General features: G+C 45.3%; 1 protein-coding gene and 1 long non-coding RNA gene across 3 annotated transcripts; both read right to left on the bottom strand.

The window, feature by feature from the left end:
- Positions 1 to 7,975: 7,975 nt before the first annotated feature.
- LOC112574504 lies at positions 7,976 to 11,293 on the bottom strand. Its single transcript, XR_003101445.1, has 3 exons — positions 10,212 to 11,293; positions 9,743 to 9,798; positions 7,976 to 9,247 (listed from the first exon to the last, which is right to left on the bottom strand). It is a non-coding gene; the product is annotated as an uncharacterized LOC112574504 (long non-coding RNA).
- Positions 11,294 to 28,359: 17,066 nt separating this feature from the next.
- LOC112573238 lies at positions 28,360 to 58,572 on the bottom strand. 2 transcript variants are annotated; one of them, XR_003101191.1, is made up of 4 exons: positions 35,013 to 35,200; positions 30,672 to 30,738; positions 29,981 to 30,011; positions 28,360 to 29,263 (listed from the first exon to the last, which is right to left on the bottom strand). XR_003101191.1 is itself a non-coding variant. In XM_025253428.1 (4 exons), exons 1-4 carry the CDS (start codon positions 58,372 to 58,374, stop codon positions 29,000 to 29,002), a joined length of 405 nt encoding a protein of 134 aa, XP_025109213.1. In that variant the 5' UTR covers positions 58,375 to 58,572; the 3' UTR covers positions 28,360 to 28,999. The 2 variants fall into 2 exon arrangements, 1 of the variants encoding a protein (XP_025109213.1); XM_025253428.1 differs by lacking the exon at positions 35,013 to 35,200 and adding an exon at positions 58,332 to 58,572.
- Positions 58,573 to 60,948: the final 2,376 nt, after the last annotated feature.

Below are 60,948 nucleotides of genomic sequence, written 5' to 3' on the forward strand. Positions count from 1 at the left end.
TACGGTTAATGGTTTACTGCTGCTAATTGGATTACAATGTGAACATTGCTGTTAACGTGTGTGGGTCTGCGCCTGTGCATACGTGTGCATCTCACGCGCGATCCGTTTATCAAATTTCCTCAGCAGTACACACTCGGTTCTACAGATCGGTGTGTCTGCTAGGTTCTGTTTGCAATCAGCCTTCAGACCGAAGCACACAAGGTTAGACTGAACTGTTCTGGCCTTTTTAGTCAGGTGTCAACAATCAGAGTCTCATGAGCAGGACGAGGACAATAACTCTAGCTGGCGACTCGCTTTGATGTCAGCTTCCAGATGCTTGCTTTGACGATTAGAGTTGTGTCTCTTAGTTTCTGCTGGGGAGACACTCCGGTGTTATTTCAAAATATTTCCACTACTGAGAGCATATTTTTCGTGTATAAACGCAGCTATCTGGCTGAGGAAAGCTTCTCTAAAGTTTCCCAACGTCAGGGAGGTCGGTCTGGTGGCGCGCCGGTTAGAGCATGTCAGCAATACAGCTGTCCTGGGTTCAAATCTCGTCTCGCGCACTCTGTTTTTTTCTTTTCTCTGCATGTGGAGTCTATTTATAGGGCTGGTTGCTGGTTAGGCGTAAAACACCCATTTACCTTCCACAACATCTGGAATCTGTGCAAAGAATTCCTGAAAAATTAAGCATAACCCGCCCTCTATTCCCTCATCTGTCACGTAACAAAATAAAATGCAGATAAGTAAGAAATTGTTCTACAGTAGTTTATTAACAAATAATCTAAGAAAAGAACTTTGAAAGTCTTGTAAATATTAGAGCATTTTTATAATATCCCTGACTGGTGAAAGCTACAGCTACAGCGAGGTCCTGGGTTCCAATCTGATCTCGGGACCCTCTCACACACACATATCTCTGTATGTGCCACCTGTATTCAAAGATATACTCCAGGGTACTCCACCTTCCTCTCATCCTTTTTCCTACTCCCAAAGCGAGACCCCCTGTATATGAAATTCCTTTTCTACCAACCAGCCACCCATCACCCGATGGGTGGAGTTAAGACAAGTCTTTACCTGCGACTCAGACGATGATGGTCGCTCGGTCCAGCAGCTGGTAACGCAGGCAACCCTCAGTAGAAAATAAAACTCGTTACAGGTCTGTCACTGCTGATGAGGACTGAGTCACTGCTGGTCCTGTCAGGCTGATGGGGAAACAAATCCCCGTAGTACCAGACAGGACACCCGACACCACACAGCGACAAGTGAAGCACATCGATCAGGCAGACGATTGTGTTTAACGGTTTCTGACCCCAAACACCCTTCCCTCTCCTTTCCTTCACACTGGTTTCTTCTCCACCCCTCCTCCCTGCGTTCTCTCGGTTCCCCCAACCCCCGCGTTTGCTCTCTTTGCCTGTTTCACCTCGTTAACCCTTCTTGACCTGAACCTTTGGGCACTCCGGCAACGGAGCAATCAAGGGGTGAGGGTTGTCACGAGAGTCTGTGTGCCCGTGGGTGGTGTGTGTGTGTTGGCATCTGTGTGAGCTTGTATTTCATTTGTTCTATTATTATTATCCCTGTCCTTATTTGAACTCTCAGTCCACAACAACATACTCTAAAATAATTTTAATAATTCAAACAACGAATCTTTGCTTTCTCCTCTCGAATCACCGCCCATCATCCGCAGTTTGTTTCTTCCACCTGCCGGCCTGTGTCTACCATTGTTCCCTGGGCCTGGAGCCTCGGCAACCTTACTCTAACTTCCTGCAAGTCGATTTTTTTAGAGAATTTATATCCTGGGTCGATTTCTCCAGCAACGACTGCGACAACCTGGTTTGTTGTTGCGCCACCCTGATGTCCATTCCACTTTGTGTTGTCGTCAATCGTCCGCCGCTGTCTCCCAGAGTGTCGATCATACATGGCGACTTGCTCCCCCGAGGTTGGCTCGAAACACGTGTTCATTCCACTTGGTGGAGGAACATTCATTACAAAATAAAGATGTCAGGATGAATGATAGTTCTCTACTGGCCCAGTCACCTCCCGCTCTAGAAGAAGGATGATAATGACGATGATGATGATGTGACCTTTGTCGATTGTAGAGCCTTTTAGTTTATTGATGAAGGAAGAGGAACAGTAATGATGATGAGAAGGAGGAGGAGAATGTGATTTTATAAATCAGTAAATAATGTGTATAAATATATTAGCAAACAAATGTGACCGCAGCTCATCATGTCCACCAAAGTCCCGACCACACACACACCGTTGGCTTCCTGTGACCCTCCCGCTCAGTTTTACCGAATTTGTTGGATTGTTCGACGAGGTTTGGCCGGCTAACGATTTCGTCTCTCATGCTGAATACGGCTCAGTGGGAGACGAGCCTCGTTTGTGAGTTATTGAGTGCCTGACCCTCCCTCCTACGATGGGAGCAAGTCTGACACGTCAAGACCGATCCCCACGCCCGCTGCAAAGGGACCGAGCGCCCTCTAAACGTGACCATTGTTAAAGCCCCGCTTTCAAGCTAATGAAATCAGCCCCGGCAGCCAGAAAGTTTTAGGTATTCCGAGTTTGCATTTGAATGCCAAAGCTACTACAGGGCGGGCAGGCAAGCGGCCGGTCAGCGTCATCAAGAGGACGAGAACGAGGCTGCGAGGACTCCAAGCCAGCGAATCGTCATCTCGAGGTTTACTAACGCAGCTCGCGCGAGACTACGAATCGAATGCTTTGACGATGTCGGGAGAGGAGTTGAGGGAGGGAGGAGGAGGGGTAGATGGGAATGGAGACAAGGGATGGTGGGGTGAGGGGTAAGAGGGAGCAGAAACCAGGTTGAAACATTGCGCTGTGCTAGCGCGCGGTGTAGAGATGCTGCACAAAATCGATGGCCATGTTGGCCGCCATAGCGTCGCTGCCTTGGTCACGTGATACGCTGCTCGGCTGCGTCCGAAGGCCCGAGGACCGCTCAATCACTGACCGCCAACAAGGCATTACCATACTCTTGTCGTTTTCGCTGGCAGCCCTTCACCTCGAGATAACCGGACCTTTTTTAAAACATTATTCTTCTCAATCTCTCAGTCCTGTAGTCTTCTCTCCATCTCCTAGCAGGCTGTCTATCGTCTTTCACTACAGGAGTTAACAAGGTCAGGTCTGATACGTACTAGCTTGCCTTTTATGTTTCATAATTATGGCTTTGACTTTGTATTCACTTGACATTTATGTATTTATTTTTTTAAACTATTAATCAATGACCTCTTCAAATTTAATTAAAATGAACAAAATGACCAGGAATGATTATTTTCTATTTCAGGCAGGTATACTTATTTTCGCTTCAGGACAGTTACGCTTATTTTCATAACAGGCAAGATGCTGAAGACCACGTGACTGCAAAGAAAAGCTCATTCTGGAAGGGAGACTACGCCAACATCTCAAGCAGTCCACCATGGCCATGGAGAATGGAGCCAAGGAATCGATGAAGGAAAATAAGGAGACTACGACGACGGAAGCTAAATGACTGTTAAAACAATGGGAAATAACCAACTGGACGCCAGGGGAAAATAATCCCGGCATAAACATTCTTTTCTGATCGAATCACATTCGTTAGAGTTAGACTGTTTCAGTTCTTTACGTTTGTTTATATATTTAGTGTGTGTTTGTGTGTGTGTGTGTGAGAGAGAGAGAGATCGGATAGTGAGAACATCTATGTTATTTATATTTGTCTTCACAATGTCTACAGTCGACCCACGTTTTCATTGTAATGTTGGTAGAATAGGAGGAAGGGTGGGAAGGACTTCAAGGAACGCAGGGATGAGAATGACACTTCAAGAAAATTAACAGACAGACAACAAAATAAAAATTCATTGTTACAGTCTTAAATTGTGCTGACAGAATATTTTGTTTCCAATTAAAGAAACGGTGTTAGAATATCATCATCATCAACAACAACAACAACAACAACAACAACAACAACAACAACAACAACAACAAAGTATATCACAATTCCTGACAATGCACTTGGAAACCACAAACACACCTGCAGCATGACATTCTCAACTTGCAGCAAACAACAGACAACAAGCCGCGAACTACAGACATACGAAAAATAATCTCGAAGATGTCTCGGTTTTTTCCAGCTCATTGTTGCAGTTCACAAATCCCCCATTTCCTCCTCCCCCATCTCTCAACCCTACCTAATCTTCACTTTTTTTTCTCTCTCTCTCTCTCCCTATTGCAGACAAAGACAATGATCACGCGAACATTTATAACAAAACAGGAGAAAAATGATTGGAAAGGCAATGCAGACATTAATGAAATATGGATCAATCTAATAGCACGTGCACGTGTGTGTGCGTGTGCATGTGTGTGTGTGTGTGTGTGCATATATGTGTGTGTGTGTGTACGTGTGTGTATGCGTGTATGAGCCTGTGCGTGTGTGGATGTGAGTGTGTGCGTGCTTCAAGCTTTGTGCCAGAGCCTATCAGACCCTGACCCCCAGTTCTTTCAGTAAACACACATGACTGCTATTTTCCCAGTTTTGTTGTCTCGTAAATATCTCGCCAGCAAACTATCACAACAGCCACCCTGTCTCTCCCGATAAGCTCTCCACCCCACCTCGGCCACCCCGAGTACCTTTCGATCGTCCTGCTTGCACAACGGATCATCCATCACGAACTAACGGAACGAACGAAGAACATTCTGGAACAGCCTCCAACACGAGAAGGCGGTCTCTTATTTCCAGTCTGTGTTTGATAGCACTTACATCTTTGTCCAACTTTTTTTCAGAAGGTTTAAGCGCTGATTAGATTGTATTGATTCGCTTCACGCTTTGAGCTTCTGGAAGTAAACTTCTTTTTTTCTATCCTGAATCTTCATTTTGTTTTACAACTGTGCACCCTTCAGAAACATGAAGTGGTGAGTCCTGCTTACCAGAAGAAACTTTGCTCGTCGGTAAGTCGTTTGTCTGAAAGAAAAACAATTTTTGTTTGTTGTTTATGTTTCATCCTGTTTATTCAGAATCACGTGGACATGGGTGACTACAAGATCAAGATCATATTTATATAGTTTTGGTCATCAAGTTGTCCAATCAACCCGTGATTAATCTCTGTTTTTGTCCTCATAAACAGATAAGTATGTATATTTTTCCAGCATGTTGTGGGCTCTGTGTGTAGAAGCAGAAGAGAGAGTTTCGACTTGAAGAATTCTGGGCAGACGGAAGTGGAAGAAACCATCGATGCATTAATAGCTTTTGGGTTGGTTGGACCTAAAAATCGAACCTTGCAGGAGAGGTTTGCGTGGTTCAGATCCATAGCCATTGATGTGAACAGAGCAATGAGATGTCACAGATACGGATGATCTCCGATAGACGAATTGATGCTGATGTAGCAAGTGCCTGGGATCGATGTCCATGAACTTCCTACGTCCTTGCCAGATCCTGAACCCACGTGATACGCGAAACGGTTTAACGATCGTCTGGGGGATAAATGTACTATAGCTTCCTTACACCTGCTGCAACAGTTACAGGTGAGTCGAATGACTTGGAAGTTGTTCATTGTATACTTCAAGTATACCAACCAGGACTCATCCCCATCGTACGACAGAATATACTCCAAGAAAGAACCACCATGGACAAAAATTGTTCCAAGTCCAATGACATCTTTAACCCTCCTCAGATATTTTTTTAAGTTTACATCTTTCTCAAAGAACAATAATAAGCATGTAGTGATGTTACTTTTTTACGATAGTAAGATGAGTAGACGATGAGTAAGTTTTTTTTTTTCATTTTTAAAGCAAACGGTTCAGATCATATGCTCACCCGGTTATCCTGTAGGACGAGGTAAAACGAAAGGCAGGAGAGGTGAAGAAAATCATCTAAAAAAAAAAGGAAAGAGAAAGGATGCGAAGGAAGAATTCCTTCAAGACAGAAGTGGATGACAAATAGCAGCAGGTTAGCTTTTGCCTTAATAACTTCATGGCAACACCAGCGGCGGGTCATTACCTTGTGGAGACGGTTCCAGTCCAGCCAAACTGTGACAGAAGACCTGAGAATACAATCTCAACCGTTTCCAGACGAGAGCGAGGCTGTGAGACTGATGAAGACAAACTGTGTGTGAGAATGAACATGTGTTTATCTTGGTCTTCTTATGCCGAACCTTCATTGACACCTGTCCTCTTCCACAACCTGCCTCATGCTTATCCCCGACCCCAGAGGATTCACCCTTGCAGAGACTACCCTCCCTCCATGGTTCGGCATCCTAGAAAAAGGGGGAGAGCACTTACCTTGTTGCACAGAAAACAAGAATTTAAAAAAAAACCAAAAACCTCCGTTCAGCCTCATTAGCATGCATCGGAGACATCTGCGTGCCGACACCCATCCACTTTGTGATATGTTTTATATTTTTCCCTCTGAAGCTAGACAGGTGACATGAACGGTTCTCTAAAATTAACTGACTTTGAAGAAATAGAAGTCATCCTTTCCCGGTTTGAAATTTGTTGTGTTATAACATCCCAGAGTGGCAGGATGTCGGCAGCAGGCTATTATTAATTTTTAAAAAGTTTTGTTGATGATCTGCGGCTACCACCCAAGCAGCGGTCTGAAGGAAGAGAATCTCCACCAAGATATCAACAACGAGAATAGAACAGTAAGAAATCCTGCTGTTCCGTAGCAACACTTCTATTTGCGGAATGTGCGAGGTCGGCAAATTCAAATAAAATAAAACTGTTGTTATGTTCACATTCTTGTAACCAAAAATAAATGTAAGCGAAGGTTACCTGGAGCTAAGCAAACATTACTGAGAGTTTAAGCAAAGACATCCAGGTTTCTTGAGGCTCAACCGAACTCTCGGAGGATGTTGTGAGGGGTGGGGATGGAGAGGGATAGAGAAGAGGGGTTGGTTGCTGTGGGGATTGGGGAAGCAATGTTCTCCAGTTTTCTACACACACGTGCTGCCTCGTTATCACAGCTCGAACGATCTGTCGTCGCCGAAATTATCAGCGTTTGCTTCTTGGTGAAGAGGCGGCGGGGCTCTGTCTTCCCCTTGCTGTCTCTCTCTCTCTCTGTTGTGGGGAAGATTCCCCCCGCTGGCTATATTTTGCCTCAGGTCACAGCTTTTTCGCCCCAGACAATGTATTTCTTCCTTTTATGTCAACAAATTGGTATCCGGTTTAATCTCAAGGGAAAACACTGGTTTCATTGCTAACTCATTATGTTTGAACATTACGCATTCATAAAGACAGAAACAAAAAGAAGTAAATGTCCGATATAAATATCTCATCTGACCTTTATAGTCACTCAGCATCCGTAGCAAAAATAAAAAAGGTTGTAAAAGATATCTTCTGTTGATCATTAAAATTTTAAGTTGCATTAAAAATAAAAGAACATAATAAGAAATTCAACAGGACAGGTGGAGTCCTGGACAGCTGTGTCTGTGGTCAACAGGATGCAATCAACAGAAGGGAGGGGTTGGGGAATATTTGTACCATTTGCTGCCTCATTAGTCAGCAGGACAAGCAGGGAGGGAGGAACTCAACAGACTGATGTATGGAGGATGGAGGGAGAGGTGTTTGGGCGGACAGGCTCGCTGGTGCATGGTTCACTGAGCAATGGCATCAGAGCATTCGAGAAGAACTGACTGGACATCCGATAGGAGCTGGTAAGGGGTGTGCAAGGCGGCGATCGGTTTTGTTTGTAAAAAATCTTTTCCGGACAGGAGATAAAACCCAGCGTACTTACAACTAACCTGATGAAGGAGGGGAGGAAAGAAGCCGATGGTAGTTAAGAGAGGTGTTACAGCTAGCCCTACAGACGGGAGGAAGGGTGTTACAGGACAGTTGCATCGGCTAAACAGATTTCTGTGCGGTCTGCAGCCATTCACCCGGCTAATGTCGCCCTACCCGTCCCTTCCCCTCCACCCTTTCCTACCGCCATTGCGACTTAAATCACACAATCCGTCTACAACCGCCGGGGTTCTTCTATCAAAGGGAGTCTACCCATCTTCGGGGTCTTTTTGTGAGTTTTTTAAGGGGGTGACAGATGTAGAGTTTATGTTACAGAAGTTACTTTCTAGCCGGGTAATATTTCTCCTGAAACGGTCAGAGCTGTTTGTATTTTTTTTTTAATCATTGGACATCATGGTTTCTTCAACAGGGCGGGTAATCAGCAAGTTCTTTGTTCTCTCTTTCGAGCTGTTTTTTTATCTATTTCTCGCCATCATTCTATTTTCTCCCCCACTTTCATTTTATTTATTTATTTTTGTTTTTTGTTTTTTTTGTTATCTTCTGTGTCTTTGAACATTTTATCGTTATGTCTTTTGTCTCAAATTATCTTTCATTTGTTCTTATCTTTTCCTCTCTCACATACACACGCACATTTTTTACAAATAAAGCTCATTAAATTCATGTAAGCATATTTTTTCCAGAACCCACTTGTAATCTAATTGTTGTTTACCCTTCCCCAGGACCTCTCTTCAAGAATAATGTTTTTAAAAAAAATCTCTTGTCAAGTGAAAAAAAAAACTTCGTAGAATAATAACTCTGCATTTTAAAATGAAGTCTCATCGACCAGGCAGCAAGACCTGAGGTCGGAGCCCCAGAACCCAACCGAGGGCAAAGCTGCCACGTCACACAAACACAGTCTTGGCTCTCGTCAAGGCTCTTAAAGACTTCAACTGTTTATACGGCGAGCAGGTCATTGGCACCGCCACCCTGTCTGATTTATTCCTCCGTTGCCAGGAAAACAGTCCGCTCCGTATGCAGGGAACAGAAATGTTCTACAAGCAACATCGGGGAGAAAGTCTACAAGTCGCTCTTGCATGCAAATGACACTTTTACACCTACCAGCGCCACTGCCAGACTAGTTCCAGTTCCAGGATGCAAAGGTTTCTGTCGGTTTGTTGAGAGGATGGTAAGAAAAATGTACTGACAAGGTCTTAGCGCTCTCCAACATGGCGGAAAAGAAAGTTTTAGTTAATCTGAGACCACTCTTACATTGTTTGTTTATTTTTTTTCCTCCTCACTGTCTTTTTAAGGACTTGTTTTCACTCTGTAAGTTCGATTTTTTCGCCATTTCCAGCCTGGCAGTCCCTCGCCAATTACTCTTTCCTCTACTGATGTCAAGAGAAATGCTTGCGGTGAGTGTGTGACTTCCTCCAAAAGTCTGGATACATGTCCAGGCAAGGTTTTATTGCTGTCTGAGATTGATGGCAGGAAAGCGGGCATCGAACACACTGTTCGTGACTTGGGCCAAACTACACAAACAACTGTCACCAGTCCAACTGCCTCCCGCCTACAGGAAAGAAAAAAACATTGGTTGAGGCAAATACACAAATATAAATCTTGCTAGAGCTCCAGCAGACCGGAGTGAAAGAACAACAAACAGCTCTCCACTCAAATAGATAAATAAATCTTCAGACACACAAACACTTTTTTAACATCAACAAAAATCAATATCATCATCATCATCGTTGTTGTCGTCGTCGTCGTCATTATCATCAACTACCTACCTATGTCCATGCACTCGCCCATTCACAATATACTGGAGTACAGAACTAAATCACTCTTCCTGCTATCACCTGTACACCCGACCGCCACCCGTATAATTCCCAGACTTTGAGACTTGTTACTCCCCGACTTGAATGCTTGAGTGGATTGATGAAGCAGACGGTTAGAGAGACGGAGTGAGTGAGACACAGCAACACTGACAGAATGAAACTGAACTAAATGCCAGCGCGCCACGCACCTGAAACTCGTCTACCAGGTAAGAAGTCTAAACATAGCTCACCTGTACACAGTCTCCAGCGATCGATCACCGTGAACGGAAGAGTGGTGTAGATGGCGCTGCAAGCAAACATCTCGTGGATAAAGATGAAAGAGACAAACGAGGTGAGGTTACATTACGAGGCAGGTGTCGCTAATAAAGGCTAATCTCACCTGACTTCATTGTATGAACGTCATGACCTCTTAACCCCAATGGGGTAGGAACTGGGGAGGAGGTCGAAGATTGGTAGCCAACCCCTCAAAAAAGATACTGATGAGGCAACAATGTGAACATCGTTCACTGTCAGAATGGAGTTCGCTCCCCCGTCCCCCTAAATCCGAGCATCTCCCTCCTCCACTGAACCCTGCACCCTGAAGTAAAAATACACACCCGGAATATTTCCGAACTGGGTGAGTCATACAGAAGCACAAAAGTAATTAAAAAGGCCAAGGAGAAAGTAGAAAGGAAAAGTCAATGAATAAGCCATACAGACCTCATTATGTCTTCATGATGCGCGGGTGTATTCAAGATGCAAATGTCTGCCGCAAGTAGGTCATGGGGTCAAGAAGGTAATTAACAGAGACGGGATCGAAAAGGAAACCATCAGCGACGAACATAATCGCCGACCATTGGTTGGACTAAAAGGGGGCACGTGCAACGTGATGAAGGGTACTGTTTGAGAGAAGACAGGGGGGAGATGGGGAAGGTGGGTGGATGTAGGGAGATGGGGGGTAGGTGGTGAGCCGCGGCTTCTGTTGCTGTGGTCAAGGGCGATCAGGCAGATACAACACGACCCTCTTCAGACTCTGGCCAATTATCCCAGCGGCTTAGACGTTTCCTGGTGCTGCTTCTGCTGCTGCTGTGGTGGTGGTGGTGGTGGTGGTGGTGGTAGTGTGGTGGTGGTAGTTTGGTGGTGGTAGTTGTGGTGGCTGAGGTGCTGCATGTGCAAATCAATGGGCGATGACGTACGTGGCTTGTGAAGGAAACAGATGGCGGAGTGCGACCTGACAGACAATGCCTGCAGTATTTTGCTGGAACCTTCTTGTTGAAGTCAGAGGCTGGTCTTAAAGATCGTTAAATACTTAAATACTGTGAAGGGAAAATTCCCAGTCAGTCAGCAGGCTATCAAACCATGCAACTACTTCGACAGGGAAGAAAATCACCTCCATAGACAGGTATACTTTACAAATTAATGGCCAACCCAATATAACTTTATTTTCAAATGAATGACAGGTTCATTTGCAGATACTCATACCTAAGATTCTGAGAAAAAGTCTGCTCTGTTCGGGAGGTACAAAAAAGACTTTGAGCATCTTTGGCCTTCAGGGAGGTAGCAGATCGCTACCCTGACTGAGTAACTATGGCGTCCTCTCGAGAAGTCGGCAGCTGAGTTTCAAGGAAATTGCTGGCCTGCTGTTTCTTTGTTATCTTGTTTCCAGATGAAAAAGAAAGAAAAAAAAAAAGCCACAAGAGAAAGAATCTGGATTGTGTAGACCCTCGTCTCTAACTCGATCAGTCTGCAATCTCTTGTGTCTCGGTTCTCTCAGTTTCACCTGCTTGGCGCTGACTGGACTTGTACATCGTCTAGTCAGTCCTTCAAGGCATACAAACTTTGCTACTCAACTCGAAATATCAGGAAAGAAGACAGTGTACTTCAATTATTTCTCTCTTTTTGTATCTTTCTTCTCTTTTATTATACTTTTGAAAGATCATCAACAGAATAAATTGATTATTCAAATTTTATCGAAGAGTTTTTTCCTCCTTTTATTTTTTTTACTGCAATCACATTTTAATTGTTATGCAATTAAAAACTGCCCTGCCTTACTTTTTGTATTTTCTATATAGTTCTGTGTAATTACAAGAATTCACTAATATACTATTTGTATCAGCACTTACCTTCACTCACTGGTCAACATTTAAAATAGTAATGTGTGCATGCATTGATTTTTTGATTGATATATATATATAAAACTAGAATCACAAAAGAATTAAAAGTACGTCAATTGGTTATTAAAAATTAACTGATTAAATTAGTTGCAATAAATGAATAAAATAAAATAAAATAAAATTTTAAATAGGATTTTTGGTCTCTTTTTGTCGGGAATGGCCGTACCGTGGACAGTTCGACTCCCTGATTGAATCCTGGACGAAGTAGCTTAGGTTATTTGAAGCCTGTTTTAAAATTTCATAATGTAAATAATATTTGCTGCGTTAGGCTCATCTTTGACTGCTGCAGCAGAGTACACGTTTATTGCCTTTTGTGAATGATGTAAGGATATACAGAAGATATAAAATGTCACCATGGCTGACAACAAAGATAGCCAAAGACCTCACGAGTCATTGAAAATCACCATCTGCTCAGAGATTTCCCTAGTGTAGTCCGATGTAGCTTATGCTGCTCTGTTACACTTACGGACCAAAATTAATAAGGTTTCTTCTTTCCATTTCACTTTTCATAGGCAGCACAGGTTGTATTGTCAACAGGACATGATGAGTTTGTAAGATGTACCTCTGTCTCCCATCACTACAGTTGTGCACTTTGCTGTTCACGAGACCCACACACGTCAGCTTGTAACATCAATTTTGTAAACATTCAACAGTTTAAAAATACAGGTGTAGACTCAGGTAGGCCACCTCATGTGAGCCGCATGTCTGAGTAAATCTGCGAGGTAAACAGCAGGCCAGGAGTTGATGTTCCTTAATTATCTCCCATCTTCATCACGGCAGGACGTCGTTTCGCAATCACATGCGCGTGCAAAAAAAGGGGAAATAACTTGCAATGATGAAGAGTGAAGCCCCTTTACTGCAGGAGCAAACCACCGGTCACCACCTCGTTCCTGGATCACGCGAGGCATACGAGAGCGACAACAGCAACAACACAGCCACCGACATCACCTTCAACCACAACGTTGCCTGTATAACTCTCCAGCACTCTGAATGCGAGTAGTAGCCTCCCTTGGCGGAAACCACCCGATCGAACTGTGTGACAGTAATGTTGGGAGGGGATGAGTGCTGGATCGAATTTCCCGCTCGGATTTTCTGGCTCACACACACACACAGAGCCTGGCTCCACACTGGTTGCGGGCAACATAAGTAATCATTAGAAATGCCCGTGAAGCGTGCTTTATGATGCTTGTACACGAAGATGGACTGAAAGACTGGCTGTGCCAGGAGTATTACATGGCCGTGGCATTACCTGTTGTCCAATGAAAGGTTTGCAAACTGCGGGGCTTGCGTGCTGAGGACGCAGCATCCGATGGAGTTTTGTGTTCACAACAATTATGTTGAGATGTATAATCAAAGTTATCGTTGAAAACATCGCATTGAAGCAACATTCTTTTTAATGGACCTCACCCTGGCACGCTTTGTTTTAAATGGAAATGACTGGTGGTCAGGTAGAGGATGATAGAACAAAGAGACACGACAAACAGGTATTTATAGAACTGTTAGTGCATAAGGGTAAAGTGAAGCTCATCAAGATTACAACGCGTTCCACGTGCACTTTATACCCACCCTCAGTGGAAAAACGTTTTAGATATTGCATCAACTGTCATCCATTTTGTTTTAGAAAGGTGTGTTTTGAACCAATTGTAAAATTCAGGCATCGCAAACATGCAGTTATATTTCTTACACCTGGATGTCAGCTATGTTGCCAATGACACTGTACTCTAGGGAGGAGGGAAAGAGAGGCTGGCATTGCTTGGTTGACAAGTGATCCCGGTGATAATATCAGAGCTACACAAAGTAACGTTAGCCCAGAACACGTCACGAGAGGTTACATAAAATACTTGTATTCACGGAGAGTCACGAACCTAAGTACTTTATGTGTGATATGAAAATACAAATATATTTTGATGTACTCAGGTTGACATTTGTTTCTTGTCAAATCATTGGTCTGCTCTGAAAGCTAATAGCGAATGAAGAGTTACTTTAATTTTGTGTAATACTGTAATGTACTGTAACCTGGTGCTGATGTCACCGACAGTCTGATGATTTTTCACAAGGAACGTCATTTTCCCAGCTAGTATTGCGTCATTTCTGTTTACAGCGTCACACGTGCGTCATTGCTGACGTCGTTCCCGGCGACGTCACACTTAGATCTGCCGTCCACCTGGCACACCTGCTAATGTCTAGTTTGCGCCATCATCTTTCATCCTGCATCCGTCGTCTGTCATCGTCGATCAGCCGCGCTGCCATTTTAAAGTCTTTGTTTTTTCATCTAAAGACAAACTTGATGGAGACGATGTCGCCTACACGAGAACTCTCCAAACACAGAAACACAAAGTACGATATGAAATGAGTTGAGATTTTCCAATAAACAGCAGATTTCTCAACAGCATGAAAATTAGTTTGTTTCAGAGCAGGCGCCATCCACGTCTGCGCCTCAGACTGGAGACAATAGCTCCGCCACTTCTTCAGCCAAGTCCAGCAACTTGATCGGTAGTGGCAGGGGAAATAACTTGGATTTTGGCCCATGTCCAACTGGTTTTGTCTGCATTGGAAGAGGAAGAGAAGCAGAAGGACGATGGTCACGAACGAGTAATGTCTGGCTCAAACATTTACCTCTATCCCACCACTATCACTTCCATTTAACTGTTGGATGAAGCTTGGCTGCTTGCTTTAAAGGGAACAGGCTTCTACCTCAAAAGGATTTCGCACTACGAGGGGAGAAGAAAAGGGGAAGAAACCGCTTCTCTGAAAATGGAGCCGGGGACTTGAAGGGTGACATCAGCTAACCTTTCTTCAACATCAATATGGGGGTGATCAGGTGATCAGTGATCATGCCACCTGACCATCTGCCGCTCGCGCCACACCTAAGGGAGGTAGCGGTCAAAAACGAACCGACAGAGGACGACACCTGTCGCGTCACATGGCACGCGACAACCTTGACCTCGCACGATGCTAAGCAACAGAAGGAGGCAGCCGAGCGACGGCTGTGTTGGAGGAGATTGGTGATGCGAGTACCTGAGGGCAGAAAATGTCGCCAGGCCTGCAGACTGGTGATGCTGGAAACGAGACCTGAACTGTCCGTGTCCACAATTGATCATCACAGAGACAAACGCCATGTTGTCGCCACCCCAGGCGCTGCACCAGCAACTAAACAGTGCTTAAACAGCCGTAATCACCCTCTGTGAGCTTTAATTTATTCAATCATGAAATAAAAAATAAGGTGAGCATCGTTCGTGTTCTTGGCTATTAATATACCGTTGCCTGGTAACGCAAGCGCTCGTCTGGCAAAGTCGCGAGAAGTTGGAAGAAGCAAGTGAAAGGTTGATGAAGTGAAAGAGAAACTTGATGACATTAAAATACAGTCTCATCTTACAGAATTATTAAAAATTACGTACATGAGATAATGACAGTTCAGGCTAATAATAACAGTAAGTAAAAGAAGGGGAGATAAAGCGAGAGAGTTGGAAAAGGGAGACAACCTTCAATCCAGTCAGTTTTTTCCAGTGTTTTAATGATCGAAGGCAAAATATTTGTGTTCTATTTTTTTAGGTGGCTTTTTAGTGTTTTCTTTCTTTCTCTCTTTTTTTTTTTTTTTTTGTTGTTGTTGAGAAAGGCAGATGTTGAAGTAGCTTAGCTATGTAACTTTAGTCTCTTACACAGGCAGAAGCCTTATTTACACGTCTGTCCTACTCAAAGAACATCAACTGGGGAGAAGAAAAAGGCAATAGAAGCTCTAGAAACGGAATTTTAAGCCAAGGCTTGAAGATTTTTTTTAAAACTTAGAGAGTCACAACGCGTGAAATCCTTACAAACAGACCCACGCGCCTGACGGGAAAAGAAAGGTAAATGAGGGAAAGGGGAGGACTGGGAATGGGGGGATAACGGTTTGTGACGAGCGCCTGTTGAACAAGACGTGAGGCTGAATGGCCGGCAGGTCGGGTAGTGGGAGGTGGAGGCGGGTGGAAGCAGACGAGAGCGTGGAAGCGGCCTTAACTTCAGCGATCTGTCAGCATTAGGGGGGATTATGACCGGCGCCACTACACAAAGGCACTCAGCGGCTCCCGGGGACAAAGAAATTATCACACCGTGGGTTAAGAGACCCTTTGAGCACCCCCAAGGTTAGCCCAGTACAAGGGTCAGGTATGTGTGTGTGTGTGCAGGAAGCACAGCTGACGCTGCATTGTCATTCATTCTCTCTCTCGCCCACAACTCCCATCTGTGATTTATTACAACTTTGGTGATTACAACATTTTAAAGGTCTAGTAAGATGTATTTTTTTTCCCAACAAATAAGTAAACTCGATGCAGATACTATTTACCAAAATCTGAGTAAGTATTCCAAATTTTTGGTCTTGAAGTACACGCCTACAGACAACATCCTCCTCCTCCTCCTCCTCCTCATCATCATCATCATCATCATCATCATCATGGATTCATTAGCGTAGTCAAGGCTTCAGTCACTGGGAGAGCTGTGAGACTGTGTTCATTGCCGTCAAGAGTTCGGACTTTTTCCACGCAGTCATTTGTGTAGTCGTTAATCTCCAAAAAAACAGAACTAGGGGAGGAGGTCTTTGATATTTATCCGGATTCTGGGACATGGTATCTGACACTATAAGTTACCCAGGCCTTAGCAAAATAATTTCGCCGCACTAGACCTTTAATTTTTACAAAGGTTTTAATGACAACACCGAACGTTAATAAACAGCACAATATGCAGCATGTGCTAGTCGAGGGTTAAAGCAAACTTTTTTTCTGTCACATCTCCCGGCTACACATGTAATGTGACGTCATTTCCTGGGTAATTTAAATGCAGTTTGAAATGCTGGGTTGAAAATCACACCCTGAGTCGGCTCCTCAACATGGACGGTCGCCATCACAATGAAGATCAGTGTTTTCGTCTCGCCGTTGTTTCTCTGCTTTAGTTCCTGCTCTGAACATTCCCGCCAAAAAAAAAAAAAAGTTTCTTTTCTACTTTTGTGGTGGACTGTCACTCGTGTTCCCACAGGTATCTTAATAACTTTGTCAATGCCACTGATTTGGTTGACAACGGCGACCACCAGTCATTTGCCAGAAGGTAGAGTTCCTCCCTCCCGTCATGCAAGTATGGAGGTCTTCATCTCTGTAAGGCCCTCCTTGAATTCTGGTTAGTTTGCCGTTAACTCGACAGGTGGCGCTCTGCGCCCGTCATCTGCAACAGGCCCCAGGTCTTGCATGGAGAGCTTATCAGCCGTCTGCGCTACCTGTTGGCAGGCAAAACAGAATGCCAAGCATTTGTCTGAATTTACGGGGACAGGCGGCCCCCGCCAGCAAATACTTGCCTGCAGAATGTAGTCCAACCTGATTTAACAATTTCTTTTTTTTCTTTTTTTTTTTGAGGTTCCCATAAACCGGGCAACCATCCTCTTCCCCCCCAACTCCAGCCTCTTCCTACTCGTCGGCGCTGGAAATCAAATGTTTGGAATCGATGTCCGGCTCGTCTGTCTTGACGATGGGCCTGCTTGATTGTCTTTCCCAGCCTGGCCTTACACACCATTACTGCAAATAAAAAATGCCGGCACGCCACGTGAATTAAATTATTTAGGGAGCGAGCTGGCGCTGAATGTTGACAGTGACCGCGCTCTCCTCACCGATGTCTCGTCGTGCATCTTCATAAACTTTGCTTGCCCTTGTCTTCTGGCAGTCACTCATGTCTGTCCAGCACGTGCGCTGTCTCCTCCCTCTTTGACCTTACTCCCCCATCCTTCAACATCCCCCTTCCTGGCCCCTAGCAGATCCACCCGAGCAATACCCAGGTTGTAATACCTATGATTGAGAACAGGGGCGGCCTGGGTAATGCCAGGGGGGCTCGTTCATCACCAGTTTGTGCAGAAGTTAATGATCTGTCCACTTTCTCTCTAGTCCGTGAATGGCATGATTTATCGGACCTGCACCGACGCTGGCCACGCTAGTCTTGTTTCTAAATTTATTTTATGTTCCTCCTTTTTCTGGCATTCCTTCTTTGAGGAAAAAAAAATTATCTTGTCAGAAACAATTACAAGATTATTCACTTAACTTTGTTTGCCGTCCCTACCGCTGAGACAATCGTAGGGTATGGTGTTGTGTTGATCTTACCCTGGAGTTAAATGTCTACATTTTTTAAAAAAATTGCTGTCAAAAAATAAATTTATTTCTTTAAATCTTGACCCAGTATTCCCGTCGCTCTGTTTGTAAGACAAGCGCTGCCAAGTATGATGTTGGACTACTTTTTTTTTTAAAGTAAAACATTATTGCCGCATTGTAGACTGACTAGAAGTTTCTGACGAGGGTTTAGGTTGCAAAACAATCAATGACTAGCTATTGCGTCTAAAACACAGTTTTTGGTCGGCACGTGGAAATGTTTTGTCGAGTGTTGTCCTCAAACTGGTCTGGTGCAGGTGTGCAGGTGTCTCATAAGTGGGGCCGTGAGACGGTTGATTTATGAGAAAAATGCCATTTAGAACCTGAGTACAAGTGAGAGATCAGCGAAATGGAGAAGACTGGCGTCTGAGTTGTTTTTCTTGCCAAATGTTGTCTCCAACGTCACTAGACTGAGATTGTATTCCTTCGCGAAAGAGTACAAAACATGGCGGTCGAGAATCCTCGGGTAGTTGTCTTTTAGAGGTGACTGTAAGTGACCGATTCGTCTAAGTCTGAAATTTTGAGCAGAAACGATATAGAACGTGAGTTTCTATCATTTATGTCTGCTATTCTCCTAACTCTAACCATTAAAGAGACAATCAGAAAGGTTTTGCTATGAGCAGTCATCAAGCAGTCACGGTTTTTTTATGAGAGACAGTGTGGACAGCCCCGAGGCAGTGTTTGACCACCAGTCACAGTCCGTCGGAAACAGGTTTCCAGCAGACAGACAGGACAGAAACACGAACCTCCATCGATTTGTCGAACTCTGGTCGACACACGTCGGCTGCACCGCCAGCAAAGCTTTGTCCTCAGCTGAACATTGGGCCTGACGATGCTCAGAATACAAAACGGGTTGCCAGGGGTAGTCTTTAAAATATAAAATAAACAAAGAAAGAAATAAAATCAGTCTTGTAACCTTCTGTCTTTGGGTAATATATTCATCTCGGCGTCAGCATTTTGTGAGGAAGGGACCCATCTCTCTATCGCTTTCTTTAAAAAAAAAACTGAAAGAAAAGTAAAAGGATGAAACAATTAATTCAAAGAAAAAACCCCATTAAAATAAATAAAACAAAAACAAAGAAAGAACAATGAACTAACAAAAACCAAACACTAAAAAAAGAAAGAAACAAATCAAACAAAGAATACACCCACAAAAAGAAGTTAACAACAACAGCAACAACAACAAACTAAAACAAACATGAAATGTCTAACATCATTTATGTTGTACACGTCCATCAGGCTCGCAGACCTGACGAGAAGACGACATGTGCTTAAAAAAAACCAACAAAAAAACAACAAGAACAACAACAAACAAACAAACAAAAAGAAAAAAAAAACCAACAAACTGATTCTCTTCTTGACACAAGAAACAGACCATGATGACGTGTACACACACCGCAAATGTATGACGTGTACACACACTCTCCACTCCCCACCCACGAGTCACACCCAGACCCTCTTACAGTGGTCAATGGCCATTGACGTCACGGGGTCCACGGGAGGGAGGGAGAAGGTCACGAAGCAAAACACGTGCATCAAACGCTTTATCGAAATCGATAGCCAAAGACCCCGCTTGATAATTCGCAAAGTAATTGCAGCTGCCAAGAAAATGCTTTCTGGCGGCAACAAAAGCCAGTGCACAACAGGTCAGAGGTGTTTCTCCAAAAGCTGCCAATAAAACAACGTCTCCATCCTAAAAAAAAACATTCCAGTTATCCTAGCCGTTACCCTCCATCCCCGCTTACCGTATAGACGTGCGCGCGCATGGCATGAAGTCCCTTCCCGACCATCCCAGCTTCCTTTCTGGCCCGGTTCAATCGTTCTTCCCTCTGAAGCATCCAAAATCAAAGACCCTCCTTGATTGGGTTTTCGATCGCCGCGTCGAAAAGGAGACATCAGTCAAGGGAGGGCAATTATCTCTCGTTTCCTCCTTTTTCCTCCCTCGGCCTCCTTTTGCCAGCACGCCATCTGTTAGTGGTACCTACAATCCAGGAAAGACAACTCCAGAAACAGGAACTGGAGCGAGCGTACGGCTGAAGAAACAAGTCCAGTCCCGTTTGTCTGCCGCATCCAGTCTGGCTCCCTAACGGTGCGAGCCACAGATAGAACCTTCTGTTACTGGTTCATCGTCCTGTGATAAGAACAGCTGTCAGTTTTTGATTAAATTCCCTCCTCCGACACCCCAACGACCTTCTCCTCCATCCCCTCATATGTCTGGCACAATGAGATATATTTCTTTGAACAGGACACACCAACAACTCCTCTCAGAAAATTTCAATTTGGCGAAGCCTTGCTTTGCTTCAACGTTGATTTCTGTGAGTGGCTGCCATCTTACAATATTGTAAAACAAGTAAACTAAGAATGAGATTTCTGATGATGTCAGGTTTGCTGTTGATAGACCTATGCTTACCTCTTTGTGTAAAGTCTTTGGGTCTTTGAGATCGGTGCAGAGAGAAGATGGTTGGGGTCGAACCACTCCCCGAGTGTCTGCTGATGACGTGGGCCACCTCAGCCTCTCGCCTGCTGCACCCGTCTGGGCAGTTGCTGACTTTGGGGTCAATAGGGCTTTATCTGCGTGATTTCTGCAGCTTGACGACCATATGCCAATGTTGGAAAGTCTGAAAAAGCGGTTATTAGACACATGCTAGCACGCGCACACACACCACCACCACCATCACCACCACTACCACACGAGAGAAAAAGAGAAAGACAGAACGAGATGAACTCGAAGTCCTTTATTAAGAAAGCCTGGGGTATATTTGAAAGAGAAAAATTTATTGTTAGTCCAACTATATAACCAACGACGACAACGATGACGATGATGATGATAAAAACAGATATATATAAGAAAAGTGTGAGGTAAATCACTAATTGTAGTCCACACAGCATTTATAAAGGTCGTGTGGTAACAATCCTTTATTTACACTCTCAACCTGTGAACTTGGAAAGAATCTGAAGAAGAAGACGAATAACGAGAAGAAGAAAAAAAAACAGAAGAAGAAAACTGAGCCAAGCTGACGATGATGAGGACCCTGACGACCCAGACGAGGAAGAAGCCAGCCCCGGTACTCTTCAGACCCCATAGTCACCGAAACCTTTAGTCTGTGCAAAGCTGTGGTGGCTGACCCACACTCTGTGCTGTTGCAAAATAAATGTCGCTCTTGACAAGGTCCCTACAGGCGGGTAGGAGTGGTCTGCCGATCCAGACATGGATAGGAGACAGAGGTCGATTTTCTACTTTCGCACTAAATCACGAAACGGCGGTCAAAGAAGAAAAAAAAAATGAGGAAGGAAGGACGGAGCGGGGTTGGCGGACGGGGAGAAGGGAATGAAAAATATAATGGTGTCTGGACCTAAAGATCATATGATCATAATAGAAGCTGATGGCCGGATCTGATACAGAACCAGGGGCAGACGAAATACAGAAAGCGATTTTTCTTCTTTTTTTTTTTTTTTTTTTTCGCTGATTTCTGTCGCGCATGCGCGTACTGTCTTTTCATTCTTTTATTGTGTCCAGTGAAAATGCAGTACTCTCGCAGAATTCCACTAATTTTTCAAACAAACAACTTCAATACTACAACATTGGTCAGGAAGTGTTACAAAACTTACATTAATGACACACCAGGTGGATTCCTTGTGAGTTTGGGGTTCTTAGCGAGATAGAGGCTAAGGAACTGTCTTCGGCACATAGTCTCGGACAATGTTTCTCAAGCCATCATCTGCTCCTGATACCAAAACAAACCGGAAAATCATTCAAACTTCACTCAAGCGTCTACAATGTTCCTTCACGAGATACGAACCAACCCGACAGAGGAAAACCTGAGAGTAGACGAGAGCCAACGACTACATCAAAGACTGCGGGGGACGGCAGCCGCTGTCGAGGTTTTGGTGTATGTCTATCTGTATTTTCTGAAAGACAATAGGCCTTCCACATCTGCGAGTTTATTTATCGGGGAACCAAAAACACCGAGTGGAATGACAGAAAGTAATAAATACTGTTCAGACAGAAAAATATGCGTAAACAACAACAGCTCGCACGGGAAGCCGCCCTGCGAAACTCTGATGGTGTTGTCTATCGATACCGGCACCATGGATGCAGCTATCGTTGCATCAACGTGTAAACATTTGCACATCGTCTCTCTATCTTCTCTTTGTAATAACCGCGGAGAACTATTATAGAGGTTCCTTAATCTTAAGTGCCCGGATCCATGTGTATCCGCTAAGCTCGATCGTACTGCACGTGGCCACACCGTCAAGTGGCGAGGGTTTATCGGCAAGCTGCAGGAGAGGTAGACATTAACTGGCTGAAGGGGAGGAGAGGTAACAATCATCTGTGTGTCCATGTTGATGTAAGCAGCCACGTGCAGCGACAACAACACCGAGATAACAGCCTGCGGGTGCGATGATGCTATTTGGCCCCCGTCGTGCATTTAACGCACCTGTCTAACCACCCGGCCTTAAAGTCCAACCACACACAACCACACACACACACACACAGATGCATCATCACACACACACACAGAGGTATCAAAACACACCCACACAGACATATATTTCTTTGAGGATATGTGCACTTGCTTCATAGTCTACTCCCTACTCTCTCCCTTCACCTGCAGCAGCTGTGGCACGCGTGTCACTTTTTATCACACACTAATATGTCAGGACTGGATATTTTGAAAATAAGGTCTGCAAAAATGTTTTCCAAGGACTGCCTCCGGCTGGGAGAAGGAGGGAAGCATGACACGTTTTAATTCAGCTGATACAGTCACACATAAACACTCCCCTCCCTCTCAAAAATAAACACTGAGAAAATTGATGAAGGTGAGCTACAGATGGCGGACAAAGACTCAGGAAAGCGACTAGACTGACAGAAAACCAACTCACACATCCAGCGGACGTGATTTCAAGTCCTTAAAAGCACATCGAACATCTGATATTATCAATCGCCGTTATTTTCTTCAGGCTCAGTGGGTTTCTTCAGACAAAACAGCTTTTTGGCGACAGGATGCCAGTGGTAAATAGACACTGATGACTGCTGGACACCGAGCTTAAGAACAAATATGCATTAGTTGAAGCTTTCAATAGCTTTTTAGCAGGAACAAAAGAGAATGCAGGGAATGAGTCTTTGCTGAAGGTAAGAGGTAGGTCATGTGACCGTAAGGAGCAGGTCAGCTAGTGCAGTACAGACGAGATGCCGGGTGTCTGTCAAGTCACAACCCTTGCCATCCACAAAGAAGAAGGGAATGGACGCCAGACAGGTCGCATCCATCATGAAAGAAGCTGGCTGCAATAACATTAAATATGGAAGGGATATGTCAACACGAGGATGATAATAGTTTTAGAGACCAGTACACAAAAGGTCCAATGTACTACTGGGCGCAAGAGAAACAAATGGATGGATGGATGGTGGGATGTACAAAGGCTTGCCATTACCTAAACAACAGCTACTTTGTTATCCAAGTATCCACAATAATCAAATCAGAAAGGAAATCTACTCAACCACGCATGCGCACCAGCATGCAGCGTCACTAACAGTGAACAGGGGGAACCTGGCCATTTTGGTTTTATTTTGCAACTATTTGGGAGGAAAACTCACCATTCAAACATTGACACAAAGGAACCCCCTCAGGCGCAGGTTTTGACCTAACGACAGAAAACCCATTTATCGCACGCGCGCACACACACCGGCATATTACAGCATCGATCCCACAAAATGTCCTTGTTTCTCTCCACTCGCCTCTGAAGCCAGGGCAAACATTTATTTCCACACTGCACCGAGTTGTGTATTAACATCAACGCATTTGATATTTGACTCACAAGGGCTCAATCCGATCCTGCCCCTGGCCTCCATTAGACAAACTGGTCGTGTTACCAAGAACAGACATCGCCACGTCTGAAATTTTCATTGTTTTATTTCCGGTGGAAAGAAAGAAAACGAATCGGGTGGTGATGCCCATGAAGCAGCAGCGGTGATGAAAGGTTTGTCCGATGTCAATATATCAATTACTCGTCCAAGTTTACTGCCCTATCCCTGACTTTAATTTGTTTTTTGTGACTCAGACTTTCTTTAAAGGGTTAGACCTTTGTAAGTATTGAGGATTGTGGAGGAAGTATTTTATAAAATTAGCATTTATTTATATTTATTAACCTGCACAATCGTTAGGCAAGAACAACAGCGACGATTTATTCAGCAATGAAGGTAGTAGGAAAAAGGAAGGAGTAGACATTAATGTCGAATTTGAAGCTTCAGCTGAAACTTTTTCAACTACTACTGCGCAACACATTTCAAAAAATGACAGTTATCTCGGTCACTTGTCCGTGTATGCCAAGATTCGAAGTTTAAACATAAATAATACAGTTGTTGGAAAAACATAAGCAGAGAAAATCAGTCTAATGCATACCAGTCTATACCGTGTCTATTTTTCAGCCTTTTGAGATTTATTTAATAAAGATATTTAAATAAAAATTTTTGAAAATGAGCTTAATCAATTGCTTCTCATATACATTTATAATTCATGCTAAAATTGATTAGCCAGAAAAAATATTTTTATCGTAGCATTATTCTCCCTAGGTTTGAGTTATTTTTCCAACAGTTTTGTTGTTGGATGTCTATCAATCTGAATGTCTGTCAATTTCGATGCTGTCTAGCTGCGTTTCTGATTGTTTTGTTCCAGTTACACACAAAAATCTCTCTGCAGAACCTAATAACAGCCTCCAGGCAGGCATTAAAAGTTTTACGAGCTATAGTTGTCATTTAAAGAACAGACAATGGAAAAAGGATTTGATTTAGCAAAGCAAATGTTTCATGTGTAAAATAGAACCTCGGAGGATGCGATCTTCCGCGAACCTCCGCAATGCCCTCAAGTCTCATGGTGTGGGAAATGTAGAGGAGACAATTCTTGACCAATGTCCCGAGTATTCGCCCCCTAACCACTGGCTTCTTGTTACCTCCACACACAACTTTGCCAAAGTTGCTCAATCGTTCGGCCGGTATCTGGTTAAGGACAAAGCTGGGCCACGACTTCCATCGACTGCCAGCCTCCTGTATCTCGCCATCACGGTTTCTTCTTGCAGTTCGCAGGTGAGAAGGTCACACAGCTGATGCAGTGGGCTTTATCCTCTCGGCTTGGGTGATTTGATTTCTGGACCAGAACTGTTTCCAGTTATATGTTGATTTCATTTTATCACAGATGACTTTGAAGATCCAAACTACGAGCTGTAACTCCTAAGCATCTTAACTGTGACTAGATGCTACACTGCTGCAGTTGACATGTTTGGCTATTGATATTGATAGTAAGTAATATTCTAGTATTTACTATTATTGAATTGATTTGGTGCTCTTGCATATATGCAGTAGACATCTATCTTTCTAATGTATAATTTTGTTGGTGTTGTCGTTGCTGAAGATTATCGCAGTGTTTCGACATGCCGCCTACCATCTCCCCTCCCCCCTCACACATCCCCACATACACGACACCCTCACACCCGACACCTACCTCCTAAAACAAAATCCAAACATATACAAGCCCCAAAAGCTTGTTCGTTCTTTACACGAACCCTGACACTCCTAACATCCATCATGCAGGAGGCCACTACATGGAGAGATGAGGGGGGTGGGGAGGTACCTCGGACATGTTGCGTCATTTACCGGCACGTGACCACTTCAGGACGAGGATCGATCCACGTGCTCCCTGCTCCCGCAGATCCCCCATCACCTCTCCCACCCTTTCTCTTCCCCCTCTCTCCTGACAATTGTAACAGTACCTCCTACCCCTCCCATCCAGCCACCATCCACTTGCCATACTGGAACATTCTGCCTGCCATGGCTCTTTTATTTTTTGCGGGCCCCGAAGACTGTTGCTATTGTATCGTATTGACCGCTAAGAAAGGCCGGAAAGGGACTGAAATGTCGATGCCCATGGCAATCTTTTAGCCTAAAAAAATTGGTATTTAAACCATTAAAGGCCACGTTTTTGGGCGGTCGTAGGAAGCTGAATGCGTGAACACAAGTGGGCGTGAGAAAGAAGAAAAAACCCTTAAAGGCTGCATGCACGTGCTGCGACCAAAAACCGGTGAGAAAAAACAGAAAAAGAGAATTTTTAATTTATACTTGTATAAGTTAATTACAAGGCGCACGCCAAATAGCTATCATCTAATAACTCTTGTAGCACTTGCCTTCTCCAGTAAGCGACATCACGCTCGCATTGAAAGCAGAACATTTGATTACAGACAGAAATACCTGTCCTTTCTCCTTACTCTATCGAAGAATCATCGAACCGCGAATTTCCTGCAACAGGGAAAGACAATTAGTACGGATCACATCGGTCGAGTTATCTCGACGTGTCCGGTCTCCAATTTCCTGTGGAAACGTTTGCAGTGGCCAAGCTTCCTCCTTCGCTCAGTGGAGCGGAACGGTGCTCAGCGAGGTTATTGCCGCAGAACAAAAAGACCCCGACACGGTGTGATGGTCGCCCGCCTTTTAGAGGTACGGGTGATTGGTTATCTCTCGGGCGTTGACAGAAGTAAACCGTGGGTAGAGTCATGCCAGGTGCGACGACCCTCCACCAGTCTCTCGCGAGCCTCGTTTTCACCGCTCGGTGATCCACGAGGTTTCGGTTTCCAGGATGCACAGCAGGGGTGTATTATCGTCTACAAACACACTCATTTTTAAAGGTTTTAATGAAATAAAATGAATGCATTTTGTTGGTTTCTGTTATTAAAAATACAGTCTGCACAAGGACAGTTGTAGAGTAGCAATGTGGCACTCACTCATAGTGTCACGGATCACATCCATGACTAGTGTACTCAAGTATGCTTGCCACGCTACCTTAAAGCCCCATCACATTCCTGTTAGAAAACTTTCTGCAGAATCTGATCCGTTTTCAAAGACATAAATTATGACCCGCACGTGTGTAAAATAATGAGAGAATCGTGATATATGTTTCTTCCCCTTGACCGATTTGCAAATTTTTTTTCCCCTTAGGATACGAGAATGAAAAGAGGCCGAAAAAACAGTCAGCCCATTTGTCAAAATAGTTTTGTCAGATGTCAGTTTTGTATAAACTCGCACGCTGCTTAGACAAGTCTTGTCAAATGCTGAGGCTATCTACCTGGCGCCAAATTTCTGGTGTTTTACCTGTGAGCAGGGTGTGCACACCATCAAAGTCTCGTGGACTTCCCACAACACCGCTCCATACCTGTCACTCCACGCTACATCAGCAGAACAACACATACACAGATGTGCACACACATACACACACGCACACACCAAGCCGAAGGTGCAAAGCCGTAAACCTGAGACATTTGCTACAGCAGTTCAGACTCCAGATGTGCAAAGGAACCAAACGTTTCTTACATAGAGGAATATGAAAGAGCGTTTGATGAAATCTTCGATGCGACGGACAATCGCTGTCGACATTTGTACTGCACTTCTTGTGTTTCTGGCGAGTCTGTCGACCCACAACCTTCTTTCCAACGTTGTTACACGAAGATGTCAGTCACAAGAAAGTACTTTTATTTATGAGTAATTTGATACTTTGTATTTTTATGATTAGTCGCTGTATTTCTTTCTTCTTTCGTTTGGTGGCATGGAACGGCTGCAAAGCCTTCAAGAGAAAAAAAAACAACAACAACAAAAAAAAAACCCCACACACACGAACCAAAAATCCTCAGCACGAAGCTTGTCGGGTAAAGGGAGACTATACATGTCAACAGTAAGTTTTACAAAACATGCTTAGCTCCCGTGCATGAAATTTCTTCGTGTTTACATTCCTAAAACTTGTATAATGTTTTGAAGAGATATATCTTTCTTATGCTTCCTAAATCCTCTTCATTTAATATACACTCCACATCAGTCTATCTTGCATATGTATTCTTTATTTTACATCTGGAAATGAACTAGCAGCAAACGGTAGACGATAGTACCCAAGAAATCTTAAAAATAAAATCATGGAGGAGAAAAAAAAAATCACTTGAATTACACAGACTTTCGGACACAAAGATTGAAATATTTAACGTTTACCTTTATAACATACGTCTTTCTTTCTCTGTCGTTTATTTTTTTTTTTTTTTAATTTCGAAACCACGTGATCAGCGCAACAGCAAATGACTGGCTCCAAAAAACTCGGAATCTTGTGACAATTTGACCACCCTATTACATCCTGGCTAAATCTAATTTAATGTATATAAACATACTAAGTAGGATTTTGAAATGCGTGTATAACTAAAATTAAAATAGAACTATGACAGTACATTTGCTGCTGCTGCTGCTGCTGGCTGCGCTATTCAAGGGATTTAACTCACACATGCGCTAAGCGACACTATTGGAAAGAATTCTTTCCCTTGGATGGCTTTCTACTTGGCGCGTTAAGCAACCCATGCTGTACACACTTGACGAAGATCAGTTTAAAATTGTCCTTGCTTGTAAAACTGTGCCGATATTATAAAAACTCTTGCAAGCTAACTGTAGACAGAATCTCTCCCAACTTAGCACACACACACATACTCTTTTTCTGAATAATAAAAAAAACAAATGCAGTCTTTCGCTTGAATCTTTATTTTGTGAACTCACTGCTCATAATTAAATACTCACTAAAATAGGTGCAGGGTAAACAATGATTCACACACACACTTGCGCACACACATACACACGTGCACAACCGTGGCCCCTTGTTGAGAAGGTTTGAAGCACAGCGCAACGCCAGTCACCACATGCCGTACCCAGACTTCCAAAAGAAAACAAGAACGAAAACATTTAAGTGTCCTTAAGACAGTTACGACTGTTGTTCAGATACCAGCGAAACACAGAGGTCTCGTGAGGTTGTGGACGTCCATTGTTCTTTACGATCGTCTGCCTCTCAGTCTGCACCGCCTGTCTGCTTGTCATTTTTCTCCTCCGCTCACCCTCCCCTGTCCTCTCTTTCTCTCTCTTTTTTTTTTTTTTTTTTTGCGTTCTTAGTATGTCTTTCAACCTCTCTGTCCCAGCCTTGGGCTCACTGTCTTAGACTTTCTGCCTCTGTGTCTGTCTTATTACATCTCTCTGTGTCCATCTCACTAGGTTTTTGTCGGCGTCCGTTTAACAAAGAACCAGTTTCTGTTTGCGTTTGTCTCGTTGTTGTCTCTACCTCTGCATGTGACAGTCTCACTGTCTACATCTTTCTGCCTCTGTGTCTGTCTCTCACGGCCTGTTCTCGCGCCGCTCGTGCAGAGCCAACATGGCCTTGATGGCGCGTGCCCGCATCTCCAGTTCCAGCAGCTCCATGCGATCCTGCTCCATCTCCGGGAACAGCGCACGTGTCACATCCTCGCTCTCCTCCCCTGGCCAACCCGCCTCATCGTCCTCCTCTTCCGCCGCCTCACCTATATCTTGACCATCGCCGCCGCCGCCGCCGTCGTTACCCTCCATCACGACCTCCCCAACGCCGAGGGCTGGCTCGTCTCGCTGCACAGGAAGGAGGCAGAAGAAAAAGGTTAGTCTCACGAAACAACCCTTCCCACCCCCCTACGCTAACGTAGCTTACAATACATTTGAACTCTTGCACGTTACCCGAGACCGTAACCTATCTTTTCTCGTTAGACAGTCCCTTATGGGAAAAACTGCCGACTGTTTGGCTCACAAATGCACTGAATGTGGCATTAAAGCAGCATCGTAAACAATTAATAAAGACAAACGATGAAAATCATCTTCACGGCACTGACGTCATGCAATGACAAAAATTCGTCTTAGATAAACAAACCTGATGGGCTATACCAATCCCTCTTTGAATCTGAAGCACCAACATGATGGAAGAAAGGAAAGAAGGAAATAGGAAAGACCAGGAAAGAAAAAGATAAATGTAGCCAACGAAATAACGAAGGAAAAAGAACAAATTTTTTTAACAAAAAACAAAACAATACAAAAACACACACACAACACAAAAAAAAAAAACCGAAAGAATGAGAGAAAGACAAAAACAAAAGTTTGTTCGCGCTCTAAGGTAAATTATTTCTTGCCAGTGACGAATGTCAAGTTTCCTCATGCTTTTAAACTGTGTCAGCGAGAAAGATAAATTCACTGTGAAACTGGGAGTTTTGAGATAAGAGGCTGCTACTGCGCGCAAGGCTGGAAACTTCAAGCCCTGCCATAAATTCTTGACCGCCGCGAACTGCTGCTACTTACACGTTTCCTCGGCCCTGTCTCCGCGCCATCACTGTAACACAGAGATTAATGTGCACACATCAGCGACCCACAGCGATTTTTCACCTTGCTTACCACTGCGATGTTTTGACGCAGCGTGGACTACTGGTAACAACAGGAATAAACACAAGTCATCAGAAACAAGGAAACATCGGCGCTTTCCTCCAATTTCCCCCTTTCTGAATATGTATTACTACCAGTCAAGCTGGCTTACTGAGAACGATGCAAACTGCAAATGTTCGGTCAGCTCTTGTCAGACAAGACTAGCAACACAAACTCGCGATATTGCTGGCACTGGGGTGGAAAAAAAAAAAAAAAAAAAAAAAGAAAAACCCGGAAACTGTCAATCGAGCAACTATTAATTATAACAAGCACTAGTGTCAATGTAGTTACAGTATTTATGCAATATGAGTGAGGTTTGAAACTAGAACGTCTTTATTCGTACAAAATTTAAGAAAGAAGAATGAAAAAAACGAAGCCAGATAAAACTATTCAAATCCTTTCTTTAAACAGATATAAGTGCAAAAAGCTGTTTGAAATAAAGTGTTCTAAAGGTTGTCTGTTTAAAACAATGTGTTCTAACTGCTATCTGAAATAAAATGTTCTAAAAGCTGTCTGAAATAAAGAGTTCTTAAAAAAAAAAAACCTACGGCTGTTTCTCAACCACACTCACCTCTTCCTTCCTTCACCTGACGTCGAATCAACTTTTCCTGTGTCTGCATCTCCACAGTGACTGCCTTCTAAAACACAATAAAATAAAAATATGTTGTAGTAGTGCTAAATAACATTTCAGTTATTATCTCATTCCGTCAAATATTTTAATTGTAGACCAGACACACCAGGCTCATTTTTAAGTTACTAAAATTTTATGTCGCGTAAATGATGTTATATGATGTTATAAACAACAACTTGTCCCTTGGAGGAAAATGAAAGTTCAACACTCCTGGAATAGACAAAGAGAAATACAAGAGAAATGTATCTCTAGCTGGTTGTCTCCCTTAGACCAAGGTATGCACGGTCTTGGCGCAGTGGCAGCAAAACTTGTCAGTGAGTTGACAGCAAAGTATGTAGGATAGTGAGTGAGTCCTGTCTGCACGGTGTGAAAAAAAAAATGAACGTATACTATTGTTCAAGCGTGGACGCGCGCACGCACACACACACTGCTGAGTTTTTGGATTTTTTAAACTTCGTGAAAAATGCACTTATTAACACCTGCACTCACTGCCCTAAGCTAGTTCGTCTTGCAAAAAAGCGACCAGTCCGTGCGTCCTGTAACCACCGAACCCCAATGACTGCGATACAGACTCGGACAAAACCCACCCGGAGTCGGTGCAGCATGCTAGCGCCGAGTTCAAATGTACCTCGCTCCGTGCAACAGATGCGGGTGTTTTTAATATTTGAAGTTGGAAACTATCACACCAAGCCAACAACTTGTAATTTATAACAGCCAACGGACTGGCCTGCCCTTCACAGTCCACGCTTACGCTTGGGTGAACTAACTGTTTGTCGTCACTCCGCCTGGGCCTGAATAATGAGAACTCGGACGGCAACAGCCGGTCTCCACCAGCCCGTCTTCTGATCTATATAAACTACATTTTTCAAAACAAAAAAAAAAAAAAAAAAAAAAAACATGTCGACGCTTGCAAGGGGGGAAAAAAGAGGGTTAGACGGGAGAAACACGTGTTTTCAACAAGGGGCGTTTGAAGTGACAAGGAAATGAGTGTGCGTTCTTTGCGAAAGGTTTAAAAAGGAACATACATTGTCAAATTCTATGCATGCATGTTTGTTTTGGTGCGTGCGTGTGCGTGACGGTGTGCTTGTTACGTCACGGGATGCATATCTGCACGTGTGTGTGTGTGTGCTCTGATGTATGAAAAAAAGAGAAAGGGTAGCCCTTTGCCCCCTTGAAGCCACCCCGCTCTCCTCTCCCTCTGTGGAGCCCCCAACACATTCAACAACAATACAAAACAGTTTTTCCACACTTCTCCCGCTTACTGCGCATGCGTGAGTATGCACGTTGCGAGGGGTGAGAGTGCCCTTACGACAATCATCAAGCAAACACTTCAAAGTCACACATCAAAGGCCAGCAAAGCGTTTGAACTGCAGACACAATATGGCAAGGAACGTGCTTAAAAACAGAAAGTCATTTAAGCGCTTTCCTAAGGTATCCCTACTAGCACGGGCCATTCATTCCATATCCGACCTTGAATCTCCATAGCCCGCTGCTCATTAAAAAGACTATCAACCCGAAACCACTACCAGAAGAGGCGAATCTAGTTCCAAGTCATCTGCAATCATTTTCGGGCGTTTGGTGCTGGCTAGGCATTTCAACCTCGTCACTGAAAAAGTAGGTGGCACTAACGTGAGGATGAAAGAGAGAGAGAGAAAAAAAAAGAGGAAGAATAATGTGCTAAACAACTATACTTTCGTTCTATGTGCACTGAGGTAACATTTGAAGATAGTTGTAGACTTTATGATGAAAGTGTGACTCACGACAGCGCAGTTATATTGTACTGACTGGCCCGCTGTCGGATGTTATGTACCGCGAAAGCGATGAACAGGTGAAAGCTCAGAAACTAAAGCACTTTCACTTCAGGGATGCGGCATCGTCGACAACAAGCAAAAACGGAGAATGAATGACTTCATCAAGGAGTGGCAGAGCAGCTCTGACAATAGAAGCACAACGGAGAGTTCAAAATGAAAGCGAAGAACAACTTAAATATACATATATATCACATCTTGACAAAGGTGCAAAACTTTCGGTAACTGTCACAAAATGTCTGAAAACTAAGTTAAGCAATTCAGTCATACTCGTGACTAAATAAAAGGAAGCACATAAAATGTCCCACGTGCGCATATGTGCACGCATCTGTCCAATCGGTTCGTGAACAGTAGTCGGGGGGGAGACACGACTGAGCCACAGTCAGTATGTAGAAATCTCAGTCACTGACCTCTGCTGGTGACCTGCTGTGACCTGCTGGGTCACGCTGTGCGCTCGGCACTGGGTCAAATATGGCTAATTGTCTGAAGCGCATGCGCCGGGGACTACTGGAAAAAAACAACCCAATTCTTTTCTTTTTTCTTTTTTTTTTCGTTTTAGAGAACAACGGGTAAATTCATGCAGCTGTTGACAACGACCAAACAAAAGAAGAAGAAGGGGAGAGAAAAAATGAATTGGACAGGAAGAATCCGTATCGTGTCTTGTAAGCACGATTGATTAAAATTCTCGGCATTTCTTCATGTTCGTCTTCCTCCTCACTATCTCCCTTTACCACAAACACACTACTACAGTTATTAGCACATGAGGTCATAACGACACGATAGCAGCTGCAAATTGGTAAACAAAAACAAAATTTTTTTTTTAAAAAAAGGGGACTGTGTTTACTCCACCAAAAGGTCAGAGACTGGGAACCTGCAAAATACTGTCTCCAAGCCGCATTTCCGGAGGGAGAAACAACCGCAGGCTGGTGTTTGGAGGCTGGGCTTCGTATTAAGATGTGCATTGCAGTGACATACATTCAGCCTGCGTGATTGACTCACGTCTGCTGTAACATGCCAAACAAAAGAACCAACACTGTCTACAACCTCCATCACCGCTGTCCACAACCTCCATCACCGCTGCCCACAACCTCCATCACCGCTGTCCACAACCTCCACCACCGCTATCCACAACCTCCATCACCGCTACCCACAACCTCCACCACCGCTGTCAACCTCCATCACCGCTGTCTACAACCTCCATCACCGCTGCCCACAACCTCCATCACCGCTGCAAGAAACCTGTTCTGCAAGCACAGACATAAGTGTGACAGCCAGTCGCTGTCTTTCCTAGCATAGGAATGATTCCTCTTGCAATAACCTACGTTATTCATGTTAAAGCTCGATACAGACCTCTACCCCCTACCCCCAACACATGCAAGCGCACAAACGAACGCATGGCTGCAGGAAAGAAGGAGTCGGGGGGGGGGGGGGAAATGGATACAGGCAGCAATGGCAAATGAACAGGAAAACTCATTTTTAAATTGGACATGCAAGAAGAGATTGTGGTGGAAAGCTGAGAATTATTAAATCAAATGGGGAGGGGGGCGATGTAATAGTAGCAATATGTCGGTTGCCGGAGCTTAGTGCTAAACGGGCCTAGGCGGCTGTTCCTGATAGTCCGCTCTTATTTCCACATCCGCCTCATCATTCACACACATCACCAAAGTCCGCTTCCAGTCCTGCAGGAAAGCGGCCGGACCGAGTGCGCAGGGTTTCAAACTGGAAAATGAAAAACTGCAATTGCCAATAATGTAAGCGACACGAGAATTAAGGGCCAGCCCTGCCTTCACTAACTCATTCCTTGCCCCCAAACTCCTGCCTCTGTCATTTCCATTCTCCAAATCCAATATGCAATTGTCGCTGAAAATTGCCACAGCGGGCAAATTGCAGCATTATTCATCTCTTGTCTTTCGGCAAACATCGACAATCTCGCAAATGACGGAGGAATAGAAAATTCTCTCTCTCTCTTTCTCTCTCTCTCACTCAAAAGGGCCCGGTAGCACTCAAATGAACAAACTCTTTAAGAGCTGGGAAATAAGCAATTTTCCTCACAATGCCTATACGTCAACGACCGGGCTGACCGAACAAAGGCAAACAAATGAAAATTCATATCGACAGGAATAATCTACAAACACTACACACTGACAGCTGTGCTGGCCGCACCGACCAAGGCTGCGTCTCCTCCTCCGTCAACCCTCCCTCTCACATCCTCCACATTTTAAATGGCTGCCAACAAATCCTCCTCCCCTCCACCCCACCGACCTCCCTTGTACCCTCTGGCTCGTACTGACTGCAACACATGATTTACGCTTGGCGGCAGTCACGTGATTTTTTTTTTCCCATGTCGTGTTCACAAACTGGAAGCAAAAACAACACAAGTTAAACGCGCACCGTTTCCAGAGATCAAGGACGGAATACATATTGAAGAGAGCAGCAGTGTGAGACAGCAGAAAACACGTTTATTGTACGTTACCTTCCTACCTTCCCTTGCCCTCAAGCATGCTTGTACACTTGACAATCAGTGTGAAGGACCACATGTGATGTTTTTACCACACTCGCCTGACCGTCCAACTAGCCGACCCAGGCGCTCCACCTGAACACCTGTCGATATTACCTGACCCTCCGCAAGCGTGCCGGGTGTCGGGTAGGCCTCACAGAACACTCGGACGCAAAAGCGAATCTGAGAGGAAAGGAGAATATGTGTGGTGGGGGGGTGGGGTAAGTAGGACAAACCCTCAGGTACAAGCAGGGCCTGTGTGAGAATTAAGACGGTGGACCGGGACTGGGATGAAGACAAGCGGGAAGGGTGGGAAACGCGAGTATGCAAGGGTGCAAGGGTAAGAGATGGACGAGAGAGAAACACAACTTCTGTTAAGAATATTAAGTATCAAATCTTCACAGCACTTCCCTCCTCTGGTTATAAAATTCTATCTGGGGTTGAAATATCCCGAAGTGGAGGTATCGCACAAACAAACCAGAACATTTAAAGCAGATGGCCAAAATCGAAACACATTCGACGGTCTGGCCTCCTCCTCGTTCCGGCTGCGATTTGGTAAAATGACACTATTATATATCGATGATCCCCCTTGTCAATCTCAGCAACAAGTCCGACTTGTCCACAATGCACGACTTCAGCAGAAACTATCAGTGACCGGGTGATCGTTCACTAGGCCTCGAATTTTCAAAACCCAGCGGGTTAGCCCAGCCAGGCTGGGTAAACAAATATTTAAAGACACAAACGGGGGATCTTTCGTATAGATGGGTATCTATAGCAATATCGAAACGGCTTTTTTTTTTTTACTCATGCGCCATGAGCCTGTCCATAGGACCGGGATATGGCGTTATACAAATTCATTGTATTATTCAGTTATTTTAGTGCCGTGCGCAAACCGGAAAAGGGGGTCTATGTACGTGGTTGAGCTTATGGCATTCTTTAACTGCAAGCATTTTCTACGAGCTCCACATTTCAGCTTGGCTGACAGGGTTAAAGAGTGATTCAATCAAAAAGACGTTTGGAGTCTGACAGAGTTGCCTGCTCTTACCGAGGTAATCATTGTGGATAGGGGGCAGCAGAAACAAAGCTTAACGATGAAAGCCAAGCCAGCTTCATGCATGAACGAGCTCGGCACAGTCTGCCTGTGTCCCGCTCTTCCACCTTTGACTGCACTGGCGGGGAGAACATTTGTCGGCTGCTACGATCGTCAACACCTTTCTTCCCCCGTGGGTGGGGGGTGAGAGGTTTGAGAGAATAAAGCCGTTTACACTCATTTGAACCGTAGTACAGTAAATAACCATTAACAGCATATTATAAATCAACACAACTATAACCATTAGAGTAGCTGTAATTGTTTTTAATGACTAGTTTAACATAATATCTGACTTGTATTTGCACAATATATTGCTTCATAAACTTTTGAATAAGTTGACAAAGTATGGAGACGTTTAACGGAGGTAAAACGCCATTCTGACTGGTGTCGTCTGCTGGATGTGCTAGTTAGAACTGTGTTGACTATGGAGTGTATTGCGGCCTGTCCGACATGTTTGATATCTGGCCTGCGGTGTAAGTTCATGTAGTGTGTAGACGCTGACCTTTGGCCTGGAGCACCGTCATTTTGTTCTGACGTCACATTATTTTCACGTCACAACATGTCAGCTGTGCAAGCCTTGAGCTTGTGCACAGCGACGGACAAGGCGCTATACAAGCCAACTGTTATTATTTACAACTAGACTGAGTTTACATTATTACAAGATATTGTGGATACTTATTAACGTATATCTTGCGACAGTGCTTATTTTCACAGTCATCAGGCTCTCCGCCAGCTGTTATTTTGGAATCAAAGCCTGATGCAGCAACACGCATCTCTGACGATGTTCCTCTCCAAGCCTGGCAAAGATGGCGGCGGTTTAAAACTGTAAGCAGCTGCTTGGCTCGTCGACGATGATGCTTGTGTGTTTTCCTGACTTTCATACCCACCATGTGATACTGGGGTCTGACTGAGCATGGGACATTTATCTGTAACCCTGATGTAAATGTCGACTGTGTACTGCTGAATTTCCTGTTTGCACCAAGTTCTCTCTTCTTATTACTTGCAACCACCATTTTTTTCTTTCAAGGTTTTAGGCATTACCGTCAGAAAAAAATATACTAACTTTTCCACTGTCGTGTAATTCATTTACCTTTGCGACAGTCTGCAACATAAGAGTCATCTTTTTCTCCCATCTCTTTACGTTCGTATGTCTCGGTAAATCAACGGACTAACAGACTTGACTTCTGCTTTAACCACCGACGAGTGTGTACTGCGCAGGCGCTGAATAACTGACGAAATACCCCCACTACATGTGGTCTCTGGCTAACCCTAGACGCTTATATACCGGGTAAATCTGGCGGATATTATGACTTATTAAATTCAACGGAAGTTCTCGAGATGTAACAAACTGGAGAAATAGAAAAATATAGATGATAATTTTATTGAAGTAATTATCTGAGTAGCATTCGCCAAAAAAAAAAAAACCAAAAAAAAAAACAACACACAACAAACAAACAAACAAACAAACAAAAAAAAAAACAACACACAAAAAAAAACAAAAAAAAAACAACAACAAAAAACAAACAAATACCGCAAAGGATATGACGTCTTTCGGTTTCTGTTCCCGCTGATCATTTAGCTTTCGTTGAAATTATATTTGTCGTCAAATACTTGTCCTGGTCAGGGAACAATTCTGATCACAATGAAGAAATTTGCGCACTTCTTGCTTCATATTTCGATTAAAAACATATTTTTTTTGTTAACTATAAGTCTTCCGCCTCATCCTCTGACTTTAAATTTCGGGAATAGCCGGTCGTTTGTGTGAACTGACATACGCTGTGGCTCGTGACTCGGGAGCCACTCTATCAAGCTAATGTAACCAGCTAGTTCCCTCGCCAAGTTAAGGAAATTTTACCCATGGGTAGGTTACCGATACCCAATATTACGAGGCTTTGAAATATCGGGAGGTAGTTTATATGTTGGGTTAAATGTACCCACTGGTTCCCTACCTCAGCTAGGGTAATCTACCCAATGGGTAAATCGATGATGGCCACGAATATGAGATCGGATGGGCAAAAGAGCGGTGGCCAAAAACTACGGTCAGAGTCAGGAAATTCTTTTACGCATGAATGATCCCGCAAACAGATTAAAGGAGACTGGGTAGTCGGTGAAGTTGTGGGTGTGTGTGTGGGGGAGGGAGGAAGAGTGAGGTGGGTGGGTGAAAAAGGCTCTTGTCAGCTCTCCCTTGCTTCGTCCTCAAACCCTAGCTCTATCTCGGCGTCTCTTTGCTCCCATATTTCTCATCATCGCCACTTCCTGCCAAACCACTGAAGCTCTTACGGCTGGCTGGACAGGGCTGCTTGCCGCCGGTCCCTCTCTGGAACACGTTCCTCGCGACCCTTGAACTCGCACTTACAGCGCCCTCTCCCTCCTGCTGTCGCTGTCCAAACTATATAGTCTACTATTAAGGGTCTTGTCCGTCGTATTAGCTAGGCATTTCAGGGGCGCCCCTCGTGTAGTGATTAAACCACTCGCTTGTCACCAGTTGCAGTGAGAGGCCCTGTGTTCACATCTCGTCTAGCGACACTGTATGTGACACCTGTTCGCAGAGCCAGCCGTTGGGATATTCTCCGGGTTTCCTCCCCTCAAAGTGCGAAGGCAACCACCTCACCAACCAAGCCTAGACTTTAGGCGTTAAGTCTGACTTTTGCGAGAACGGATGGAACCTCAAAAACGGCTCTTGCTGTAAGCCTTGAGGTATGAGCCCCTGCGTGCGTGCTGTAGACTGTAGAGTTTCAGATGATGATGTAAGACCACGTGGTCCAGGCTATTGCCGCACATGCGTGCTTTTTCTCTCGTTTTCCTCTTTCTTTTCGTGTCTCTACTACTGCTGTGTGACTTCACTTCAGCGCTCACTGTCACCGCTTACCTGTTGAGTTGCAACAAGGTAGCAAATACACCTCATCTCTGCTGCTTTAGTGAAGAGTGGTATGTTTTATTTTGTTTGTATTTGTTGATTTCTTTTGTTTACACACAGTATTACATCCTGACACGGAAGGCTTCATCTAAGACACCAAAGCTGCTTTAGATCTCCTGCCTCCAGCCCCCCCCGAAAAAAAAAATTTTTCAATTAAAAAAAAAAAACTAAAAATAAAAAAGCAGTGAGAAGATGAAAAACAAAACAGACAAATAATCAGGCTTTGCTGTTCGGTATAAGTACAAGTCGGGCATGGAACATTTTAATTCCACAGTTTGAAAGGCAAAGGTTTCGCTGGCTTTCAGATTCACTGGATTTTCCTTTAGATATTCAACCCCATGTTCTGTACAAGGTACATCTTCATCACTTTAATGTTTCTTTCTCCTCCAGTCGCGAGACAAAGGTCGGATTAATTACAAGTATACTGTTCTATCGAGATCACAGGTGAGCACGTCCTGTCGTAATTACAGGTGAGTACACGTGCTGTCGGGGTCACAAATGTAGTGGAAACGAGTGTGGAGAAGAGATGCGAGGTGAGCGAAAGATCAAGCGTGGTGTCAAGATGATAAGTACAGCAGGAAAACGTGTGCTGAGGTGACCCCAACGTGCGAAAACGTAGGACGTCGAGGTCACAGGTGAAGCTGTTGTGGTGAAACCAGCCCGGCATCTCTCACGCCCAAACGAGATTCAACGACAGCAACCTCGTCACATTATCGCCACCGTCGCACGTCAGATTATCGTCGTCACGTGGAGGCAACGTCCAACGCTGGGTACAAACATGGCTGACAAATGACATCACTGCTGCTCTCAAGTCGAAACACGTCCCGAATAAAAAAAAAAAATAATAATAAAACCCAAACTACTGGCCATTGATTGTCTGCAGTCAAAGCAACAGCCTCGTTGTTCTGGAAGTCTAATGAAGTGTTGTGTGAAACACTATCTGCCCAGCTTATAATGAACAGGCGATTTACAGCTTGTAACACGTGTGCGCAAGTGCGTCTGCTTGCGTGTGAAAGAGAAAGAGGCGGAGGGGAGGAGAAACAACAACGGACACCATGTTTCACCCGGTTTCTCATCGCCAGGTATGTTTAAAACGGACCAACACTCTTGGTGTGTCTTGTATCACACATTCCCAAAATAATTTAACGGCACTTAACCTTTCACTTGTGTTATTGACAATTTAGAAGTTTTTGTTTTAAGGAAGAGGATCTCTTTTGAAGGATGAAATAACCAAAATTCTCGACAAAATACTGAAAAAAAACTACACACATGATAAAACGAGACTGTAACAAAACAGCATCTGCATGGGGATTTCGTTCCACTAAATGAAGGGGACAGATGACAAGCAGGCAGTGATGGACCAAGGTGACATGGTCATTACTTTGGTCACGGAAGGCTAATCATACACCTCGTCGCTACCCACGATAGCCTCTCTGGTCACGTGACATCTGCATCCCACTGCTGCGCCCGCCAACCTCCTCACCTCTCCCTTTCCCACCCCCTGCCCCCCTCCATGAAATGGCCAGACTCCAGTTGGCCGCTCGTGGCTCAACACCACCACAGTCCATTCCCTTTTTCCAAAAGAAAGCAGACACTGGCCGAATTTTAATCGTTCCCCAAAATCTCTCCGCGTGCCCCATAAAAAAAGGACCAAGCATCCACGTCTCCACAAATTTCAGTCATAAACACCATCGGAAAGGGACGTGTGCCCGGCCATATTTGCAGAGAGTGCAAATGACACTAAAGAGCTCTTAACATAATGCAAATGTCTGCAATTTTGGAGAGCTGGCTTATCACCCTCTGTTTGGTATGCACACTTCGTCCTTCGCTCTATTTTTTCACTCTCCCTCCCATCCCCCACCACCACGTCTCTCAAGCACAATGCAAGAAATAAATCTAACACCTGCCTTTAAAAAAAAAAAGAAAGAAGTGCACGGTGCGAACGCGCTCACACAGTCTTTCTTTTCACAGGAGGGTGAGTGTAGGGTTGTGAGGAAAGCGCCGACGAGAAACTAAAGCCTGTGTCAATGCAGAATTTCCTCGTAAGTTCGATTAGACACAGCTGTTTATTTTCATCTCTTCGGATAAGGCACGCAATATGCCTATGCACTTTCATTTGCATGTGTGAAACGGTGCACATGGCAAAAGTTTTATCAGGGCCGCAGTGGCAGGAGAAGGCGAAGTAGGGGCTGGCAGCAGGATTAGCCACAAGGTGAAGCAAAGGAAGCGCGTGATGAGGGGAAGGAGGGGACTGGGGCCTGCAACACTACAGTAGTAAGGGGAGGGGGCTCAAAGTGGGGATTAGAAATGTTGGGCGATACCTGAGTTTGGCGAGAAAATGGAAGGGAGGAGCACGGGGAAAGGGGATGACTAGTGACTACACACACAAACACACATCCATGAACAGGCAGGCACACACACAAATATTGTTTTCAGTTTGCATAGCAGGGTAGCACACAAAAAGCAACAAATTCTTCACAACTATCCATTCTTTCGTTAAAACTCTTTTGCAGGTTTCTGGTGCTATTGCATTTGTATGAAATTACATGCAGCCTCTCACCCACCCACCCAGCCATCAGACTCCTTTGCACTTCCCCTTCCCACAACCCCCCTCTCCCCACACAAAAAAACCTCTATCCATATTCGCCCTGATCAAATAACTTGAAATTAATGCTAAATTGCCAATAAATTGTTTCAGCCTCATTATACCTTTGATCACATAAACAGCATTTATGGGCCCCAGGCAGTCACTGCCGGAACTTTGGCCCTGTGATCAGGTTTTACAGATGTTCAGCCTCTTTGTCGACTGTGTAAAGCTACAGCTACAATTCCCGCCTCACGCTCGACAGCAGTCGAGCACTGTGACGTCACCAGTCCTCCTCCACCAGGACGAGGCTGGGGAGGATGTTGGATACAGTAAAGCAGGACTCGGCAACAACCTTTTCTCTTTGTTCTGATCGCTTTGTTTGTATGTTTTTATTTCTCTCCTGCGTTGTTTATAGGCTGATGGCAATCGTTGCATCTGTTAAGCTTCCCCATCCCAACTCCTTGCCGTCTGGCTGATGACAAGGCCAGCTAGAAAGCTAGTCGCTGAAAAAGGCTGGCTTGTCGTCGATGCTGATGAGACCAGCACAGCCACAACCACAGCTCCAAACAGCGACAGACAGGCAATGACAAAACAAACCACTTCCTAATGAGGTTTGAAGCAACAAGCCCCGCAGCGCGACGGGACTAGGTGCAGTTAGAAAAAAAAAGACCCTAACAGAAAAAAGCACCGGCGGCCAAAAAGAAAAAAAGCAGCTAACACAATCAGGGATGGCCAGCATTTGCTTCTCTCCCCTTTCCTATTTGACACGCATTTTCATCTCGTATCCCCCTCCCTCCTACCTAAAAAAAGAAAGAAAAAAACCTCAGGCGGTCGACATGTGTGTGAATATATAATAATTGAGGATTAATTTACCGACTTCAACATAAAAATGCGATGACTTAAAAACGACCCAGCAAAAGCATGAACACCCTGACAATAATCTGCTGCAGGTAGCGACCTCCCGTTCCATACCGAGATTCACCGACTGACTGTGTTCAGTTCACTGCTCACGTCTTCTGCTGCATATTTTTCTCTTATCACCTTCTGACCACACCTGCCCTGGCCGCCAGCACACACACACAAGCTCCACCACGTGCCCAGAGATGGGGGGAGCAGAAAAAATCTTGGCTAGACGAGCGACGAAGTTCCGTCCCTTGGATCGTGTCCTCTGTATAAGGAAACAGCGAGAGGCCAGCGGACAGGCAAATCCTTCCATCCTACCCGTCCATCACTATACACTGGTGTTCTCCAGTTTCCACACTGTACCCGACATGCATTTTTGTAAAAATTCCTTGCTTTAATCATTCTGTATATGATACGTCGAGGTCATTATACTTACGTACATATGACCACAAATTTTGCAAAATGATTATTTCGCACCAATGAATTTATACTGATGTACCAAAAAATTAGTAAAAACAATTCACTGACTGTTTTTACTAGTTAATAACCTGTAAAACTTTATTGTAAAATATAATTAATACTAAGTTATTATAATATTCACCCGTGTGGCGTTTACAAAGATTGCAGAAAGTCGATGCTCTTATATACACAGCGCACGCGCACGCACATAAAACATCCCCTCACAGACACGCATACCACACTCACATATATAAGATTAATGAAATGTTAGTAACAGCTTGATTCCTTGCAGCTGATAAAAGCGGCGCTCATTAAATGTGCCCGACACTAAATAACCCTGACACCGGCAGGGAGGCAGCAGAAGCTGTGCTGCAGACCTCAACAATAGGAGGTAAGACCCCGAGTGTCGTTCACCTTCAACTCAAAATAATGCGGAGCGGAAAAAATGTAACGGTCGACATGAACAAAGCAGCTGCTCGTTTCAAAATGTTCACACTCCTCTTTCTTGAAAAAAAAAAAAATAAAAACAAGAAACCCTTGATGTCAGCATGGCGATGCTCCTGTCAGGTCACTGCCAAAACAAATAACGAGCAGGATTGAGCGCCAGTCTTCACTGCACCCTTCTCTCTTGCTTTGGGTGCATTTTCAGCTTCAAAACGCCCACCAGACAAATTAGCCAGGATCCCACAATTAAAAAAAGTGCGCGTGCGTGTGTGTGTGTTGGGTGAGGGGAGAGGGAGATGGGCAACAAGAAACGGTTCTTTATCGTTACCAGCACTCGGTGACCTGCGATGTTAGGCCTGCAGCGTCACGCCTCGACGACGCGATGAAAGAGACTGTGAGATCACCCTGCACGGTCCTGATGAAACAAAGAATAGATGCGCATGAAGACACTTTAAAAAAAAACTTTGATGGCAGTCTTCGGTCAGACGCGGAGACGATCAGGACAGTCCATGAAACCGACTGGAAAGGACGTGGAGATGGAAGGGTGGGTGGGTGAGGAAAGAAAGACAGACGGGTTAGGGTGTGTGTGTGTGTGGGGGGGGATAACAGACGGCAGTAGGGGTTGTGTGTTGGGGGTAAGGAGGAGGGTTAAGTGATGCGGGGGTTGAGAGGAAGGGGGGAACAAGCGGACCGCATAAAGACGAGAGTGGAACGTGTTCAAGAACTTCCCTGGATTCCCAAGATAATTTGAAAACAAAGCCTGCTCGTATAATACCGAAACGAATTGAAAGAAAAAAACAAAAGAAGCGGAAATTTATATTTTTTTTAATATAGAGGAAGAGGAGTTTGCGAGGAAGAAACGAAGAGAGGGAGGGGACGGGTGCAGGGAACGGGGTGTGGAATGGGAAATGAGTGGGCGATCATGCAAGGGAGACAAAAGGCGTGCTAAAAAGGTGAAGCGAATGCCGGACGAGACCCCAGCCCGGCCGCCGCATTCAGCGGCACGCGGCTCCGATAATGGTGTAAGAATTTCAATCAATGCGCGCCTGCTGAAATTCAGACCGCAAAATGAGGCTGTCGAGCCTCCCAGTCACATTTCCTGCCAGTGATAACATTGTTCAAAGTATCGACCGCAATCGAGATGCTATTACTGAAAAATTTCATTACCCCCGTGAGCTGAGCAGAGATTTGACAACTATTGGATTCCTTTTAAGTCGCGGGGGCCCAAAAATCCCCCCCTCTCCCCCACACACACACACCTCAAACCTCAACCCATCTGTAAAAGTGGGAGGAAGGGGGGAGAGGAAGACAACGACGACGACGAGGGTTTGGGAAGGACAAGGAGGAGAAAAGGTTAATGGGTGCGGGCTGCTGACGTCGGCGTCCAAGAAAGGCGCTGGACGCAGCAGCCCTCGCGCCTCCCGCCCCTTGCGACCCGACAGCGGGCCGAGAAGCATCTAGATCAAAATCATCAGCAGATGAGATATGAAACGATATCCTTTGATCTTACAATCTCTGCCGGCCTCCAGCCTTCTCTGTCTCTCCACTAAGGCGAAAGGTTGTGTGGAGTGGGACGGGGTTGGGGGTGGGCTCCACAAGACTGGGGTACGGCGGCACTGGATGGCGGGGAGATTTCAAAGGCACTTGTAGTTTCACTGGAATCGCCGCAACCACCCTCCCACCCACCACCACCACACCCCCAAACCCACCTTCCCCTTGTTTCTGTCGGCCTCAGTGTTGGGTGCCCATCGCGCAGTCGGGACCCACGTGCTTGTAATTCGGGCCTTTTTGCGTTTTGCAATTTTCAATTTTCAAATGCGGCGTCTGGTGGGGAAGAGGGAGGAGGAGGAGGGGTGGGGTGGGATGGCGTGGAGGCCGTCCCGCGGGTGATCGTGTTTGGGCGACATTTGCGCGCGCTCGCATTCTACATCAATCCAATCAAGTGTCCCAGACGCGCCGGCCTACAGCTTGTACGGAGCAACATCAAACTGGCTTTTCAGTTTTGAAGTAAAACTTTAATGGAATACAACTGGCAAATGAAAGGCTACGCTTTTGCGTGCATTCGATGGATAGATAAAAAGAAAGAAAGGGTGAGGTGGGGGTGGGGGGTAAAAAAAAAATTAGGCGTTGCTTGGGACAGTGGGAGGGAAGTGATCGGCACGGATGGCGACGGGACGGAGCAACAGTCAGCCTCCCCTTTAGCTACCGAGCAAAAAAAAAAAAAAAACTGCCACGGTTCTGTCTGGGGTGATTGGAGTGCGAAGTCTGGCAGCAGAAGCTCGCCTATTTCGGATTCCAAAAAGAAGATGCTGACAATGCACACACACACAAAGCACAAAGTTGCAGGAACAAGTCAACGTGCGGCCCAGCTAACAGTCACTACGCGCCCTCGTTGACGTCAAAGACAACTAAGGTTACGACGGGTCACTCTAAGGACCTACAGGGTCAGTCACTGCCTCTTGTCCTACCCCACCTTTCACCACTACCCAACATCAGCTACCCGGCGCTGACGGTCTTTTAGCGGTGTCTTACGTCACTGGACTTACCAGTGGCCACGCCTAGCCACTCACACCCCGCCTCTCGCACCACGGGCGAATGAGCGCAGCTCGGGGTCACTCAGGAACAAAAGCTACTTTCCAGTCTCTCGGCACATCGATCCCTCGTCTACGCTCCTAGTTTGAACTTCAATCAGTTCAGCTTCTTGAAAGTAATTTACATTCATGTGTATCTGTTAACGGTAATTCCGGTCACACGAAAAGGAGGTGGGAGAACTACCGCATCTTCTAGTCCAAGTCATGAGAGCAGCGCCTTTGCACTCTCCAAGGAAAAAAAAACAGGAAGTCTCTTCTCCGAGAGTAAAGTCCCCTTAACAGAGTACAGCTCTCACTCACTCTGGAACCATATTGGTAGTAAGCATGCCCCCGCTTATACCGATGATCTGCTTGTCGGCAATCATCTCAATTCAAGGTTTGACTAAAAGCTTGCTAAATGCTGGTCTAGACGGAGAGATTGAAGTAAAGTGCCAGGTATTAAACAGATGACCGAATCATTTTAAAAGTCATCCAAGATAATGGAGCAATCTTCGCATTCTCTAACTAAAGTCTTTGTATCGAAGCTGAGATTTACTGTATGAACAAAGAAATCAGAATCAGAGCTCATCCTTTATTACAAATCACATTCCTGACACCAGTATTTCTGTCTTGCAGACCCAAGCTCGATTTATTTCCACAGAAACTTATCCTCGAGGCTTTGACAACATCGTCACTACTAAATCGCGTACATAAACAACTTAACAATATTTACTCAGTACATGGAATTTATCAAACTGTATATTCATTGGCTACCTGTTAAGATAACGCAATCTATACCCACTGGAAATATTGTATGTTTTGTTCTTTAAAGTTATATATATATGATATTGATATCTGTGGCTTTTATGTCAGAAGAGAAGGCCATGTTGCTTTGTGTTCACAATATCAATCATTGAGTGACCGTTCTTTCCCATAAAAGAGAAAGAAACTTTCCTACTCTCGTGGGCTGCTGCTAGTAAAAATGTCTAAATACACATCAGCTTGATCATCATAACTGTGAGCACTACTCATCTCCTCAAAAGAGACGGCGACTTCGATCGCAACCTCTGTTCCTGTCAATGACCCTGTTGATAACTGCTCTAACAAACGGCCTGGTCTTGTCACCGCGCCTTCATCCGTATTTTGAAACATTTAAAAAAAATGGTGCGGGGAGGTACAAAAAATGAGACAAAATTCGGGTGGGGAGGTAAACTGAGCCGTTGCGAACATAAGGGGCGCGCCGAGGAACAAAACATGAGACTCGATCTTCTCCACAAAAGCCAGGCCCTCTCTGCCTGCAGATGTTCGAAGACGCTCTGTGTTCAAACTGACCTTTTTTTCGTAGCGGGATAGGGGTTTGGAACCTAGGAAGAGCTGGGGATAGGAAGGGGAGGGGAGCGAAAGAGAGGTGAAAGGGGCGAGGCGACTTCAAGTTCTTAAAGCTATGGCGCGCGTCACAGAAAATACCCCACAAGCGGTTTTCTGGAGAACGAATGCTGATTTTTCACACAATACGGAGGAGCAGGGACTTTTTTTTTTTCCTTTCCTCTTTTTTTTTTTTTCCATGGAAACCCTGGCTGAGCCCGGCTGCTCCCAGATAAAGCCCGCTGACCTTATCATGGCATTCTCTCCCCTTCTTTTTGTGTTTCTAACCGATATCCTTCCCGTCTTCCTCTTTTTCTCTTCATTTAAACAACACATGGGTATCATCTGCTAGCGACGCCCACGGCTTCCTCCCCTGTTTGTGCCCGCTAGAGTTAAGATAAGAAAACAAGCACATGAGGCACCAGCGATCGCACCAACGTCCGATAGTTTCTATATAAAAAAAAAAGGTTGTGTGGTTTTGAGGGGCTTGAACTTAAACTGCACTCAAGTGCCAAGAGACATTGCAACCAACGCACCCGACTAACAGTGGAACCTGTCAATAAGCTCTGGAGAGGCTGGCTACTGCAAACCTCTTTGCATCAGTAGTTTCTGGAGTAACAAGCATGGCAATGGACCGGAAGTAGCTGCTTGACGAAAAAGGCGCATGTTATGTTTCGAAATAATTTATGTGAGACTGAAACACTAATAAAAACACATGACTGAAGTATTTGCTGAAAGAACATGCGTTAAAGAACATGGCAAAAACGGGAGAATATGGTTCCAGCACACAGGTAAAAAAAATCTCTACAGAATTATGAAGGAAAAGCTCCACGATGACATGTCCTTTCCCGCAATGCGAACACGTTAATCAGTTTGACATGATCAGCTTCTCTACAATGTGCGTGTATCACACATATTTATCATTGCCATGTCCCGACCTGTCGACAGATTTATACTGCACGTAATTTGAAAATGAGGATAAAATATTGTTGGTATGCAGAAAGATGGGATTCATGTTTGAAAAAAAAAAAAATTGAAAACAGCACGTGGTGCCAAAATTTCTCCTTATAAGAAGACAGGTATATGGGAACAGATGCAAACCAGTTTTAATTGGGTTCTACAGCCATGTCGCCTGTCATCACACAATGTTTCTTATTGTAAACATTAGAGATTCTTGCAGTTCTGGGAGGACTGGAGTATTTCTGGATCCTTCATCACCATTTCTACCTACCTTTCTGGAAGCTGATCACTTTATAAGAACTTGCATTTCACGAAACAAGAATTTAAAACTTGCATGTACAGCAACAGCTGACTTATAGTTTTCTCGTCTTGTTGTTTAAGAGGGGACAAAAGAGTGATGAAGGAATCAATTTTAATGAAAAGATGGGAACGGTAGGAGGAGATATTTTAAGTCCAACTCCAGATTGTCCAGTATAGGTACCACAAGTGATGCACGGCTCCCGGCATCAGTCAAAGATCGCTCCTGAAATGCTTTGCAAAAGTGAGCGGGTCTCGTCGGTAAGGGCAGACAAAGTCACCTTCAGGATTTGAGTGGAAATATCAAAGTTTAACGCCTAGAATCCGAGCATGTGCCACAGGGTGTTTTATGTACGGCCAGCGCATGTGTTTTCTGACCTCTGAAATGTTTCACGTGTGTTGCCAAGGTGAGTTTATACTTACAGGCAGGGCGAAGGGTAGAGGGGGTAGGGAGGGTTGTGGGGACAGGGGGGGGAATAGGAGGAAGGAAGATGGAATGAGAGAACTTCTACACCAGCTCCAAGATCCTTTTGTGTACTTGCAGTTACACTGGGGGTCAGGAATGATGCCTTTTATCCAACTCTCATGTGGCACGTATTTACCCCCCTCCTCTCACACACACACACGCCTTCAACGGACGTACAAGGACGAACGCACATACACACGTATGCACACACGCCTGCACGCACAGAATGCAAATATAAAAACATTTGTCGACTTCTACTAATCCTGCAGTATATAAGTTTTGAAGTCTTTTAATATACGTCGCATTTTTATAATTTAATGAGCCATGAAGGACTAGTAACGAGCTTAAATAAGAAAATTTAAAAAGGATGGCTGGAGACAGGAGAAAAGCCAGAGGTGGAGCACGGCTGGCTGTCGGGGTGTCCAGCAATACGACACTGGTCAAGGCAGAATTAATGACCAGCCGACAGTGAGCCCCAGTAGCGGACACTGCGAGATCGATATGCCTGTCACCGCTGCATCTAAGTCCGATCACAGTCTGGTAAGCGGATTCTTTCCTTCCCTACCCTCTCCCGTCCCCCGTCACTGTTCTCGAACGCTTGCATTCGTCAACCATACAGAAAGAGACCACAACCAGTTCTTCGCATGGTTCCGTCAAGACCTGTTTCTGCCATCTGCCAGGACCCGCCATCGCATGCTCTCGTGAGGAGCAGCCCATGCGACAAACCCCACATCACATCTCACTTCCCTTCACTGCAGGTCAAGACCTTGGTCATCATCGAGTGTAATGTCGGTAATCGTCATCGTGGGTCACATCATTACTGCTTGTTACAGGTCACTAGTCACTATGCATGAATTCCACACCCACAACCGGTAGAAGACAGGGTGGTGGGGGAGGGGATGACGAGGGGAGTTTGGGGGCAGGGCCTAGTGCTCCTGACGTCATGCCCTCGTCAGTGGGATGCTGATGAGCGCATTTCTCTCACCCGAGTCTTTCAAGCCTGGATCGTGTTTTGGGGCTGGCTCGCACTTTTTCAGACACGTGCAGCCGAACCAACACGCAGCCGTCAACGTTTACGTCGAATCACGTAAGCACGACAGCGCAACCACCTGTTTACAGGCAAACGCTCGAATCACGTGAGATTCCCACGCAAGGTACGCGAACAATGACGACAAGTTCACTCTTCCAACCATCAGGAAAGAGCGCAACATCTCACAGGTCATGGCCACGTAGCTACTTGCCAGATCACGAAGACAGGGCACACAATCTCCCGGAATCTCGCCAGATACCACGAGAACTACTATCGGACAACATAAAACGAACCCCCGCGCCACGTCACAACCCGCCAAGACAACTCATAGAAGACAATTTAAAAGCCCTGGCGATGCTGCCAACGGGCTGGAAGAGGAGGAAGAAGACAAGGATGCACAGTGGTAAGAGCAGACGAGGGAAGTCGCGCTGTCTAATGAGTGGCGAGTCGCCAGAGGATACCGTGGAACAGGTCGTACTGGGCGTAGGCACTGAGGGCACGAGGGTGTTAGAACTTTTAACGGGATTGTTAATGTTGTTGGGCTGCTGGCTTATTTATAAAAAGGAAATTTCGATGAGGTGATGATGTGATTACGTGAAATGGAATTGGACGGGATATCCCACTTGTTTCTGATCAAAGTGGGCTTTGGCTGCTTTGTGCTACTGTCCTTCGAGAGTCGTTCTCCTCATCAAAAATAAAGTTCTGGCACTTGAAACGGTTTCTTATTTCGGACAGAGGAGGAGATAAAAGGATTCATTCTGAGAATTATGTTTGTTCAAATTTGAGAAGCGGGAAAGAAGCCGGGTATAAAAAGCTCCCCTCGGAACACGCGAAATTAAATCAATCCAGGGGAAACAAACACAGCAAGCCTTTTTTCCCCCCGTTGTTAAACTTTTTCTCCACCAGTCCCCTTCCCTCACCCCACCCCATACTCCAAGCCTCGGCTTGTTTCTGCCCATAGATCACAGTTTAGATAATGACCACAATTTCCAAAACCTTGGAATTACACAGCAAAGTGCCAGCCAAGAAAAGCAGCCCTTTAATCAACACCGTTTTATGGAACCCACAGCTGTTCCAGACGTATCAGTTAACTTCATGTCCGCGCCAATTCTTGTAAGGCCTTCCATTCCCCTAATCTCCCTACTCCCTTCTCTCCCATCACCTTCAAACACAAAATTTCAAAAACTTGTAAGACACGCCATTCCCGACAGATCCAAAAAGGAGGAGACAGAGAAGAAAGACAAGACTTAGAGGTGGGGTTGGGGAGGAGGAGGGAGAGAGAGAGATGGGTCGTCTGGAGGGGGAGGGGGAGAATCAGACGGGCAGTGCAAGAGAGAGAAAGCTGATGAAGTGCCTCATGAATATGCATAAGCTCTTGAAGCCCACTCATCTTTATCTTCTCCCTTACAATATGAGAGAAAGCCGTGGCAATTTCCATTGAAATGAGCTGGGTTGAATTTCAAGTGCACGAGGCAAACATTGAAGGTTGTGTATGTGATGACCGCGCCGGCTATTACTGTGACAGGGCTGCCGCGTCTCGCGTCACATTTGCATCGATTCACATTCTTTCAAACGAAACAATATCTTGCTCAGCTGTGATATCTTGGGTGTATCCCTTACAGCAGTAAAATAACTCGCATTCCAATAATTACATTTCGCCCGGCACTCAAGGAGACAAGCTTGTAGAAATAAAGATGAAATGTTATCTGGCGCCGGATAAATCAGGACATGTGAACTATTTGCAGAGTTGCCTGGCCAAGCAGAGATTTTGCTTGTGAAATATTTCAAACAACGCCGATCGATGGAATGGGCCTCTGGAGAATATTAGATCATAGATCTTCCCTTCTTCCCTCTGCTTGCCGCTGCTTGTCTGGCATTAGCTTCTTGTCCCGAGCAGTTCTCTCCCTTTCAGTGTCCAGCGCCGCCTGGTCGTTGGTGGTGTCGGGTGGGGAGGCCAGGCCCCGCCGCCATGAGTGACACCCGGCGACTACTACCACCGTCAGGGTTATTTTGAACAAATAAACAAGTAGCTAAGCAAACAAGCGGTGGATTTCGTGGGACTTGACCATATGGCTGACAACAAATGGTAAGTCAAATATTTAGCTGGCCCCAGACATTTAACCACTTCCTTTGGGGTACAATCTCAAGAAATAAAACTTCAACAAAACGGCTTGCGAATACTAATCACAGGTCTGATTTTTTTTTTTTCGCATCTGAGGTACCCAATGAAAATTGCGAAACACGCTGAGCGATTTCAAACTAACACCTATCAAACACTCGCACAATTAAAAGCAAATAAAAGAGAAATGGGGAATAAAAACAATTTGCAATGTGGTCCGAAACGCAATGTACTACAATGGCGGACAGGGGTTGTCTATCTCGTAAGATGATCGACACTCGTTGGATTGATGTTTTAAAAAAGCTTTTAATAATATGTGTAGCAGATGTTCCCTTTCTGTTGCATACTGAAGGTCCGCAGCATGAAACACGTTTCTGGTGTAACCAACCTTGCCACGACAGCCTCTTCTATTTTTACTACATTATTATTTTCCCCCGTGTTTGTATGAAATTATAAAACCGCAATATGTCGGCTGGGCGACACAAATAAAGAAATGCTTATCAAAAGGGTATTTATTAAAAATACGAGTGCAGTTTGAGGACGCACGTTCCTAAAAGTATTCACCATTGCAAAGGCAATTTCGCGGTTTTTTTAATTACATTAATTCTTTCTGATATTGAAATTACCAACTGTATATGTCGGAAGGGCGAGACAATTAGAAATGCGCCTGTTAAACCGAAATTTATGAGTGCACAAGGGTGACGCCACTGGGGCGCTAATTGAAGGGGACATCACCTGTCCCCCTCAGGTAAGTACGAAGTCGGGAGGCGTTGTGCCGCCAACCAAACCCTGGGTTTTAACGATTTCAAACAAACATGGCAAACCCAAGCTTCGTTGTTATCCTTGGCCGTACTATTCAAAAGTGGAGAGCTTTGAGGTATCGTATTTCACGATCGATTTCATCGTTTGACAACAACGATTCTACCGAGTGACCCTCCGATCAAAACAGCTTCCATGGAGGCTTTCTGTACCATTTTTATACTTTGGTTTGAAGCGAATGATTTATTTGAAACGAAACCAACCAACCCTATCAATACCCACCATCCTCTGTCTCTGTGGGTGGGTGGGTTTGTAACACAACTCAGGCCTACATTAAAAAGTGGAGTTGGACGTATCTGTGAGTAACGATCATCGAAGAAATGTTACAGGCAAGAGAGCACGAGTGGTTTGGGATGAAGAGAAGGATGGGTATACTCTTCCACCTCGGCTCGTCTACCTTCTTTCATGTCCTCGGCCGTACGCATTTTCATTCCAAACATTTCTTCCAGCGGACCCCCTTCTTCCGAAGCAGTCAGGCATATTGGGACGTTAAGCAAGCTCTCTCTTCCACGAGACATGCGGTGCACCTGGCGAAGGAAACTTAAACGCCTAATTAAATGTTTCACCGTGGAAGCAACCTCAGGAGAAAGTAAAAAAAAAAAAACAACCTCAAAAAGCTATGATATTGCGCCGACACCCCTTTGCTTATGCCTCAAGGTCTACATCTCTTGTTTCCTGCTGTATGTCTTTTTTTCGGTAGTGGAAGGTATCCTCTCGTTGATGACCCCAGCTCTGTGGTGACCCCACAAGCTGAGACTTGACTCAGCATCACCAACCAATCGGCCTGCCCGTGCCTTGCGCCAAGGGATGCTCGGCAGCTGCTTCGTCAACATCGTCGCCAATTAGTCATCGCTTTTTATCTACTTCAGTTCGTCTCGTTCGAACCGCCTTCGCCAGCCGCGTCTTGTAACAAATAATACGAAAAAAATTATTTTAAAAAAAAAAAAAAAAATCCCTGCACGCCCACGTACGACACAGCGGCAGCAGCAGCAGCAGCTCGCAGCACGGCAGCGCCACGCTGCAGCTTCGCAACAATGCGGCTGGCACCGTTCCCTAGTGACGTAAGTGCAGTGCTGGCCACATGGTATGGGGTGGGAGGCGATCTCCGAGCGGGATTGTTTCAAAACTTTCTCATTAATTCGCCTCCCTCCCCAGTCAACAGCAACCTTTTCCGAGCGGCCAGCCGCCAAAAGGGGCGTGGCCCTGCGCCTTTAATTGTGTTATTTTCGCAAACACTTGCCTTATGCAGCAAATTATGGGTGGCGCGGATGGAGGGGGGATGCGAGGGCGGGGAAGGCTGTCAGCATTACAAAAGTCCTTTCTTGAAGTAACGACTACAAACTCACACGCAATCTTGGCATTAGAGGGGTGGGGTGGGGTGGATTATGTGCGGCAGCGAGGTGAAGCAGTCCCCGACACAAGAATGAAGGCAAGTAAATTAGAAAGGAGGGACAGAAGGGTTGCAGAGGAGGGGGGGGGGAGAAGCTGAGCGGGTAAGGAAGGGAGTAGTTGGGGGTAGCAAGTCTGAGATGGCACAGGGATGGATTGGAAAAAGATGTCAAACATCAAAGAGAAATTTTGTTTGGGTAAAAAGGAGGTGGGGAACAGACTGCTCGCTCTCTCTTTCTTACGTTTGCCTTGGCACTCGCTCGCTCTTTCGCACACGCACAGTTTCGACATGTTTCTCTGTGCACTGCGGCGCGCGCACGCACGCACAAGAGCCTCCCACTCATCCCCCGTATCACCACATCTGAAGCCAAGGGAAAGTTTTTCAGTCGCTGTAGCCGCTACTACGAACGCACACCTATGCCAGAGAATCTCTCGAGCTGTAGTGACGCGGTGTAGCTCGAGGGCCCATCTCTGGCCCCCCAACCGGGGTATGACAAGCGTCTGTCACTCCCCCATCCCAACCTCAATGCCAGTCTTCCCTCCGAGACCCGGATCGTCCCATGCAGGGACGATAGATGCTGGGTGCGGGAAGTGGGGGAGAAGAAAGAGAAGCCGGCAGTTAGGCAAGGATCCACGTGCACTTGGTGTACCTCGTTTTAAGACGAACCTCCCCTTTCCACCACCACCATCACCACATCCTCGCATTTGGTCTCAAGAAAATCATGCAACACAATGCTAAAATGGTACGATGGTTCATAAAAATAAAAACGGAACTGCAGAAAAATGTGTTTCTGCGCATCCTTGGGACGCTCTGACCTCAGCAACTGTCAGTATGCAAACTGCGGTTTTCTTCCCCGTCCCCACCACCACCATCCTTCAACCCAACACAGGCCAGGTACCTTTTATTTCACTTCACTCCCCCACCCCACGACAGAGTATTGTTTCCCTTTATGGGTAGTGGACAAATGGGTGTCCTTTTCATTTATGTTTGCGTACCTTATGCACCTTGTGTGTTTACTCAGTATTTCTAGCCGCTACTGAACGCTGGTCACTGACCCCATGCACCTGACGACTAGTCAAGATCCTGACACCTAAGCACTTAGTCAAAGTTCGTGCATTTAAAGGTCTTCGGCACCATGTGTTGCTACTAATACTCGTGTTGGATCGGTCAACGTGAACATCTGCAGGATGAAGAGGCTACTGCTTAAAAAGCGGGTGAGTTCCTATCCTGGAGTAGAAGTATGAACAAAATGAGAGAGACGTGAGACGACAGTTCTGTACGTGTACACACTCCCTCCTCCCCACCCCCCTGTGCGCGTGTATGTGTGTGTGCGTGTGGCATGTAATTTCAGTTAAGAGAGCACGCGTGCTGGAACCCATCAGCATGGTCCTATTGTTCCTGCCAGCGTTCCGCAGCCGAGGCGGTTTCATCTTCTTTGCCTGTGGAAAGCACGCGTAAAACTGAGGGACTCAAGACGACAGAGAATGCAGTAGACTTTTAAAAGAAACAGCTATGACAAGGCCCCTATCACTCCTGCCTCTAACCCTGCTTGGGCCCTTACCCTGACCCTACCTTCCGCTACCCTCTAACGACATCTACAACAATATCTATATATTATAATATTATGCATAAGTCTTAAAGCTAGCTGACAGCTACGCTACCCCTCCACCATCACCATCACCACCACCACCAAACACACACCAACACCAGTGAAGAAAATGCACGCAGGTAAACAATCACGCAAAGGCGCGCATGGGCGGGTACGTTGCATCGCGGAGGGAAGTATGTGTGTTGAAGGGGTGGGGGAGGGAGGGAATTCCCCACAACAAAACGAAAGAACAACAAGCTGAAGACTACTCTTATCAGATTTCAGTTTATCACCAAGGCAGTTTTGGGAGCCGCTGATCTACGCTCCGCCAGAACCACACCCTCCGCCGCGCTAGTGGGAGCCGCTGCCTCGCCGCCCCAACGACCGGCTGAGTGGGTGGCTGGGTGGCTGACGACAGCAGGCTGACGGCGATCGACAAGCGTGATCGACAGATTAACCTGCCTGGCTGTCCGACAGGTAGCGGGAGGTGAACACCGCGCGTCAGCACTCAACATGAGCCTGCAGACTCTTCCTCCGCAGCAGGTATCGGCGAGTGTAAGGGGCGGGAGGGAGATGGGGAGTGAGAGCGCTGAAAGAGCTCATCCACCCGCCCTCCCCGCCTCCTTCCTTCCCAAGGCGCCTGTATCTAATAAACGCCGTCTTCTCTTTAGACGTGAACTTTCGATATGCGCTTGTTTCACTAGCTGTGAGGTGAGCACCTCATCTCCAGCCCCGCAAATCGTCGCGGCTGCAGGAGGGAGGGGCACGAGCGGCAGTGAGGGAAGGGGGGCTCTAAACACACTGAGAGGTGCGCTGTGAGAAAGGTAGTAGCGGTGGGTGGGAGGGCATGGAGGAGAGAGAGTGAGAGCGAGGCTAGAGGAGGAAAGCGTCACGCTTAGCCGTGTGATCTAATGAAGTTCTTTGCGTAATGAGCTGCTAGCAAAGGCTCCCCTCGCTGACCTCCACTTGAGGTGCAGGTTAGTGAAGGGTGTCCCCTGCGAGCGCATCCTCCTTCCCACTCAAACCCCACCACCACTACAATCTCTACTTTTTTTTTTAATACCCTCGTGGTGTCGGTTAACTCGCCGGGGATAGTTGAAGGGTCAGGTACGTAAACTGGTGTTGACCTCTTGCCAACGAGTTCTCCTTTCAGCTCGTCTAAAATATTTTGATGTTCTTGGAGCGAGATCTGAGGCAATACCATCTCATCCCTTACCTCACCCCCATCTAGTTTCTATTCCGTCACCTTGCAGTCGCCAGTGAAATTTCCACAGTCGAGCTTTCCACCACCATCACCAGTACCGCATCCTCCCAGCCTAAACCTTTCTAACGACTCGACAAAATACCGGCCTTCATGAGGAGACACCACTTCCCGACCCACCTACCCTCCTCCCCGGACTTCCAGGCGTCTGTAGAGGGAGGGGTTAGTGAAAATAAGGTGTACAGAGATCAAACAGATGCTCCGACTACCTTGACTCCGACATAGTAGGACTGCTCGCGGGAGCGGGGTTTACGGTGCACCCTCGCACCTTTGTGTGGGCCTGGCTGCTTGGCGAAAAGACAAAAAGAAATGGAGACTTAAATGTGATTTTTTGTTAAACCCGCACTCAACTGCATAGAAGAGCACACAGATGTTTGCGCACGTTCACACACATACACGCGTGCACTGCAGCTGGTGTTCATATCGTGATAGTGCGTTCAGATAGCTCACATTTCGATTCTGTCTGTCCGTATGGAGTGGACGAGGTGTAGACTCGCTATCTGCACCAATCTGACAGGTAAAGCAACTACTTTGCTTCATGCCAACAATAGCAAACTGTGCGTCGCGGTTGTTTTCCCTACTAGTTTCTCTTCTCAATCGCTCAAGTTTTTCTGTTGTAAACATCTCCACCCCTACTGTTATTAATAACTGAGGGTGTTCATCAAATTAATTCAAGTAGGGCAACGCTCCTCTGAAGGCCGTGGCCGATCCCTCCCATCTCTCCCCCCTACCTCACGAGCCAATCCAGTTTTTACCAAGTGTCCTGCGGTCTAGTGACGATGTGCCACTCACTGTTAAGTGCAGCATTGCCGCTGGTATTGTTAAAAGAATACTACCCAACACGCGTGCCTGTAAACAGCCACGCACCAAAGTATACACAAACAGTTAAAAAGAAAAAGTCGGACGAAAAACAGAGCAGAGTGAAAATCTGGGAGGGGGGTAGGAGGTGAGGGAAGAGGTATAGAAGGAGAGCATATATAATAAAAAAAAAAAGGTGCAGAGATGCTGGGAGCGACTGAAGGAAACCGACCTGGCATGAGTATGACAAGCAGCATATGGAAACAATGAGCCATTGGTAGAGCTCTCAGACACTGCCATACCGCCACATCGCCAGTTCCTGTCACTGTACCTCCGGGCTAAACATCCCGCTGCCACACTTTCCTTACCGAGCTAGCCTGCCTCCTCCTTGCTGCCCAAGACCTTTATGCTGACCACTTGAAGGTCAGTACTGAGAAAAAAAAAAACGGTGACAGTGATTGTCACTATCGGTGCCAACTGATTGTCCACGAAGGAATGAAGAAAAAAGAAAATTCTGGACGCTTGTGGTCAGTACGTGGAAGATATATAACTAAATTTGTTTAACTTCTACATGTTTTACGTAGTTTGCAGATGCCTTAAGAGAGAAAAAAAAGCGTGGGTGGAGGGTCTGAACGGGTACAGCCTCGTCTCCATCACTTACCTGCGATTATTCGACGTCAACGTTCTATCTCCAGGCAATGGCGGCTTCCACAGAAGCTACAACCATTCTCCCTCTAACATTCTTCCATCTTAATTTCACTGACCTCTCTCTTTTCGCACTTCAAATAAAAAAAGTCTCAAAAAAAAAAAAAAAAAAATCCTGCGTTTCAATTCTTACAAAACGACGATTAACCCTCTCAACGTCGGCGTCTTCTTGCTGCTTCAAGCGGTTTTTTTTGTGTATTTTTATTTTTTGATGAAGTGGGTGGAGGGGAAGGGGAAGGTTGGAAAAAAAAGTAACTGGCAATTGAAAACACAGCCGTGCTGCTTGATACATATAATCGAAAACAACTGCTGATGAAAGCGCGCCGTCCCATCCAAGCCGCCGGCGCCAACTGAAATAATCTGAAATGTCATTAGGGGCGATACAGATAATTACTCCCAGCCTGCAACAGTGATCTGCATGTTGCAAAGCGTTCGCCAGATGCACGTGGCGCCAAAAAGGAAAAATCATCTCGAGTCCCCACAACATTTAGCCAGTTAACGGCATTTAATACAAAGTTGAATTATCCGAATGACTGGCTGCGTGAAAAAGGGGGCACGTGACACGAGACTTTAATGGTTGCTCCTGTATTTCATGCACTCATTCCTCAGCAGTGCAACTGTATGGGGACTGCATGCACAGGGCAGAATTTGTATGGAGAGCTAACGACAGCTGCGAATACAGCACACACTATCAAAAATGAGTCTCGCAGGAGAAGAGATTCCTTGCCCCATCTGACAGTGAACAGGTTAACGTGATCTTAACGACTTGTTGTAAAAAGATTCCGAAAAAACAATGGAGTGAGGGGGCCGGGAGAACTGTTTTGAGTTATTCTCATACTTTCAGCGTTATCTGAATATTATTTCTGTAGAAAATGTAAACTTTTCAAATATCTCGTACTTTTCAGGGGAAAAAAAATTCGAGAACTTTTGGTATCGGTGATCCTTGGCATCTTCCGTTAAGCCCCAGACGAAAGTTCACTTTTCAAAAATAATATTCCATATCTTTCTTACACTATAAACAACAAGTTCAGACACATTGTTACACATAAATCTTGTGATTGGAGGCGTAAAAAATTCCGTGTATAACCTTCTGGTATTTAAGGGGAGTGGGGTTAAAATGCCAACAATTTTATCAGGAAAAGCCACAGATTGCCAGGTACACACGTCAAACATCCAAAATACAGGTGGGTGTTTTAGGGAGAGGGGTGTTAAACATTCGTCACATGATTTCCGCGGCCTTGCCAGCCCTGTGTTTATGCTGACGAAAACCTCTTGCAATCCTATAAGAGGGCGGCTCACCAGCACTGAGCCCGGCGTCCTCAGCGGCATGGCTGGGCGTCCATTTTAACTGCCAAGTCGAGGAAGCGAGTTCTAGAACGTCACGGGACTTTATTTATCTTGCTGTCTCCTCCCAACTGTTTAGCTTGATGGTCCCTCCCCCCCTCTCCACCAACTCTACCTGCCCCAGCGCAACCGTATGCGCATACTCGACACGTGCGACCCCCCGACAGGTGTACTCGAAAATAATGGGTCATTCTTCTTCCACGCGCTTCAGCGCAGAATCTGTCTAGCATCGAGCCTCTTGGAATCGTCATGTCAGGAAAGAAAGCAATTGTTCCCTCCCCTGAAAGCTTGTCTTAACAAACACACACACACAGAGAGCACACAGATATACGCACCCTGGCACATCTGTGGAAGGGACTCACGTGGTGAACAGTTTTCAAGCTGTGCATTACTTTCTGTTCCTATATTTTTTGTATATCTTTTTTCTCAAGTTTTTTTTTTAAATACGCTTTATTTTAGGCGTAGAAACTAGTAAACAAAACAAAACAAAAAAAAGGCGCATAAAATCTGAAATTTTAAACCCGTACTTAACACACTCTCTACGTGAAAAATCCGCCCTTTTACGTACACTCATCATCAGCCACCCCTCCCGCATGCACGTTCTAACACACACACACATTTTTTCTGTCAACACGATAACATCGTCCTTCCCAGCTCAGTATCTGGAAGAACGCATCATAGGTCGTCTCCTTGCGCAGTGCGAGGCGGGGTGGTATCCCAGTCTGCGATCTGTGCTGCTGCCAGACCGGCGGCGGCAGGACCAGTGCTTGTCGACCCCTTGTAAAACAAACCACGCGGCA

Source organism: Pomacea canaliculata, linkage group LG10, assembly GCF_003073045.1.
Source record: "Pomacea canaliculata isolate SZHN2017 linkage group LG10, ASM307304v1, whole genome shotgun sequence".
Classification (NCBI taxonomy): Eukaryota; Metazoa; Mollusca; class Gastropoda; order Architaenioglossa; family Ampullariidae; genus Pomacea; species Pomacea canaliculata.

What these genes read in the sequence shown, in the direction of transcription:
- LOC112573238 (XM_025253428.1), bottom strand. Translation starts at nt 58,374, where the DNA reads ATGGCTCATTGTTTCCATATGCTGCTTGTCATACTCATGCCAG. An exon ending in GCTTGTCATACTCATGCCAG is followed by an intron (nt 30,739 to 58,331) that starts GTCGGTTTCCTT and finishes ATTGTGTTTTAG; the next exon opens with AAGGCAGTCACTGTGGAGAT. An exon ending in AGACAGGGCCGAGGAAACGT is followed by an intron (nt 29,264 to 29,980) that starts GTAAGTAGCAGC and finishes CTTCCTGTGCAG; the next exon opens with CGAGACGAGCCAGCCCTCGG.